This window comes from Ictalurus punctatus, chromosome 18 (genome assembly GCF_001660625.3).
Source record: "Ictalurus punctatus breed USDA103 chromosome 18, Coco_2.0, whole genome shotgun sequence".
Lineage (NCBI taxonomy): Eukaryota > Metazoa > Chordata > Actinopteri > Siluriformes > Ictaluridae > Ictalurus > Ictalurus punctatus.
Window position 1 is genome coordinate 23560210 of NC_030433.2, and position 70664 is coordinate 23630873.

Here is a 70664-nt window from a genome sequence, read left to right on the forward strand (position 1 = left end):
CCCATGCCCGAGGACTACGCTCTGGAAGAGCTCCGCAGCCTCACCCAGTCTTATCTACGCGAGTATGTCGTCAGTCACTGAGAATAGCGACGACGTGTAGAACTTCAGGACTTTCTCGAAATTCGCAGTCTTTGAGCGCTCTACTTTGACTCTCTCGTCACAAACACATGTTCGTTCACGAGCCATTTTTTTTGTGTCTGATTTTGTATGCTTAGATATTGGGGAGTGCGTTGCATTTTGAGGACTCTGACATGCATGGTAGTGTTTTTTCTTTCTCCCGATGAAGTGCTTGCTAAACCTCTTCAGCTGGCGATCAGTAGAGAGAGAATCCCCTTTGCGTTGGCCGTCATCGGAAGTTTCTCCACAACGTCGTTTGCTATTAAACACAATCAACCTTTAGTTTAGGTTTTAAGTATTTTTTTTTTTCCCTTGGTTTATGCTTCATTATCTGATCTGGCAGCAGAGAAGCCATAGAATTTGGTATTTACAAAAAAAAAAAAAAAAGTTTGTGTTTTTGCTGTAGATTTGACTCATAACTCATTTCCAGCATACGACTCAAAACAAATCCGAAGCTCTTGATGGCTTGTGATTTTGAAATAAGGCGATTTTATAGATTGGACATAGGGTGTACCTTGATCAACTGATTTATCCTCGCTTGGCACCAAACGGTGGTGAGAGTAAACCTGTAAAATGGCCATGAATATCTTTATTTTTGTAAGATTTTGTACATATGCCAAACAGCGAAACCGTGTCGTTAAAGTTTTCAACAAACATTAATATAAATTAATGGATAGAGCTGCAAAAACGGGTGAATGTGAGGATGTATTTAACAAGTGTGAGGTCAGATCTTCCTGCTGCCGTTAGCTCTTCAGAGATGTCTGGTCGGCACACGTGTATTTTATAAGTGCTTAATTAAGATCATCTCTGCTATAATGCTGTTTCCCCGTCAATTCTGTTTTAATCCTAATTAGTGTAGTGTGAACTGTCCGACTGTGACGCTTTTTCTTATCCGCGGCTCTGTTCATTTAACGTGTGGATGTTTGTTGCATTCTACTTTTTTCGCTAAGCATGTTTGTGCAGGTTACTTTTCTAAAAAAAATAAAACCAATAAAATAAAAAATAAAAATATTTTCTGTTTAAATTGCTGTATTTATATTCTGAAGAATCCAAGGCTAAAGAATGTGGTGTTTAGAATGTGGTGTTTCGTGATAACTTTGGGAGTCCTCAGACTCAGACATACAGTCAGGTCCATAAGTATTTGGACAGCGCCACAATTTTCATATATTTTTTTTGTTGAATCTGTACACCACCACGATGGAAGCAGTCAAGATGTGCTTGAAGTGTAGACTTTCAGCTTCAATGCAAGGAGTTTAACAAAAATATTGCAGTCGATAAGTGGTTTCATGGACGGGTGCGGTGTGTTTCCGTGCTATTTCGTGACAAATTCAGGAGATTAAAAGGTCTGGATTCCAAAGCATTGAATTTGCATTTTGATTGCTGTTCATGGGACCGAAGAGCTGTCGATGCAAGCGAATGATGCCGTCGTTAGGCTGGAAAAACAAAACCGACCCATCGGCGATAGCAGAAGCTTTAGTAGTGGCCAAAATCGACAATTTGGTACGTACTTATAAAGAAGGAACGCACTGGCGAGCTCGGCGACACCAAAAAGTCACGGAAGACGACTGAAGGGGATGATCGCAGAATTCTTTCCTTGGTGGAGGGAAAAACCCTTCGAGGACATCGAGCCAAGTCAAGAACGCTCTGGAGGACGTAGGCGTGTCATTGTCGAAGTTAGACAATCAAGAGACGCCTTTGTGAATGTAAATACAGACCGTTTACCTCAAGATGCAAACCACTGGGAACACGCAAGAACAGAAAGGCCAGATTAGGCTTTGCTTAAAAATACAAAACCTCTTTTTAAAAAAACCTGATCAGTCCTGATGTGAGGTTAATTTGTACTGGAATGATGGGAAAATAAGAGTGTGGTGAAACAAACAAAGGAAGGGTTCGTGTTACAAAGCATACCACATCTTCTGTCAAACATGGTGGAGGCAGTGTTATGGCATGGCCAAGCAGGGCTTCCAGTGGAACTGGGTCACTGCTGTTTATTGATGATGTGACTGCTGATAAAAGTAGCAGGATGAATTCTGAAGTGTATAGAGCTATACTTTCTGTTCAGATTCCGTCAAATGCCGCGAAACCCACAGGACATCGCTTCACAGTATGAATGGATAACGACCCAAAACCTACGACAAAAGCGACCCAAGGGCTAATTCTTAACACAAAGAAATACAGTGTTTTTAAACGTCCAGTGACGTCAACTCGTCTGAGCACGCTTTTCACTCACTGAAGATGAAACTGAAGGCATAAACACCGACGAACAAGCAACTACGGAAGGCCCTTGCAGTAAAGGCCTGGCAAAGCATCTCACTGGAGGAAACTCTGCATTTGGTGATGTCTGTAGCTTCCAGATTTCAGGCGGTCACTGACTTCAAAGGACTTGCATCCACGTATTCAAAATAATCCTAATATTTACGATCCTTAGTTTGTCCAATTACTTTTGAGCCTGTGAAAATGGACGGAGTCTAGGAATTAGTCATTTTTTAAATTTATTTATGTTTGTTTGTTTATTTATTTATTTATTTATTTGCGCAAACTGTTAATGCAATATTTTTGTCAAAGCCTACACTTCCATCCCATCATGCTTGCTTCACTTCAAATTTGTCGTGGTGGTGCACAGAGGCAAAAATCACAAACATCGTGTTGCTGTCCAAATACTTATGGACCTTACTGTATATGAATATTCATAATAGAAAAGTGCTTAACAATCAACAACACCAGTCTCCTCGTTGTCCGTATGCTTTATTCGAATGCTTCCTAACATAATGAGACAAATTCCAGCAGTAACTAGACACAAGATAATACTTCATTTCACTCAAACTTGCATCATGATAAATGTTTTCTGACTGTATTTTGTTAAACTGTAGCACTATATTATCAATTTATTTGTTTATTAATATGTATAATAATACACATTTATCATTGAAAAGCACCGCCGGACACTCACCGTGCGTTTGTCTTTACTAGTCCCCAGGAAATGAAACGGTGCCCCGACGATAATTTCTCAGATTATAGATAAAGAACTCTTTCTAATCTATTCGTTTCGTATTCATTCGAAAATCTTACAAATTAAAAGCAGGACATCATCCCAATTTCAACAAGGACGAATAAGCACGTGCTGGCTGCTAGCGTTATTTCTAATATGCAATATTGTTTTTAATAAGTATGTAATATTTCATGTGTGTATTTTGCATGAAATTCTGCGTAGAGTATATATTTCAAAGGTTGCTGTTTATTTAATAATCGTATATTAGATATATGTTTTACAAGGTGTGTGTGTGTGTGTGTGTGTGTGAGAGAGAGAATAAAATAGAGAGAGTGTAAAAAAAATAACAAAAATAATACTTAATATCACCGTATCAAGGAAGATGAAATAGCTGGACATTATTCTTACAAATAAATGTCATCATTTAGTTCTGATTTTCTTCCTCTTATAGCGGTGTATCTGTGAGTGGCAACGGGCTACAACATAAATATTCATCCGTGCTGTTTATTTTTCTTGTTTAACAAGCTGCTTGCATTTAACTTTTTTTTTTTTTTTTGTAACACTTCATTCATATACATAACAATACATATTATTGTATACTTTCTATATTTACTCAATAATAAGGAAATCATCCTGGAAGGACTTTCCTTCTCAGGAACATCTGCTCAATCCCCTGTCTTATTTCTTTGGTTTGAAGGCCGTATATGACCGGGTTGAGGCTTGGAGGAATAACATAAAGTAAGACACTGGCCAGATTCCGAAGTCCCTCATATGCTGAGAAACGGTGCAAAATGATCACAGTACAGCCACATCCAAAGAGAATGAGATACACAATCAGATGGGTGCTGCATGTTTTTATAGCCTTGCTCTTCAGTGTGCTGTTTCGATTTTTTAGACAAACCTGTGCGATCTTTAGATAAGTCAGACTGATCGACGATACGGAGATAATCCAAAACACGACAGTGATAAATAAACCAACGATCTGATTTAAAGACACATCCTCACAAGAAAGTTTAAACAGAGAAGGATTGTCACAGTAGGGATTTGATATCGTTGAAGTACAATGAGAGAGCCTTATAGAGAGGGAGAATACGATCAAGACCTGGACAGCAGAAGTCACCCATGCTGTTTCAGACAGACCTACAACCATTTTGTTAGTCATTATGGTGTGGTATCGTAATGGCTTGCATATGGCCACGTACCTGTCGTAAGCCATGATTATTAATATATAGTGTGAATTTGTGCTCAATGTGTGAACCCCAAAGGCTTGAATTACACAAGCGGCATAGCTGATATACCTGTCAGATTCCACCAAGATGTATTTGAGTAAACCAGGAAGTACAACGGTAGCATTGAGTGCATCATTCACAGGGAGGTTACAGAAGAGAAGGTACATTGGTTTGTGAAGAGATTTCTGCATTGCTATCATCATGACAAGGCCAATGTTCGATACCATAATGAACAGATAGATCAGGAAAAGAAGAACGAACACCGGATAAGCGGAGTAAGGTGTGATCCGCAATCCTTCAATCCTGAGGATCTCGTATCTGTATGATCTGTTTTCCATCGCCTCCTACAAGCCTGTACAAAACAAACAGCTTAACAACCTGTTCAGTCTTACCCAGGTCCACTTTCAGAAATAAAGTTTAAACAGTTTTTTTTTCTTCCTGTAAACAGCTGCTGAATTTTCAGAGTATGTGACATAAGTACATTAATTAAAAACATATTTTTCAAAAATGAGAAGAATATGAATATATATTGCTGCTATACCGCACCTTAAAAGAAATTGGACTGTGTTTGTCTTTCCACAGTTCCTCAGTAACTTGCTGTACCACTGTGGTGGTCTGTTCAACTTTTATAATCTATAACGTGTCCTGGGAACATTCCGAGATGCCGAACAAACAATCTGATAATTACAATAATAACAAAGCGTCACATGAGGTTTAAAAAAAAGAAGTCGAATATTATTGGAGGAAAGCTACCCAGGGCAGTTACACACGTACAAAGCATATGGAAAGTCTATTAACCCTCTGAACCCCAAGCCATTTCGGAATGTTTGTTTTGAAAATTGTGTGTTTCTTAAAGTTTTTAAGAGTTTTTAAGATTCCTGAGTATCTTGAGTATGGACAGAAGTTTGTAGCCAATATTCGTCGTCATCATCATCATCATCATCATCATCATCATATTATTATTATTATTATTATTATTATTATTATTATTAATTAATAACAACAGCAACAACCAGTTGATCCAGAATCTAAAGACAAAGCGACTCTGTCGGCCTCCAGCATGAACAGGACTTGGGAGGCTTCGCCGTCAATCTCAGGCTTGAGCCGGTCATGGGAGGCTGCGTCGTCAGCCTCAGTCATGAGCAGGTTTTGGGAGGCCACACTGTCAGCCTCAGGCAGGACCATGACATGAGAGGCCGCATTGTCGGGCTCAAGGAGTGAGTAGGACTTGGGAGGCTGCGCCATTGGCCTCAAGGAGTGAGCAAGACTTGTGAGGCTGCGCCATTGGCCTCAAAGAGTGAGCAGGACTTGGGAGGCTGCGCCATTGGCCTCAGGAATGAGCAGGCCTTGGGAGGCTGCACCACTGGCCTCAGGTGTGAGCAGGACTTGGGAGGCTGCGCCATTGGCCTCAAGGAGTGAGCAGGACTTGGGAGGCTGCGCCATTGGCCTCAAGGAATGAGCAGGACTTGGGAGGCTGCGCCATTGGCCTCAGGATTGAGCAGGACTTGGGAGGCTGCGCCATTGGCCTCAAGGAGTGAGCAGGACTTGGGAGGCTGCGCCATTGGCCTCAGGAGTGAGCTGACTTGGGAGGCTGCGCCATTGGCCTCAAGGAGTGAGCAGGACATGGGAGGCTGCGCCATTGGCCTCAGGAGTGAGCAGGCCTTGGGAGGCTGCGCCATTGGCCTCAGGTGTGAGCAGGACTTGGGAGGCTGCGCCATTGGCCTCAAGGAGTGAGCAGGACTTGGGAGGCTGCGCCATTGGCCTCAAGGAGTGAGCAGGACTTGGGAGGCTGCGCCATTGGCCTCAAGGAGGGAGCAGGACTTGGGAGGCTACGCCATTGGCCTCAGGATTGAGCAGGACTTGGGAGGCTGCGCCATTGGCCTCAGGATTGAGCAGGACTTGGGAGGCTGCGCCATTGCCCTCAAGGATTGAGCAGGACTTGAGAGGCTGTGCCATTGGCCTCAGGAGTGAGCAGGACTTGGGAGGCTGCGCCATTGGCCTTAGGAGTGAGCAGGACTTGGGAGGCTGCGCCATTGGCCTCAGGATTGAGCAGGACTTGGGAGGCTGCGCTATTGGCCTCAGGACTGAGCAGGACTTGTGAGGCTGTGCCATTGGCCTCAAGGAGTGAGCAGGACTTGTGAGGCTGCGCCATTGGCCTCAAGGAGTGAGCAGGACTTGGGAGGCTGCGCCATTGGCCCCAGGATTGACCAGGACTTGGGAGGCTGCGCCATTGGCCTCAGGATTGAGCAGGACTTGGGAGGCTGTGCCATTGGCCTCAGGAGTGAGCAGGACTTGGGAGGCTGCACCATTGGCCTCAGGAGTGAGCAGGACTTGGGAGGCTGCGCCATTGGCCTCAGGATTGAGCAAGACTTGGGAGGCTGCGCCATTGGCCTCAAGGAGTGAGCAGGACTTGTGAGGCTGTGCCATTGGCCTCAAGGAGTGAGCAGGACTTGGGAGGCTGCGCCATTGGCCTCAAGGAGTGAGCAGGACTTGGGAGGCTGCGCCATTGGCCTCAGGATTGAGCAGGACTTGGGAGGCTGCGCCATTGGCCTCAAGGATTGATCAGGACTTGGGAGGCTGCGCCATTGGCCTCAGGAGTGAGCAGGACGTGGGAGGCTGGGCCATTGGCCTCAGGAGTGAGCAGGACTTGGGAGGCTACGCCATTGCCCTCAAGGAGTGAGCAGGACATGGGAGGCTGCGCCATTGCCCTCAAGGAGTGAGCAGGACTTGGGAGGCTGCGCCATTGGCCTCAGGATTGAGCAGGACTTGGGAGGCTGTGCCATTGGCCTCAGGATTGAGCAGGACTTGGGATGCTGCGCCATTGGCCTCAGGAGTGAGCAGCACTTGGGAGGCTGCACCATTGGCCTCAGGCAGTAGTAGGGCGTGGAATCCACGCCGTCGGCCTCTGGAAGGAGTTGGACCTCTGGCCTTGGCTAGGCTGTGGAGGCTGCCATGTCTGCCTCCAAATGAGATAAATGTAAGTCTGGATAAGGGTGTCTGCCAAATGCCATAAATGTCAATGTAAAATGAACTTGGATGGATGTGAGGGTAGAGTGTTTGTGTGGAGAAAGCCAGGACATGAATTCCAACCAAACTACAATAAAGGTACAATAAAGCATGGAAGTGGAAAGGCTGTTTTTTTTTTTCTTTTCGTTCTACATTACTGTTGGTGAGCTTATGTTTATTGATGGCATCACAAACTCAGAAGTCTACAAAGACATCATGGATGCAAACTTTCAGAAATCAACAAAGAAATTATTCAAGCAACAGAAGTGGATTTTTTAACAGAATGAGGATCCAAAGCACCAGCCAACTTTTGAAAGAATAGCCCTGACCTAAAACTTGTAGAGCATCGATGGGATGCAGTGAAGATGAAACAAGCAGATTGCTGATGCTCTAGTGTGGATGAACTGAAAGTTTTGTTTCTCGAAACTTGGAGGAATCTTCCACCACAACTGTTACGAAAACGTTTTAATTCCATGCTCAGACATTTCAGTAATTTCTGTGAAAGAAGGATGGCAAACTAAATACTGAAACACTGCAACTGTGATCTTTAATGAAGAAACATAATCTATTTCTTTCTTGAAAATTATACCTGTGGTACTTTAACTTGAAAAGTGGAATATAATCTAATGATGATGATGATTGTTATTATTTCCATTTCCATGTGACACCAGACTCCTCATTTAGATATTGACTGTTACAGTGCCTACAAACACTAAAGATTCATCCAACACTAAATTTGATTATTAAACAATTCCAGACAAATTTATTCAAATTGTTTCATGTTCATTACAACATTCTCTGTTAAAAGCCACAGAAACGTCCAAATGTAAACAAGGACAAATAAAACAAGTGTGAACATTTTTAGTAACTTTTTAATATACAGGTCAAATGGTAATATGTATATAAAATAAATAGAATAATATGCATTTGGCATTACATTCAGCATAGATTATACATTTCAAAGATTGTTGGCCATTTAATAATTTAATTTCGGATGTACAGTGCTGCATAAATTAAAAACAATTATATATATATATATATATATATATATATATATATATATATATATATATATATATATATATATATATATATTTACAGATTGTTATTTTATGACTTCTGCATTATTGGATCAGTAAATAAATAAATAAGAAAAATAAAAACCGAATTCCAGACGTTACTTTCCCATAAAATAACGAAATGTTACACAGAAATGTTTTCATGTCAGTAAGGAAGGTAACATATGTGTGACACTCAAATTCTCCAGAATAAATATAGCAGATTCTACAAGATACTTAGAAAACCTTACCAGCCAATTTCTTCAAACTACACCAAGTGTACCTAAGACCACTGAAGTATTGTTTAAGGCAAAAGATTTTCATATTAAATATTGTCTTTGTTTCATTTAGAGCTGTTCACTGCTCTTCATGGTATTTTGTGCGGGTTTTTTAAAATGTATTTTTTAGAACCAATTTCATTAGTTTTGAGGTTGTTTTTGCTTTACAGCATTTCTTTACACCAGACGTTTGCACAGTACTGGGCAATATATTTTATAAGCAAACATCTTGACAGGCAATATAGGTATATCTCGTGAAAATCTGAATAAAAATAATAGACAAGGTAATACTTAATCTCACTTTATCTGGGACGATAAAACAGTAGAAGAGGGCTACATTGTATAAATTTATCCATGCTATATATATATTTTGTATAACATGCCATTATTGCCAGTCATTCTGTTTGCAATACTTACATTTTTGTAACACTTCATTCATATACATAACAATACATATTATTGTATACTTTCTATATTTACTCAATAATAAGGAAATCATCCTGGAAGGACTTTCCTTCTCAGGAACATCTGCTCAATCCCCTGTCTTATTTCTTTGGTTTGAAGGCCGTATATGACCGGGTTGAGGCTTGGAGGAATAACATAAAGTAAGACACTGGCCAGATTCCGAAGTCCCTCATGAGCTGAGAAACGGTGCAAAATGATCACAGTACAGCCACATCCAAAGAGAATGAGATACACAATCAGATGGGTGCTGCATGTTTTTATAGCCTTGCTCTTCAGTGTGCTGTTTCGATTTTTTAGACAAACCTGTGCGATCTTTAGATAAGTCAGACTGATCGACGATACGGAGATAATCCAAAACACGACAGTGATAAATAAACCAACGATCTGATTTAAAGACACATCCTCACAAGAAAGTTTAAACAGAGAAGGATTGTCACAGTAGGGATTTGATATCGTTGAAGTACAATGAGAGAGCCTTATAGTGAGGGCCAATAAGACCAAGACCTTGACAATAGCAGTCAGCCATGCTGTTACAGACAGACCTACAACCATTTTGTTAGTCATTATGGTGTGGTATCGTAATGGCTTGCATATGGCCACGTACCTGTCGTAAGCCATGATTATTAATATAGTGTGTGAATTTGTGCTCAATGTATGAGCCCCAAAGGCTTGAATTACACAAGCGGCATAGCTGATATACCTGTCAGATTCCACCAAGATGTATTTGAGTAAACCAGGAAGTACAACGGTAGCATTGAGTGCATCATTCACAGGGAGGTTACAGAAGAGAAGGTACATTGGTTTGTGAAGAGATTTCTGCATTGCTATCATCATGACAATGCCAATGTTCGATACCATAATGAACACATAGATCAGGAAAAGAAGAATGAACACCGGATAAGCGGAGTAAGGTGTGATCCGCAATCCTTCAATCCTGAGGATCTCGTATCTGTATGATCTGTTTTCCATCGCCTCCTACAAGCCTGTACAAAACAAACAGCTTAACAACCTGTTCAGTCGTACCCAGGGCCACTTTCAGAAATAAAGTTTAAACCGTTTTTTTTTCTTCCTGTAAACAGCTGCTGAATTTTCAGAGTATGTGAGATAAGTACATTATTTAAAAACATATTTTTCAAAAATGAGAAGAATATGAATATATATTGCTGCTATACCGCACCTTAAAAGAAATTGGACTGTGTTTGTCTTTCCACAGTTCCTCAGTAACTTGCTGTACCACTGTGGTGGTCTGTTCAACTTTTATAATCTATAACGTGTCCTGGGAACATTCCGAGATGCCGAACAAACAATCTAATAATTACAATAATAACAAAGCGTCACATGAGGGTTATAAAAAAGAAGTCGAATATTATTGGAGGAAAGCTCCGCAGGGCAGTTACACACGTACAAAGCATATGGAAAGTCTATTAACCCTCTGAACCCCAAGCCATTTCGGAATGTTTGTTTTGAAAATTGTGTGTTTCTTAAAGTTTTTAAGAGTTTTTAAGATTCCTGAGTATCTTGAGTATGGACAGAAGATTGTAGCCAATATTCGTCGTCATCATCATCATCATCATCATCATATTATTATTATTATTATTATTATTATTATTATTATTATTATTATTAATTAATAACAACAGCAACAACCAGTTGATCCAGAATCTAAAGACAAAGCCACTCTGTCGGCCTCCAGCATGAACAGGACTTGGGAGGCTTCGCTGTCAATCTCAGGCTTGAGCCGGTCATGGGAGGCTGCGTCGTCAGCCTCAGTCATGAGCAGGTTTTGGGAGGCCACACTGTCAGCCTCAGGCAGGACCATGACATGAGAGGCCGCATTGTCGGGCTCAAGGAGTGAGCAGGCCTTGGGAGGCTGCACCACTGGCCTCAGGTGTGAGCAGGACTTGGGAGGCTGCGCCATTGGCCTCAAGGAGTGAGCAGGACTTGGGAGGCTGCACCATTGGCCTCAAGGAATGAGCAGGACTTGGGAGACTGTGCCATTGGCCTCAAGGAGTGAGCAGGACTTGGGAGGCTGCGCCATTGGCCTCAGGAGTGAGCAGGACTTGGGAGGCTGCGCCATTGGCCTCAGGAGTGAGCTGACATGGGAGGCTGCGCCATTGCCCTCAGAAGTGAGAAGGACATGGGAGGCTGCGCCACTGGCCTCAGGAGTTAGCAGGACTTGGGAGGCTGCGCCATTGGCCTCAAGGAGTGAGCAGGACTTGGGAGGCTGCGCCATTGCCCTCAGGAGTGAGCTGACATGGGAGGCTGCGCCATTGCCCTCAGGAGTGAGCAGGACATGGGAGGCTGCGCCATTGCCCTCAGGAGTGAGCAGGACATGGGAGGCTGCGCCACTGGCCTCAGGAGTGAGCTGACATGGGAGGCTGCGCCATTGGCCTCAGGAGTTAGCAGGACTTGGGAGGCTGCGCCATTGGCCTCAAGGAGTGAGCAGGACTTGGGAGGCTGCGCCATTGGCCTCAAGGAGTGAGCAGGACTTGGGAGGCTGCGCCATTGGCCTCAAGGAGTGAGCAGGACTTGGGAGGCTGCGCCATTGGCCTCAAGGAGTGAGCAGGACTTGGGAGGCTGCGCCATTGGCCTCAGCATTGAGCAGGACTTGTGAGGCTGTGCCATTGGCCTCAAGGATTGAGCAGGACTTGGGAGGCTGCACCATTGGCCTCAGTAGTGAGCAGGACGTGGGATGCTGCGCCATTGGCCTCAGGAGTGAGCAGGACTTGGGAGGCTACGCCATTGCCCTCAAGGAGTGAGCAGGACTTGGGAGGCTGCACCATTGGCCTCAGTAGTGAGCAGGACGTGGGATGCTGCGCCATTGGCCTCAGGAGTGAGCAGGACTTGGGAGGCTACGCCATTGCCCTCAAGGAGTGAGCAGGACATGGGAGGCTGCACCATTGGCCTCAAGGAGTGAGCAGGACTTGGGAGGCTGCGCCATTGGCCTCAGGATTGAGCAGGACTTGGAAGGCTGCGCCATTGGCCTCAGGATTCAGCAGGACTTGGGAGGCTGCGCCATTGGCCTCAGGAGTGAGCAGGACTTGGGAGGCTACGCCATTGCCCTCAAGGAGTGAGCAGGACATGGGAGGCTGCGCCATTGGCCTCAAGGAGTGAGCAGGACTTGGGAGGCTGCGCCATTGGCCTCAGGAGTGAGCAGGACTTGGGAGGCTGCACCATTGGCCTCAGGAGTGAGCAGCACTTGGGAGGCTGCACCATTGGCCTCAGGCAGTAGTAGGGCGTGGAATCCACGCCGTCGGCCTCTGGAAGGAGTTGGACCTCTGGCCTTGGCTAGGCTGTGGAGGCTGCCATGTCTGCCTCCAAATGAGATAAATGTAAGTCTGGATAACGGCGTCTGCCAAATGCCATAAATGTCAATGTAAAATGAACTTGGATGGATGTGAGGGTAGAGTCTTTGTGTGGAGAAAGCCAGGACATGAATTCCAACCAAACTACACTAAAGGTACAATAAAGCATGGAAGTGGAAAGGCTGTTTTTTTTTTTCTTTTCCTTCTACATTACTGTTGGTGAGCTTATGTTTATTGATGGCATCACAAACTCAGAAGTCTACAAAGACATCATGGATGCAAACTTTCAGAAATCAACAAAGAAATTATTCAAGCAACAGAAGTGGATTTTTAAGCAGAATGAGGATCCAAAGCACCAGCCAACTTTTGAAAGAATAGCCCTGACCTAAAACTTGTAGAGCATCGATGGGATGCAGTGAAGATGAAACGAGCAGATTGCTGATGCTCTAGTGTGGATGAACTGAAAGTTTTGTTTCTCGAAACTTGGAGGAATCTTCCACCACAACTGTTACGGAAACGTTTTAATTCCATGCTCAGACATTTCAGTAATTTCTGTGAAAGAAGGATGGCAAACTAAATACTGAAACACTGCAACTGTGATCTTTAATGAAGAAACATAATCTATTTCTTTCTTGAAAATTATACCTGTGGTACTTTAACTTGAAAAGTGGAATATAATCTAATGATGATGATGATTGTTATTATTTCCATTTCCATGTGACACCAGACTCCTCATTTAGATATTGACTGTTACAGTGCCTACAAACACTAAAGATTCATCCAACACTAAATTTGATTATTAAACAATTCCAGACAAATTTATTCAAATTGTTTCATGTTCATTACAACATTCTCTGTTAAAAGCCACAGAAACGTCCAAATGTAAACAAGGACAAATAAAACAAGTGTGAACATTTTTAGTAACTTTTTAATATACAGGTCAAATGGTAATATGTATATAAAATAAATAGAATAATATGCATTTGGCATTACATTCAGCATAGATTATACATTTCAAAGATTGTTGGCCATTTAATAATTTAATTTCGGATGTACAGTGCTGCATAAATTAAAAAAAAATTATATATATATATATATATATATATATATATATATATATATATATATATATATATATATATATATATATATATATATATTTACAGATTGTTATTTTATGACTTCTGCATTATTGGATCAGTAAATAAATAAATAAGAAAAATAAAAACCGAATTCCAGACGTTACTTTCCCATAAAATAACGAAATGTTACACAGAAATGTTTTCATGTCAGTAAGGAAGGTAACATATGTGTGACACTCAAATTCTCCAGAATAAATATAGCAGATTCTACAAGATACTTAGAAAACCTTACCAGCCAATTTCTTCAAACTACACCAAGTGTACCTAAGACCACTGAAGTATTGTTTAAGGCAAAAGATTTTCATATTAAATATTGTCTTTGTTTCATTTAGAGCTGTTCACTGCTCTTTATAGTATTTTGTGCGGGTTTTTTAAATGTATTTTTTAGAACCAATTTCATTAGTTTTGAGGTCGTCTTTGCTTTACAGCATTTCTTTACACCAGACGTTTGCACAGTACTGGGCAATATATTTTATAAGCAAACATCTTGACAGGCAATATAGGTATATCTCGTGAAAATCTGAATAAAAATAATAGACAAGGTAATACTTAATCTCACTTTATCTGGGACGATAAAACAGTAGAAGAGGGCTACATTGTATAAATTTATCCATGCTATATATATATATATATATATATATATATATATATATATATATATATATATATATATATATATATATATATATATATATATATATTTGCATAACATGCCATTATTGCCAGTCATTCTGCTTGCAATACTTACATTTTTGTAACACTTCATTCATATACATAACAATACATATTATTGTATACTTTCTATATTTACTCAATAATAAGGAAATCATCCTGGAAGGACTTTCCTTCTCAGGAACATCTGCTCAATCCCCTGTCTTATTTCTTTGGTTTGAAGGCCGTATATGACCGGGTTGAGGCTTGGAGGAATAACATAAAGTAAGACACTGGCCAGATTCCGAAGTCCCTCATAAGCTGAGAAACGGTGCAAAATGATCACAGTACAGCCACATCCAAAGAGAATGAGATACACAATCAGATGGGTGCTGCATGTTTTTATAGCCTTGCTCTTCAGTGTGCTGTTTCGATTTTTTAGACAAACCTGTGCGATCTTTAGATAAGTCAGACTGATCGATGATACGGAGATAATCCAAAACACAACAGTGAGAAATAAACCAACGATCTGATTTAAAGACACATCCTCACAAGAAAGTTTAAACAGAGAAGGATTGTCACAGTAGGGATTTGATATCGTTGAAGTACAATGAGAGAGCCTTATAGAGAGGGAGAATATTATCAAGATCATGACATTAGCAGTCACCCATGCTGTTACAGACAGACCTACAACCATTTTGTTAGTCATTATGGTGTGGTATCGTAACGGCTTGCATATGGCCACGTACCTGTCGTAAGCCATGATTATTAATATAGTGTGGGAACTTGTGCTCAATGTGTGAACCCCAAAGGCTTGAATTACACAAGCGGCATAGCTGATATACCTGTCAGATTCCACCAAGATGTATTTGAGTAAACCAGGAAGTACAACGGTAGCATTGAGTGCATCATTCACAGGGAGGTTACAGAAGAGAAGGTACATTGGTTTGTGAAGAGATTTCTGCATTGCTATCATCATGACAATGCCAATGTTCGATACCATAATGAACAGATAGATCAGGAAAAGAAGAACGAACACCGGATAAGCGGAGTAAGGTGTGATCCGCAATCCTTCAATCCTGAGGATCTCGTATCTGAATGATCTGTTTTCCATCGCCTCCTACAAGCCTGTACAAAACAAACAGCTTAACAACCTGTTCAGGTCCACTTACCCAGGTCCACTTTCAGCCTGACGAGTAATATAACTTGGACAGTATATACATTCAGGGTGAAATACATTTTAAATTATTCATTTTATAATACTATACTGTAACATTTTTCAATACTATAACACTTTATAACAAACGATATACATTTTATACACCACCTTTAAAGAAATGTGCCGTGTTTGGCGTTCCAAAGCTCATCAGTTATTTGCTGTACCGCTATGGTGGTCTGTGCAACTTTTATAATCTATAACATCGGCTGTTTCCTGGTGACTTTCTGGCATGGCAACGGCAATCTGATAACATACTGTCACTTGAGAGTTAACAAGCAAGTCTGATATTATAGGAAGACATCTACCCCAGGCATTTAAGTGCATACAAAACCTATCAAAAGTAATCCTTTGAACCCCAAGCCATTTCTCAAACCCCAAGCCGAGTTGTTTGTGAATGTCTTTAAGAATAGTCTCTTGAGTGCATGGACATGAAAGATATGTATAGCAAAGATAAAAATTTAAATAAACCAGGAAGGGTATTATTACTTATTATTAACTTATTTTACTGCAGTAGATGAAGATATAATAAGAATTCAGGATTCAAAATTGAAGATGCCTTTGAATGTCATGTACAGCACAGGTGAAACTTTTACACGGTTCTCATAGGCAAACATACAGCCGTGCACATTACAGCAAGGAATAATAAATATTGCACATTCTAGTGTAGAAATATTGTACAAAGTCCACTCATATTCTGAAATATTTTCAGTCAAATATTGCACTGTGAATAGAAGTATAACTCCAGCTACATGCAGCTATCTATAGGGCCCAAGCACCTTTTGCAAATATCGCCCCCCAGTGGCCGGTCCTTGTGAAGTTACACAGAACCATAAAGACACCATAGCTGATAAGTTTTGTGATGATGAGCGTAATCGTATGAAATGCTGAAGGCTCATAGGCCATAGTTTTCAATTAACCCAGTCATCATTACAAATCTAGTTACAGATTAGTACAGTGATGCTGTACACCAAATGTCAGCTTAATCAGATATTTGGTTCCTGAAAAAATAGCTATTTGAATTGAACTCTGGGCCCCTATCGATGACTACGTCCCCAATGTGAGTCAGATGGATCAACCATTCAAGTCTCATGATGATAGCTCAGTGCTGAAAGCTGATTGGCTGATGGCAGCCATGTTTTTAAAGTAATCAGGTCATCGTGAAAAATCCACTTACAGATATGAGGTATTACAGAGATGAGGTATACCAAATTCCTGAGAAACATTTATTTGATTTTTAGCTCCATCCTAGTAGAGGAACACAATTGTTTTCCTTATTATAAGAGTAAGACCACTTGCACAACTTAAATTTTCCAGTGACATGACCATGTCACATGTCCCACTGATCACTCTCACCTGTTTTGTGTTACCCCTAATAATCACCCCTATAGAAGTTCTACTGTTTCAGCACCTAATTGTCAAGCATTTGTTGTTTGTCTTGTGTTCTCTACAGCTGCTCTCATAGTCCTCATGTTTTTGCCACGTGTCCATTGTTACATTTATGGTTCTTGTTTCCCTGTTTCAATAAAAATTCTAAAAATAACAACACTTCTGGTGCCTTAAGAACACCACCTAACTTCATTGAAGATGCAGTCACTTTTTATTTTTATGCCATGTGAGGAAATTGTGTCTTGTAAAGCTTTTTTTCCCCTTCTTCTTCTGATTATTAATCTCAGATTAAGGGATCAATTCTTAAAGTCAGCTCAATCAAGAGACCAAAGCACTCATTTTAAGTAAGCCTATCTTGAATAACTGAGTTTTTCACTGCTTGTAATAAGCTTGAACTGTTTTGTCTAGTTTTATAATCCAATAGCATTTTCTTTGTGACTAGATATTCATGCTATTCTCAAGAATTCTTACCAAGTCAGTTTTGCTCTTACCACACTGGCAGATTTGTTTACTGGATTTTAGTACACTTTAACTAGTGTGTCATGCTTGTTTCAAGAAAGGCATTTTTAACGCTTTTCTGTTACACCATTCAATACCCCACTACAATGTATTATTGTTAGAGGGGCAGGTAAATTTGATATATTACCTGATATATAAAAATATATCAAAGTAAGTTCCACATCACTTAGGCATGCTCTGGGTCTGTTATCTCTGTCCCCCCCCCCTCCCCTCTCTCTCTCTCACTCTCTCTCTCTCTGTACAACTTCTTATCTGAGCACACAGAAGTCCCTGTTCGGACACAAGAAGCTTTCTGTTCCTAATTAAGTCAAGCAATGATCTTACTCGTCCTCCATTCTGAATATATACTCTGTTTATATCAACATTAAAATAAGAAACTTTCACCGAACTCTGTGTCTGTGTGAGTTCTTCCCGAGCTCAGTACTGAGAGGGTAACAGAATTCGTGGGTCTAAGAATTCTGAGGCCGGTATCAGCGAAATCTTAGCAGTTTCCTGGTGTCAGGAAGTGGGACATCTGGACGGAGGTAAGTGATCTTTTACCGTCTGCCTCCGTGTAGATGTCCTTGTATTCTTGAAGTGTGGGTTGAAAATATCACGTCGTTTTAGTCCGTGGTGTTTTTCGCGAACGCAGGCGTCGTAGAGACTCTGGTACTACGTGATTCAACATAGTAAAACCTGATACCTTTTATTAATTGGATAATAGGGCCTAATGCTGTCTGAAACCATCTCCAGTGCTCTTTCTCTCATTTATTCAGGGATGTTGATAAAATCCACCAAATATTGTCACTGCTCATGGGAAGAGCGGTCACCTGGGCTACGGCTACAGCTACTTTTGACCCCACAATGCTAAGCCAGTCGTATGCTAATTTTGAATGAGAGTTCCGTGAAGTGTTCGATCGAGTCTTGAAACCTGTCTGAATCCAAATACGCATTGACCTTCCACACAGTCATGGCAAAGAGAGGGTGGAATGAACCAGATTTAAAGACCGTGTTCAGACATCGCCTCAGTGAAGAGCTCCAGAACCCTAACCCTTGCAGCGACCAGAGGAGACATCATATTTATCCGGTAAAGCGAGTGGAATATGTTGCAGGAGCATTTACAGGTTTGCCAAAGGCTCATGTGGAGGCCTTTATGGAGCTCACGTTGTGCACAGGGGAACAGTCATTCTGGAACAGGAAAGGGCCTTCTCCAAACTGTTTCCACAAAGCTCGAAGCATACAACTGTCTAAAATGACTTTGTATGCTTTAGCATTGACATTACGTTTCACTGGAGCTAAGGGGCCCCAAACCTTGAAAAACACAACTGCCAAACTTTACGGAACTATTCATTCAGGTAAGTAGCATTCTCCTGGCATCCACCCATCCCAGATTCATTCATTCAGCAGACTGCCAGATAGTGAAGTGTGATTCCTCACTCCAGAGAACAAGTTTCAACTGCTCCGGAGTCCAGTGGCAGTGATTTACTCCACTAGTACCAGCCAACAATTCCCATCTCTCATAGCAACCTTAGGCGTGTGTGGAGCTACTCGGCCATTGAAATTCCTTTCACGAAACCCTGGATGTACAGTTCTTGTGCTGGTGTTGCTTCCGGAGGCACTTTGTAATGCTGTAGTGAGTGATTCATCAGAGGATGGGTGGGATTTACGTGCTATGAGCTTCAGCACTCGGTGGACCTGCTCTGTGAGTTTGCATTGTCTACAGCTTTGTGGCAGAGTTGTTTTTGCTGCTAGAGACTTCCATTTCACATTAATAGCACTTCCAGTTGAATGGGGCTCATATAGCAGGGCAGAAATTTCACGAACTGACTTGTGGCAAAAGTAGGAGCCTATGACAGTGCCACGTTTAAAGTCACTGAACAGTGGAAGTCTACTGCCAGTGTTTGTCTATGGAGATTGCATGGCCATGTGCTTGATTTTATGCACCTGTTGGCAATGGGTGTGGCTGAAACACCTGAATGCAATAATTAGGAGGCGTGTCCACATAGGCTACGTTTGGGCATATAGTGTATATTTCATGTAGCGTTAAGTCTGTTTCTTAGCACTGATTAACTCAGTTTGGGGAAGTGGAGCTCCGAGAAAGGTTGTGCTTTATTGTTTCTATTTAATTCTACACTTAAGTATGCATTTCATAAAAGTACACTTAAGTAAATAATGTATATTTAAACATGCCTTAATTGCAATTTAAGTACTGTCAGTAAGAGCACCTTTTACATTTTTGATATTTAATAAAACAAGCTATTAAATCTTATGTAAATTTGACATGTATTTCACACGTGAAATTTACATATGTAAATTTGACAGGTATTTATTTAAATAAACTGCCAAAAATCTCAAAGGTGTGCATCATAACTGACACCTACAGGAACACTTTCCAGTAGGGTTTGTGACTGTAAGTCTTTCCCTACAAATGCTATTGAAGTTAGGAACGTGTATACCAATCTCGTATGTAACTTTAGAGACGGTCCTTTAATTTGCGTATATTGACCATATGTCCTTTTCATATTACATTAAAAAAAAAAAAAGTGTATTTAAATGCACTTTTCTTTACAAGTCCGAGTTACTGAGTATTGAAAGGATGTTCAATATGAGCATCAGGATCTACTATGATTACAGCAGATGAGTATGAGTCTCTAGAGTACAGTTTCCAAGTGAAAATGTCCACTGAAGCCTAGTAATTCAGTGACTAAGCCTCTGTCTAATCATGTTTCAGTGACAGTCTAAATGCTAAGAATTAACAATACCGTCACTGAATTACTCACTATTCATATCAATTTAACCACTTGAACCATCAGATTCAGTTTTCAAGGCTAATTGCCCCGTTATTAATTTGCATGGTCAAGCCTGAGTGGATATACATTCATCCATCTTCTACCGCTTACTCCTTCTTCAGGGTCGTGGAATGGATATACAATGCAGTAAAAATGTTATGATGACTGTTGAATAAAAACTACAGTGTTGTAGCTAATTATATCAATTCAAGGTCATTCAAGGTGCATGCTGTCCATCAATAAGTAGCCTCATTTTGTACATCGCAAATGCTGTGGTCATTCATTCATCTGTCTGGAACTGATCGCTCTCATGTATGTTAGATTTGCTGCATTGTTTCTTAAAATGAGCAATCGCTTAGAGAACCCAATACTGGCTTGGGTAATTATCTTAATGACTCACTCCACCAATGACCAGGACTTTAATTGAATTACCACCACCAAGAACAACTGCTAAGGGATTGATGTTTAGTCTCAGAGTATTGGACAACACAATGCAAACATGTTAACGAGCACACATTTACCCGCTGTGCTCTGTCAGTGTTTCAAAGATCACTGGATAAAAATGAGTCGCATAGGCCAGGGGTTCCCAAACTTTTCCAGGGCAAGGCCCCCCAAATGGCATTAACATTTGACTGAGGCCCCCCTTTTGCAAGATGTCTTTAAAACACATTAAAAATACAGACTTCTGAATATATCCCCTCTTTTTTTTTTATTATTATTAATAATTACATCTTTACATTACATTAGGAATTGATTGTGTGTGGTTGTCTGAGAGTGAGAGAGAGAAAACATACATTTATTTATTTTTCACAATTGTTGAGGCCCCCCGGGCGCCCCCTGGAGGCCTCCAAGGGGACCGCAGCCCCCACTTTGAAAACCACTGGCATGTAATTTCTTACCTGATGTTTGGTTGTGCCACTACTCACTCTAACATCTTGAGATTTTAGCCCAATTTTTACCCAATCTTCCACTGACTAGGGGTGTAATTCAGTTTGTTGGTGTTTATTTAGATGTTTTGACACATTTCATAATTTACTTTCTATTATTGCTAAATATCCAACCTCCTATTGCCATCAACAGCAACCATTAAAAAAAAAAATGAAGTCAGAAGTCAAAGCACAACCCAACTATTGTAACTATACTAAGTTAAACATGCATTTATAACAATATATTTTTATTTATTAGAAAATGTCTATAACCCCCCCCCCCCCCCCCCGTCTATGTTTTTAATGAACCAGTGTAAGAATCAGTCATCTCTTGGGAATACATTAACTGTTCCCTTCATTAGTTAAATTATTAGATAAACATTCATTAGCTTGTGAAATAGGCCCAGTGGGATTAATTATTATCTTGTGTATATTTAAAAACACCCTAGTTTGCGAGGTCATTAATGAGAGAGTTACAGTTACAGTTACCTCTAGCAACGGGATGGCACAGATGGCGTGTTAAGAGCTCATTAGTGTTCATTATGGCACCGTGGGGTAGCAGTGGGACAGACATGATGTAAGAGTGAGCCTGAGTTTAACACCTTCAAAGCCCATGTCAGTTTTTGGATGATCTCACTACGAAACTTTCAGCAAAGCCGATCAGTTCTCCAACAAATGGCTGAAACCTGTTGCATAAAGATTGCGGAAATCTATACGATTTCTATTTCATGAGATATTTGAAATATGAAAATATGTGAAACTTTTTTTTCGTGGGTCTCCATATCGTTACTTTTTTATTTTATTTTTTTGCATTAATTTAAATAAAATAAAATAAAATAAAATGTATAATTGGATAAACTTTCCAGTAGAGGGCAGTAGCATAAAACAAACCACAATGCAAGTGGAAGATTAATACAGCCTGTATTGTTATATAATGTATGTATATTATGTAATATTTCTATTCCATCTGTAGTAAACTGGTGTTTTGTTTGAGGCCTATTTTTTATTTTTATTTTAAATTTGCATTCTTATTATATATTATGTGTTGTACATTTAAGCCAGGTTGCACTAGAGAGTCATATTTCCTCAAATTTAAAAAAAAAACAAAAAACCTTTATTAAACTATTTAAATTACACTAATAGGAGACTAGCAATATGGGTAGCTATTTATCTACAAGAATGAAATGTCTTCAGGCCACAGAATAGTTTGCTCAGACATGTTTTCTCATTCAGTCATGCGATGTTTAAGGTTTTATTCCTTGTAAGGATAGAAAATTGATGTACAAACTAACCATCTTCCTGAACAATGTTCCTGGCAACAAGCTCTATAAGCGATAAGCCCATGTGTGGTCTCCTTTTCAACTTGTGCGTAGATAATCTCTTGGGAGTTATGGCACGCGTCTCATTGCTCAGTGAACTTTGGTATCTTCATCTCGGCCTAGAAGAAGCCAGGCTTGTGTACTGCTCATGAGTGTTATGACTTGTGTAATACTTCTCTATGACGATCTCCAGCAACTCGATTAGAGTGCAGTGTGGCCTTTAAATTCCAGTATTATTTAAACATAAAAATAAAAAAACATGATCTAAAAACGTTGGGATCATTTGTGTACGTGCTGTACTGTCTGTTATTTGGTGGTAAACAATTAATGAGGGCGAGGGAGTAGTTGTGTATAGTGGTATTAATTCCATTTTCAAACAGCCATGAGGTACTTATTTATGCAGGTCAAGATTAAAGTTAATGATGGAAAATGTATTTAACATGCATAAATATTTATATATGTCCAACTGAACGTGCATGAATAAGCAATGCATGATTGTTTGACTGAAAATGGAATTAATGTACTGTACATTTGACACCAAATAATTAACAATAAGTCTTGAATGGCCATTAGATCAAAAACAAAGGGTGGTCTATATTCTTCAACTTTAAATTTCTGACTGTTTATTCACCGTCAGTTTTAGTGTCAGTTTACTCAGTGTACTTTCACTGAGACAAATGAAGCCAATTCCCACATATTTGTATTTCAAGTCTGGGCAGAACACCAAACCCCACGAAATTCAACCTTCTCCGGAGCAGTAAAACCTTCTCGAGAGAGTTTTATACGAATATGCATCGTTCTCAGACAACATTAGCACAATGACACTAGAATATTGCATGCTTGCGGTCAGCAGTATGAAAACATTGTTGTATATTACATTGGCAATGTACGAAAGTTTCATTAGAACTTGGTTTTTGCTCATACTTTTCAACTTCAAACCTTTTTTTAAATTTATTTATTTGTTGTTCAGTAACAATCCTTCAGAGTCTGATTGTATCATCAAGATTGGGTTAAACTAATTGAAAGTAGAAATGCGCAGGGGAGCTTCACTTTAGTCATTGTTTAAACATATCCTCACATCAATCAGGTCTGCAGATTGTGCAATAAGCCTTCTGAATGGGCGGGACATTCTAGGAGCTTAGATCATGGGTAACTGGTGGGAAAACTTCCTTAAAGTGAAAGCAGGATTGACCACATTCGACTCAGCAACTTTACAGTAAGTGAGTGTTTGAACTGTATTCTTATTAGTTTTTAGCCTGCATAGTTGTACTGAATACTGACTTTATTCCTTAATTACCTTAAGGTTAGAGTGGCAAATCTAGATTTCAAAGTAAGATTATTCTTAAAAACTAAATAATAATCCTATTATTATTATTATTATTATTATTATTATTATTAATTATTATTATTATTCTGATTTATAATACCTCTTGGAATTAGACATGCCTCTCCACAGGACAAATTTTTTAAACAAAGAACCATATGATTGTACATGATGGATCTCAGTCCACACTATGTGTGTGGGATGGGAGCTGTATGTTGCAGGATGATGTACCTAGTTTCCTGCAAGAGCACAGTTTGGTTAAATTTACTTTTCAATACTTGGAGAAATGTTTTTGCAGGATTTAAATAAAATAAATAATAATAATAAAAAAATCATATCCTGTAATTTGTTTTGAATCCAGTGAAATACAGTCCTACTGTAGCACCATATGGTTCAAGGTCAATCGGAAGGATTTTATCTGCATTTTATTTTTTTTCATCCATCACGTGCTTTGCAGAGTTGTTTTGACTCAACATACTTGCAGGAGAGCACCAACTTACTCTACGTCATAATGCAGGATGTAAATAATGCAATTTAAAGGCATTCTCTGCCCTTGGGTCTCCCAGAAATGAAGCGATGAAACATAGCGAGGGGGTCCGTATGATTTTATTTATTTTATTTATTTACACCCCCCCCCCCCCCCAATATGGTTTGCAATGGTGTGAAACCCCTCCCTTATCAATGTTTATTTATTGAAGTTTTCTACATATTAGCCTGTTTGACTGTCCATTGAAATAGAATGTGTCTAATCCAAATGAGTCAGTATTCATAAACGTGTACCTATAAATAATGACAAATTTGGACCTAATGTGAGTTAGTTATGTTTTTGGTGGATTAAAAAAAAAAAGCTGTTCGGTTGCAATAAATGGAAAAGATATAATTGTACACATTTAAATAATGAGAATAATATCTAAACAGTTTGACTGATGTGCATAAAGTAAATCTATACTGATTGACTAAGTGGATTACTCAGACTCGATTATGAACTGATGATTTTCAGTTTAAAGCAACTACGACGGAAAACATCATTCAATCCGTATACATTTTCCGGTCATGTGCACGACTAAAGCTACATAGTTTGCTGTTGAATGATTCAGAATTAAAATATCATGTAAACATTTACCGTTGGCTCGATTTTGACTCACTGCCTAGACAATTATCTTCGCTACTGGAATCAATGCTAGTCTTTGCATTAGCAAAGACAATAGCCTAGCTTGGGTAAAAATAGCCAGTTCGTGTAGCGTGAAGCTTTTCTCCGCATGCTTGTTCAAACTAGATGGACTTCATGCCTTCAAGGGTGTAAAGATGCCTCAGAATTCTTCTACTGAAGTATAAACTCAAAGTAAAGGTCATGCAGTCATCTGCTTGATGAGAAAACAAGACCCATGTTTTTTCTTGGAAATGTAATTACGTAAAAGTATTCAATTGAGTAAAACTGAAAGTATAAATACGGCAGTACTGATGAAGTACACTTAATTGGGCATTTTCTGAACTGAAAGCATGTTACTGGACACATGAACGGAAATGACTTTATTCCAAGCTGATGAATCACAACGGCTTCTTTACTGTACTGCTTTATTTAGGGACAAGCATGTTTAGAAGGCAATTTTTGGTGAATTTGTAGGTTTTAATCTATTCACTTACTGACTAGTAACACGTATGCATCTTGTGGAATTCCGGACTAGCAGGAATCGAGGTCAAACGTTATTGGATGATTAGCGTTATGTACTGTATTGTTGCATCTGTTCACCTGCCCAAGCTTGCGTAGTCCTACTCTAGTCATTAGTGACGTCTGTGAATCGAAGGTGAAGCCGCTTGAGTAACAATGGCACAATAGCGTGTGGCTAGCCTAGAGCTAAAATCCTTTTATATGAATCAACTGGCTGAATCAACGCTAGTAAATCAAAGCCAAAAAATTACCATAGCACTAAATAGGTGAAGCACGACCTCAGTAGACCTGCTCAGACGGTGCTTCTTACACATGTTCAGTTTAATACAGAAGATCTTATACTGTGAAATCAATCATCAAACGATACAATGGCAACGACGGAATATCCGAGGACTTTGGTAAGCGCAGAAAGAAAGACTTTAAGATGATAAAACTCAAAGGTACTCAAAGTCCCACCGTGGCCCTGTGTGTGTGGAGTTTGCATGTTCTCCCCGTGCTGCGGGGGTTTCCTCCGGGTACTCCGGTTTCCTCCCCCAGTCCAAAGACATGCATGGTAGGCTGATTGGCATGTCTGAAGTGTCTGTAGTGTATGAATGGGTGTGTGTGTGTGTGTGTGTGTGTGTGTATGTGATTGTGCCCTGTGATGGATTGGCAGGGTGTAACCCGCCTTGTGCCTGATGTTCCCTGGGATAGGCTCCAAGTTCCCTGTGACCCTGAAAAGAATAAGTGGTATAGAAGATGGATGGAAAAAAACCAAAGTTTAGATCTGGAATCTAGTTAAATGTATCTACTATTCCTTATTATAAGATTACAATAAACCAAATACAAGCGTATTAAGGCTATTCCTATTCCAATCCTAGACACATTGATTATTTTTAAGCTTAAAATTAGCAACATAATCTGCTAATAGAACAAGAAAATGTAAAACGTAAGAATAGTACGAATAGAATATTTTTAATAATCTTATTTGATTTCTTATTTCTCATTCTTATTTGATTATCAGACATGGTAGGTACTTTTGGCTAGACTGAAGATATTTTAACCTGCGAAGATGCCATTTTTTGCACTGCTGAATCTTCAGCTAGTTGTGTAATTTCTTCTCCTACACACACATTTGTAGTTGTTATTAAAACGTCGTCGCATTGTATGTAAGATGTCAATTGGGAAAATATACAAAACAAGAGGGTTAATGTTGGTTTTCTGTTCTTAGGCTGCATTCGACTGTGACTTGGTAAAGAGAAGTGATGGGTCTTTTCAACAGTATCAAGGTAAGATTTGTAATTGTCGATTTTGTCATTTTGTTTTAATAAATTGTTACTTGATCACACAATCAAGTACTGGAATTTGGACAATTTTCCTCATAGGTTCAGGTCCTTAACCACCGCGGTGTCATGACCTCAGCTTTCTTCTTATTGTGTCTAATTTTCAAGAAAGATTAAGGCAAACATGTACATTTAGTTAGTATAAACTGAGCAAGTTTATACTGAGCAAGCAACTGTATGTGGCTTGTGTAGTTGTAAAACATGTAAACACTCGGTTGTAAACACTGCTTTAAATACACTTTATACAGTGTATAGATTTCTAGTACAGGCTCCGTAACGCATGGTATAACTATTTATTTTACAAAATCCATTGTTTAGTTTGGAGATCTGCAGCTCTGTAAATGAGTCCTTGGGGGGTTTTGCTCTTTCCTGAGTTTCACTGCACATCCTCGTATTGTTCTGTGCCGAAAACCCTAACCCCCCCATAAAAGGGTGAATCGGCTACACTGTGACTTTCCAAAATGGGTCAGTCACAACATTATTAAGATAGTTACTATTTAACTTGTATAACACAGTATTTAATGGTTTGAAACACAGGGGGTTTACACAAATGTTGTTTTTTTTTTTTTTTTTTAAAACTTTTTTTTTTTTTTTGTCCCAGTTCTTTGTGCTGTGCCATGGAATGCTGCAACTTGCGCAACTCCTGGTTTCTGGCTATCTGAAGGGCTCCATATCCACAATAGAGAGAAGATATGGCCTGTCCAGTCAGAAGTCTGGAGTACTGGCCTCTTTTAATGAGGTAGGTATGTCATGCATACGAAGGATCTCTTATTAAAATGGCACACAATTGATTTCTGAATCATTAGACAAGCAGAGGTGTGTGTTGTTGTGTGTTTTTTTTTTTTTTTTTTTTTTTTTTTTTTTTTTGTAAGCTTCACATGTTCTCCGTGTCCTTGTGAGTTTCCTCCAGGTTCTCTGGGTGTCCTCCCAACACTCAATTGTAAATGTGTTCATCAATGGCCTGACGTCACGTTCAGCCTGTATTCACACCTCCCGCCCGGTTTCCCCAGGCTAGACCAGGTTAAAGAACGATGGGCATGCCCCTTCAAGTGAAAATCAGCTTCTCATCGCTGTTCATTGTCTTTTGACCCTAAATTGCCTTTAGTTGCGCATGAGTGTGTGAATGAGCGTATTTGGTGGCCTCTGATGGATTGGTGTCCCAATCAGTGTGTGTGTGTTCCTAACTCGTTCCCAGTGTTCCCAGGATAAGCTCTGGATCTAGCACGACCCTGGGTGTTACAAAGAAAAACGTAGTCCAGACTGGTTTCTTTGAATGAATTCTGTATATCTTTCATCCCCACGCTGCATTTCTCCTGAACCATCCGAGTGTTAATTTCCCACTCCTACATATTTCCTTTTAAATGACGTTTACGAGTCATTGGATATCTTCAGGATTGCCTAACAGGCTTTACCAAAGCAGAAGTGACAGGTGTTTATGAGAGAGGCTTGCCAGAATCATTCATCTTGGAATATAGTTCATCTTCAAGATACACAAGCCAGATGTGACTAATTCTTTGTGCGTCATGTGAAATATTGGGTTTTGACAGGGAAATTAGCTGTGCTTTGAGCAAGGGGAAAGTCATGCAAACGATGATATTGTCCTTCTAGGGCTCTTACTGTAATATCACCGGAGCAATTTCAGTCAATCCGTCTAATAGTATATCAGAGACTGTCGGCCAAATGCATCGTGTATTATGTATCCAGAAACATCCATACTATAGTTTTTCACTTTGACCATACAGTGAAGAGTCATACATCCATGTTTTTTTCCCTGCAGGTGGGAAACACGGTTCTTATCGTGTTTGTGAGCTATTTTGGAAGCCGCCTACACAGACCCAGGTGTATTGGGATTGGAGCGATAATTGCAAGTATGGCAGCATTTCTTATTGCTTTGCCACACTTTATCAGTGGAAAATATCAGTACACGGATGACGTAAAGAGTAAGTACACATGATTTGAATAATACTTTCACGTGTCTATTTCCCTCATTAAAACGGTCACTGTCATAATAAGAGAATTCCTGTAAGCAATGTCTTTGATTGACTAGCAGCTTCCATGGAGCATGTTTCTGGTCTTTGCCAAGAAGTGAGCAATCACCAGGCAGCATCCTCCAACCAGACATGTTCAGAAGTCAAGAGTCATGCCAACAATGCAGTGTTTCCCATATTACTCCTGGGCCAGTTGCTTCTAGGCGTTGGTGGAGTTCCTATCCAACCCTTTGGGATTTCCTACATAGATGACTATGCAAATAAGAAGAATTCGCCGTTCTATCTCGGTAAGAGTGATCAAGCATCCCTGCACTAGTCTCTGTATTGGTACGATGTTATCAGATCTAGAGCACTGCTCTCCATTTCCTACAGGAATATTGTTTGCCTTAACCGTGATTGGACCAGCATTGGGTTACTTGCTGGGGTCAATCCTGCTCCGGTTCTATGTTGACTTCAACACGATGTCTCCTGGTGAGGCGTGCACACACACACACACGCGCACACACACACACACACACACACTGATCAAACAGTTCCACATTCGTGTTATCTCTAAAGGGATTTTGTAATACCATAAATATGGGCAAGGCACAGTGAACAAAGGGCATGCTCCCATGAAGGAAGCAGTTCAGTGCTTGTTTGTCGAAGCGTTAAGCATTATAAGAGAATGCTGAGCAACATACAAGTTTCTACACACGAATACTGTACAGAGGCAGACAGTTTATTGACCCGTGTGTACTCTGTGTATAGTACTGTGAAAATGTTTTAGGCACATGCAAAGAAATGCTGCAGAACAAAGATGCCTTCAAAAATAATGAAATGAAATGTTTCTACTTTTTCAAAAAAATACCATAAAGAGCAGTAAACAGTAGTAAATAAAAGTTAATATTTGGTGTGACAAAAGAAATTACAAATAGTAGTCTCCGGTACATTTAGTGCAGTTTTATAAGGAAATGAGCTGTAAGTTGCACTGAGAATATTGCAGAACCAGCTACGGTTCTTCTGGAGATTTTGACTCGCTTCTTGTTTTTGCAGCAAAACTCAGCAGCCTCCATTGTTTGTTTGTTTTTTGTTTTTTCTTTGGTCTGAAAAGTTGTCTCTTGTGTAATGCGATGCTTTCTTTAATGAAGTGCAAACAGTTTTCTGTAACATTTCATTTTTGTGCTGGAAAATTAATGTTATCATATTGACTTGATAATGTAGGAGTCATAAAATAAAAAAATCTAGGCCTACAACAAAGTTTGTACTTTTTAAAAAGAAAAAAAAAAGGGTGCCTTAAACTTTTGCACACTACTGTTAGAGTGTGTGTGTGTGTGTGTGTGTGTGTGTGTGTGTGTGTGTGTGTATATAAACAACGTCTCATGCATTAGATAAGGTTACTATCTGCATTGCATTCATAATTTCAGTCATGTACTATCAAATATAATCTCACCACGTTGACCTTGTGCATTGGAATTAGTTCACGGAAGAAGTTCACGGCTGGAAAAATACTCGAGTAATTGTACTTAGTTACTATACTTAAGTATTATTTTGGCATATTTGTACGTTACTTGAGAAATATTGAAACTGAATATTTGTATTCTTACGTAATTTAAAAAAAAAAAAAAAAAAAAAAAACTTTGCTTGCTAGTCTTTACTAATGCCAAGTTAGACTAGTAGCGAGTCCAGTAGCTAACATAGTTGCCTAGGCAACAAGTCAAATTCTAGCTAATGATAAATATTGGCAAAATTGTCACTTTGCTTCTGATTTAATAAATTATCGTACTACCTAGCGTTACTCACGCATATGACCAGCTAACTTCGGCAAAAGGCAGAATTTCTTTAAAATGCAGATCTTTGAACAGTTTTAAATCAATAATAAAAAAGTTGCTGATCACATTGGAAAACATGACATTAGCTTCATTCAGTTCATTGTTCTTGCACTGTTGGTGCATATCATGATACAGTAAATGTGCTAAAGATGACTTGTCTGTGTTTAGAGGAAATTGTTCTGAAAAGAACGGATCCTCGTTGGGTTGGAGCCTGGTGGCTGGGTTTCCTTCTAGCTGGTACCTTGCTCTTCCTTACCTCCCTGCCATACCTATTTTTCCCCAGAAGCATGATCACAGAGGTACGTCTGCAACGTCACTCACATGCGCTTTTCAATGAGTTCTTCACTGTTGCATGCAGTATGTGTAGTATGGCCATTTTGAGAAGATTAAACTACAAAAAGTGTTCTGCAAGACTTTTAAAAGTGGAATATTACGGCATTGTAATGGAGCCCAGGCTTGTTATGAAGACGCTAGAGATCTAATGACGCATAAATCTTTGTTTTGTCTTGCAAATTGCATTTTTGTCACATTGCTGTTTCTCTTGTTTGTTTTTGGCAGTCATTCAAATGTTATATAAGCCTTACTCCAAATGCACTCATCTCAGTAGTGAAAGTGTAAAATGAAATGTGAGAAATAGGCTGCTGTACAAACATTAGGTTTGCCAACTCGTTGCATGATTGAATGTCATGCTAAATTCTCACGGAATGAAAAGGACATAGGCTTCAAAACTCTTTGTTTGTAACTGCACCACAAGTTGAAATTGAATAATCGACATCTATGATCTGAAAAGGCGTTGAAATATTCTTGAGCATTCTATGTCATCACCTTATCTGTCTCGTTCATTTCACGTTGCTGTGAGATTCAGTCATGAGTTCTGTTGCGCAAGAGCTGACCAACCGAATCCCAATTCTATATGCGACGGTGCATTTAAACGTTAAAGGTGTGGCTCAATGGCCCAATCATTGTTACTGAACATGCCCAGTGGGATTTCAGTTCACTAGCACTATTCTAGATAATGGGTACACAAGGGTACATATGAGTACACGAGGAAGTTATCGGATAGCAACAGTTGGGATTAGAAAGGAATGAAAGGATTAATAAAAAAAAAAAAAAATACTAAGCAGGTGTTAACCAGGAAATGTTAAGACCTCGTGCCCAACTCGTGTACGTACATTACTAACGGCCTCTTTTAAGTGAAGATTTTGTGTTGCAGGTGTTGTGTTTAGACAGAGATAAGCCAACGTTCCATGGATTTGCTCACCTTGCTAGATGCTGCGCAATTGTCTGGCCCCATTTAGGTCCATAAAGTTATTCAAATTAAAATTTTATTGCTCATACACACAAGTTCGGTGGCAGAAACAACACGACTGTATTATGAGTAAGGTGCAGATATGTGCAGTTGTTTGTGCAATATACAGTACGCGGTGCAACCTCAGGCTGAGGTAGTGGGTTCTGTGCAAACAAGTCTAAGCTCTAGACCTCTGCATTGTCCTGGTTGAGGGCCCTAGTTGCCTGTAGGAAGAAGCTCCTCCTCGCTCTCTCTGGGCTTGCCTTCAGGCAGCAGAAACACTTCCTGAGAGAAGAGAGTCCATTGTTTAGACGAATAAGGTCTTTCACTATCTTCCTGTCTTCCTGGCCCAGCACAGCTTGTTGTAGGTAGACTGCAGGACAGGGTGCTCAGTGTGCATGGTGCAGTCGGCTGATCGTACCACCCTCTGGAGATCCACCTACCCTGCTTGGTGCTGATCCCAAACCAAGCTATGATGCTTCCATCAGGATGCTCTTGATGGTACAGGTGCAAAAGTTCCTTAGCACCTTAGAGGGCAGTTTAAAGACCCTTGAGCGTCTAAGGTGGTAAAGACGCTGACGGGCCTTATTATTGCACCCAGTAGTCAAAAATTTTGCTGTGTTACCTGAAACAATTCAACAAAGGTACATCAAAAAATTCACTTGAATAGCCCCTCGACTTAATTTTATTTGAGGCGATGTCATTATTAACGGAATCCTGCACCAGTGAAACGTATGGTCCCGAGCCACTGCTGGTCAGGAGCCAGGACCACATATGCATAATTCATTATGAAAGGGATATTTAAGAAAACAACAACTGTGTGTGTGTGTGTGTGTGTGTGTGTGTGTGTGTGTGTGTGTGTGTGTGTGTATAATCAATTTGCTTGTGTTTTCAGGAAACCGTAGAGGCCACTCCGGAGTCTGGCGCAGACCTGCTCAAAGAGAAGGAGGAAGCTGTATCAGACGCTACACATGGACTTTCACTTCTCCAGTTCCTCAAAAGTGAGTTTGAATATTAGGTTAAGAAGGTTACGTTGGTTCTCAGCTGGATTTAAAAGAAAAAAAAAGTACACTTTGTTTTTTTTTTTTTGTTTTTCAGGTTAAAATGTCAACATCTAGCACACCAACTGATTACAGATGGCAACACACACAAATTAGGATACGAATGTTTACTCCGCTTACAGTGCAGTATTTATGAAGAGTGAAAAACGGTGTTTTTTAAAAAATTTTATTCCACAGTCATCAGTAAAAGTGATCTCAATATTAATATACATCATGCTAATAATTTCTCAGTTTAGAAGTACAAAAACCAATATAAAAAGTAACTGTCGTTCAGTGATTTAATCAGTAGTAATGAATTATAAATGATCTTTTATAAAGGTTTCAAACGACCAACTCATAACACCGTATTTCTCTCTCCTTTTAAGCGTAATGGTTCTTAGCGAGTATTAGAATTACTTCCAGGATCACAGACTCGTATTGCTTTTTATGCAGAGTTTCATAAACTCGATAAACATCTTTTTATGGTTCATTTCTGTCATTCTGTAAACGTTAGTGTGTCAAATTACCCTGGGATTTATTTCAGCAATGACCTTTTCGAGAGTATTCGCGGTTCTCTCGTGTCCATCTTGCATGGTGACACTAACATCGTTGAGTTGGTGTCGAATTCGATGGCAGAACACGGTAATGAAAAGTGAAATGGGAATATCTTCTTGTTTTTCTCTTACAGAATTCCCACACATCATGCTGAGAACCCTGAGGAACCCCATTTACCTTTTGGTGGTGCTGGCCCAGGTGAATCTAGCAGCGATGGTTGCTGGACTGGCCACATTCATGCCTAAATATATTGAGAGACAGTTCTCTCAAACAGCTTCCTTCTCTAACATAATGATTGGTAAGATTGATATATGTATGAAATAAAAATAAATAAAAAGTCTTATTGGTATTAGATGATGTTCTAACCTGACTTAATCATAAGCACAATATAACACGTTACAACGCACTTCACATTGTTATTCTTCCACTTTGCATTTTAGTCTTTATAGGTTATAGGTATGTAATGTAATATTTTAATATTTTATGGAATTCCTGAGTGTATTCAAGATTGGTCTGAACTAGAAGAAGAAATAATAGTAAACAAACTTGGAGTAGCGTGCAGAATTCTATCCAATAGCTCATTAAAACAGAATTACAATGGTGATTATTTGAGGCGACTACACTGGAATATGGAGACATTTCTCTGGAACACAGCTGTTTCCCCACAACCCAGCTCATAAAGTCGATCCAAGTTCCAAATGTTTAATCCAGCCAAATGTTTAATCGTTTACAAACCCTCATACAAAGGTGTTATTTATTTATTTATTTATTTATTTATTTATTTTTCTTGAAGGAAATCTGAGCTGTTCAATGGGCTGTTTGTTTGACTAAATTAGAACGTACAGATTTCGTGTTATTAGGTTAGTAATGCATCTGCGTTCCTTCAGGTGGTTTGAGCATCCCGTGCGCCATGTTGGGCATCATGACAGGAGGCATGATCCTGCGCAGATTCAATCTGTCCGTTAAGGCCTCGGCAATGTTGTGCAGCGGTGCCGTGCTGTTGGCGATCACCTTCGCCTTGCCGCTCCTCTTCCTCGGTTGTCCAACGCAGAATATTGCTGGGATAAACCCTACCAATAGCGAAAGGTAATACTTTATGTTCAGTTTGTCTTATTTTAAGGAGAAGTAATGTTGCAAGCTTAAACCATGTGATCAATCTTTAGATATATATTTTCAAAGCTACTTATGAGCTCCGTGTGTTTAATGTAAATATGCTACCAGAAAGGCTATTTGACTTTTGGAGGAAAGTGAAAGAAAATTCCTTCATGCATTTGATTATCTCTTGCAGTGAAAAGGTCTCAAAGTTGTTTGTTGTGACCTCGTTTCTTCTCTGTGACCAATCTTAACAAATCTAAGGCTCTCTGCATTCCCCACAGAATGATGTCCTCTATTAAACTATGTGAAAAGCCACATCTTCAGAATAGCAGAGTTGCACAATTCGTCAAAGATGCTCAAGTTCAATTTACTTATAAAAGACGACGTTTTCTTTTGTTTTCGATTTTCAGTTGTTAACACACACACACACACACACACACACTATCCTCAAACTATTTACTACGTACTGTTTTTGTGCAGCTTCAGCAGGTACCTGAATTGCAGTTCGACGTGTTCCTGCTCTGATGAGGCTTTCAACCCTGTGTGTGGTTCTGATGATGTGGAGTTTCGCTCTCCTTGTCACGCTGGCTGCAAAACCGCAACCTATGGCTCGCTGGTAAGTTGTTAAGTTCTGGTCGGCTTCTTTGATGATGTATCCCACAGGCCTTCTTTCGCAAGATAGATTAGTTACTTTGTAGCAAGCCTGGGATCAGAGTCATGAAAGACGTTAAAGTTCTTAAGATAAATTCTAACAAGTTCTCAAATGTTTTCTTAAGAACTTCATTTTTTTTCTTCTTAAGAACAAATTGACCGTGTAATAGCTACAACAAATTCAATACTGCTACATTTTAAATGCATCACTTTTATTATCCTTTTTTGTAAGTAGTAATGACCACTCGATCATTTATTCAAATGTAAAGCGTGTGAGATGTGTTCGTTTAAGAACATTAATCGACCATCATAGGAGAATTTACTCGCTGGAAAGTGGAACAAATGAGCAAAGTATGCTAGTTTATAGAAGTCAAATATTTATAGTAGCAATTCAGGATTTATTTATATGTTATAAGTTTTAGAATTTTGTAATGGTTAATATTTCAAACTACCCAATAAATTCATTAAAACTCTTATCCTTTGCGGGGGTTTTCTCCGGCAAGTTGGCAGTTATCCGAACTTTATGAAGTCATTAATGATGATTTCTTAAGAACATTCTTTTAAAGAAATTTTTCTTAGGAACAATCTTAAGGGGGGCTGGAGGGTAAAAAAAAACAATAACATCCTTAAGAAGAATTTTTGGGAATACAAAATATTCTTAACTTTTTTTTTTTTTTTTTCCTTCAAGTTAGAAAATAAGAAGAAAATGGTAGTGAACAATAATTTTATTTTTAAGAACGTTTCTTGAATCCGGCCCCCGGTCCACGTGAACTTCAAAAATCCGATATTAATCTTTCAGAAAGTCAATTTAGTGCCATGTTCAAAAAGATCATCCTGGTTCGGTGTATTTACCTCCAGTTGTGTGTACTGAAGAAATTAAAATTTGATGATGATATCTATTTTTGGCGGTCCTCTAGAAGGGTATTTGGGTTTTTTAAAAAAATATATTTTTTTAATATGGGATAGTTGTTGCCCATCACCTGTCTGCCTCTTCCTTCTTGTACTGCATCAGTTTTTCGAGTTGCACCGTGACCTCACGCTCTTTGTGTTTGTCATTGTTGACACACACCATATCTAATTGCCTTCCGATTTGTATAAAGCTGAGAAATCAATGTTTTATTGCTTTGATCACAAGCTCCGCACCACTCTCCCTCCTCCACACATGGTTTTAAACATTTTTATTATTATTTTTTATTGTTGCCAAAGATATGAATATTTTTGTTACGTACTTCCTGTAGCAGTTTGGATAAGGAGGCACGTCTGCTTTCCTGCGAGTTTCCTGTTTTTCTTTTATATCCAATTCAGAAAGCTCCCCATCTTCCACTACCAGTTAGGTAAACTTAAATGAAAACCACTCACTATGTCTTTAATACACCAACTGCAACAATGTAAAAGTGATAAATAAATATGTATGTATGTTTAGTAAAATTGGCTTACTTCAAAACTTTGTTCAGCCATGATTATGTTCAGCTGGGTAAACATTATGGGTGCTTCTACATACCACAATATTGCTTGTTCGGGTTGCCAGTTCTTCCCCCAAACTACTAATGACGCCATATATCTAATTAATGATCTCCATAGCAAAAGATTGAGGTTATTCCGACCAAACCAGCCCGCTCTCTCCAATCGTATAACGGCTACCAACCAGGGAGGGTGAATGCAAACACGTGCTTCCTCTAATACACACAAAGTGTCACAGGGCATCGTAACACACTCGGAGGAAAGCACTATCCACCCTCTTCCGCATATATGAGCTTGCAGATGCCCGTGATTGGCTTGAGTTAGTTTGATTGACCGGGATAGTGTATGCCCCTCCCACCCTGAGAGCACAACCAAATTTGCTGGGGTTTTTTTTCTTCAGAGATATTTTTCTAAGACTATTCGGACCAGTGCCAGTGTTATATTATTGCTTAGGATAAGCACGGATAAACCTTTTGAACCGTAGCACATGTAATGCATCAACCTCCTCCACATCCCAGCCAAACCTCCTGCAATCGTTTAGACATTTCTGTGTAAAATGATTTAGCATTGTGTACATGTTGTACTATCATTTAACCCTCCTATTATGTTATGGGTCAGTTTGACCCAAGTTCCACGTCTGAAATACTGGTCTGGTCCCCCCCCCAGCCCCCTCTTTGAAAATCTTTGACTTTTCCTCATTTTGGGTCATAATGGATGTAACCCCCCCCACCCCCCACCCCAAAATAATACGAAGGTTAACCACTTAATCACCTAAACACTGTGAGTCTCTGTTATTCAAAGTGTACGGTCACTTTTATGTCTGATTCAATAATTATTTGAACCACACTGCAGCCTTGCACTGTACACCGTGTTTTGGGGGGTTTACACCATAATGTTGGTCATGTAATTTGTATGTAAAGTGTAGAACTAGATGTTCGGGAGTGGAACCCGATGTGGATTTCTCCTATTGTAGTGCGTCCACATCAAGGTTTGGACGTGTGTATTCTGAGATGCTGCTTTTTTTCCCCCTCCTCCTTCTTCTTCTTCTTAATCTTGGATAAAAGAGTGTTTATCTGAGTTACCATAGACTTCCTGCCAGTCCTATCAGTCTGACCATTTTCCTCCCTCATTGCCGAGGCATTTCCACCCACAGAACCAAGGCTCGTTCTGATGTATTTTGTTTTTCGGACCTTTCTGTGTAAACACTAGAGACTGTGTGTGGAAATACTCCCCAACAACCACCATGCCCCAACATGATCTTTGCATGAAAGACCAGGGCAATTGAGTTTCTTGAGCCGAGCTGCCAAAGATATGTTATTATTTTTTTGTCATATAGCCGTGATTTGTTGTCAAGCTGATTCAAGAAAAGACATGTTTATTCTCCATACCACTGCTCTAACCTGTTCATTCCGACACATTGTCTCCATGTGCTCAGATATCCTCACATCAACTTTTTTTTCTTTTTCTTCTCTCTTCTACCACAGAACTACACAGACTGCGCGTGCGTGGGTCCAGCTGGTTCTCGCGGTTACGCCGTACCAGGAACATGTGGGAACAACTGCGCTCACCTCCTCGTCCCGTTCATGATTTTCTCCTCGCTCACATGCTTCTTAGCATCCCTCTCTCAGACACCATCCTTTATGATGATTCTCAGGTACTTGTTCCTGACCAGGTTTTTCGTACATTATGTTTTATTGGCAGAATCGCACCGCGTAAAAACCAAGCCATTTAAAATAAAGAGGAAGAGCAATCTGATAAGACCGATTTAAGATAATGAAATGATCAGGAGTATGCTTGGTGGGAATAAATGAAAACAAATGTAACTATTTGAATAGAGGTGACGCACCCGGAGTTGATTCCAATAAGTCCACAAAATTATAGAGTACTTTTTGATTTTTTTTAAATTTTTATCGTATAATTATATACTGAGAAACAAGTAATGCAGAGTACTAGATGCCTATAATGCCCCGTGTTTGCTTATGACCCAGAGAAAAACACCTTCATGTCAGTTCCTGCCTCAGGTGACGCTGTCTTACATTACTGATCTCAGCAGCTTTCACTACTTTGCTGTAGGTTTTTGTCAAACCTTTGGAGCCAGTAGCGCAAGCCTTTGTTTGTTTGTTTGTTTGTTTTTTGTTTAATAAACAACCACCAGATTTCCTCTAGATATAAAATAGGATTTTTGTTTGTACTGTAAATGACTAATCCAGGTTCTAGTTGTTACTCATCTGTTCACGGTGTACGTTTAGAAAGCACTCTCCTGTGCACTGATTAAAGGGGGGAAAAAAGCAACAACCTTTCCGCTTCACTAGGGCAAGGACATATTTGTCATTAATCTGTCTGTGTGAACTCGGCATGCCCGTACAGGTCTGGGGTAAAGATTAGCCAAGAACTCACACGGTCGTTACAAAGACAAATCAAACGAAATGTCTGCCATCACCGGTAAAATGTGGACATCTTTTAAACCTCAGTAAACATAACCGAGGAAGAGTCCTTTCATATTAAGTATCTGTAATTAATAGTCTATATTGTACTCCTGAGAAGAAAACGAAGAAGACCGACAGGGGATTAAAACAACCAATCCCTTACAGAAAAATAATAATCATGTGAAATTTACACTTCATGTTATGAACATTTTTGACATGCAGGTTCACATTATTTACACGATTGATTTGGGTTAACATGCAATTTTATTTATTATTATTATTATTATTATTATTATTATTATTATTATTATTATTATTTATCCCCCCCCCCCCCCAATGATTCATTATTTTCCATGGGACGTTTTACATTTAACATATTTTTACACATGATTTTCACATAATTTATTATTTTCATGTCCGATCTTCGCATGATTCATTTTCCACGTGTGATTAAATTAATGAATTAATTTATTTTTATACACACGATTAATTTTCCCAAGTGATGTTTACATGATTGATCTGACTTCTACACCATTCATTTTTTCCCCCATGTGGTTTTTATACATGATAAGTAAATTTTTTTCCATCTGACTTTTACATGATTCATTATTTTCACGTGAATTTTTTTTTTTTTTTTTTTTTTTTTTGCACACACAGATTTTCTTTTATACATGATTCATAAGAATGAGGACGTAAAACATGTTCGATGATCTTTTCCTACATGACCCTTACACAGTTGTGTTCTAACAAGAGATTTCATGATCCCTTTTCATGTGTCCTCACTTTCACATAGGACTGTGACGCCAGAAGACAAATCCTTTGCCCTGGGAATCCAGTTCATGCTCTTCAGAGTGCTTGGTTAGTGCCAAAACGTCTTTTAACGGAACACACTATAGCAGATAAGATATACAACCCACAGCAAAAGCATATTTGGAACAAAACAAGATGGGGATCTTGGTGTATTTTTTTTAAATTTTATTTATTTATTTATTTATTGTTTTTATTTAACAGCAAGTCATGAAAGTTTGTCAGTGATCTAGAAAACCAGTTTAACCTGCTTTCAACGTGTTTCGACAAATACATGAATACCACTGTGACTCGGTATGCCTTTAAAAACAAAAACAAAAACCATTTAGATTTAAAACCAAGATACGGTGCATTTTTCACATTTTCACTGTGTTCAGAAGGTTTTACTCTTTCTTACTCACCTTCGACATGTTACCTAATTTCTCACTTGGAGATTTTCTTATATAACGAATAGAAGAGCATTTAATCCTATTTCTAGACATGTCGACTCATTTCAGCTTAAAACTTGTCTTATTCTACTGTCTGATCATTTAGGTTCTTCCCAGAAATAAGACTTTGCTGTATAGCAATATTATGTTCCAGTCGAATGAGACAAACTCGAACGTGAATTTCAAACATAATTCAAGCTTGGTAAACTTTTTAAAAATTTTTTATTTAAACATTTTGTTTCAAAGCATTCTAATGAAGAGGAATGTTAATTCGCACACAAAATAAACGATTGCAGGTAAAATGGGCAAATTGAACTAAGTGTGAATAAACTCAATGATTCTGTATGGATGTTGAGTATAGCGTGTTAATGATGTTGAATTTGTTTCTCTGACAGCGTTTCTCCCAGCACCTGTCCTGTACGGAAGTGCCATTGATTCGACCTGTATTTTGTGGGGGAAAAAGTGCAAGAAGAACACTTCCTGTCAGTACTACAACTTGGATTATTTCAGACAACGGTAGGTCCATTTATTTATTTATTTATTTATTTATTTATTTTTCTTCCCCTCTCCACGGTCCTTATGTATCTTCAAGCAGGAATGTTCAGGTGGGAAAAAAAAAACCAACAAATTTTTCATTCAATTTCAGATTTCTTGGACTTCAGACATTTTTTGTGTTTGGAGGTCTGGTCTTCTTCTTTCTCTCCTTTTTGGTTCTGAAGAGAGCGGATTCTGCTCGGCGAAAGAGACTGGAACTGATGAACAGCAGTGCCACAAATGAGAAGCAGAACATGAAAGACACGAAACCATATAAACTAACAATCTGTTGAGAAGACAAGAAACCTACGAGAGGAAAGATGCAAAGTATTGAGGGAGGGATTTTTTTATTTTTTTTTGTGTGGTATTAGGATAAATTCTACACTTGGGGGGGGGGACCAAACGGACTGACTTAAATAGCAGTCATTTGTGAATCATAATCACACGGATATTACATTCTTTTCCATCAAACGCTCATCGCCGCTATTTTGCTGATGAAGTGTCTGCACGTATGACCACACTAAATACGCTTACACACTGTGAAGCCACTGTATCTTTTTCTTCATCTGAGCCTTTAGTGAAACTGTCTTATAATGACAGCTTGTCTGGTTGATCCGTCCTACATTAGTCTGCTATAAAGATGGACCAGGTGTGTCGTGAGTGTTGCCGTCTCGGTTGAGTTTGGTATACCTGTTCTGAACTGTGTTGATCGGGTGGAGTATGATACTGGAGTGTTACTGATAAATACAGAGGGCATTAGAAAATCCTTTGGGAGCAGTTAACTCCGATTGGATTTCATATGTATTCTATCTTCTAGGCTGGAGATGTAGCAAGCCTCACTGTGATTGGTGAAATAAGCTTTCTTTGCTTTTCTATCTTGTTTTTAAAAAATAAAGAAATGTAAGCGTTCTTCTTGACATCATACAATTATCTACAATGTATGGGTTTTTTTTGTTTTGTTTTTTTGTTAACGGTATACAGGTTACGTGTGTATGCTGAAATTATATTTGGTTTGGCATTTTTATACGGATTTGTTGCAGTTGAGTCATAAACATTTGAACTGTGATAAATGTTTCTGAAATACAAAAGCAGTAAATGTAAGTTCTGATCCATTGAAATGGGGGGTGACGGTTAGGGACACTCATGGGAATAGGGGACACGCATACTCCTGCTCATTCATGCATTTATCCGGTCAATCATGTACTAGCACAGTGCATACAATCATGCAGATGTGGGTCAAGCGCTAAGGCGAAGGCTGTAGTGGGCAGACGTTAACCAAAACTTTAGAAAAACATCGGCTAGTTTTTTGCCCAGTCTGGTTTCGGTGAGTCGGTGTATACTGTAGAATTAAATTCATTCCCCCAGTCTTTAACTCTCCAGTTTTGCTGAGCCTCGGCTTTCTTTTCTTGGCTGACAGAAGCGGAACCCGACATGGTCTTCTGCTGTTGTAGCCCATCCGCCTCAAGGTTTGATTTGTTATGCATGCTGAGATGCGTTTCTGCTCACCACAATTGTACACAGTGGTTATCCGAGTTACTCTATCCTTTCTGTCGGCTCGAAACCAGTCTAGCCGTTCTCCCGCGACCTCTCTCATCAACAAGGCATTCCTGCCCCTAGAACTCCCACTTATTAAGATGATGGTTTTTTCTTTTCTTTTCTTTTTTTCTTTTTTTCCGTAATCCTATTTCAATCCCATTGTGAAACTCCGTGTAAACTCTAGAGACCTTTTTTAAATGAAAAATCCCAGCAGGTCAGCAATTTTCAGAAATACCCAAACGGGCACCATGCCACACTCCGTCACTGACGGCAAACTTTTCTCCATTCTGATGTTTGATGTGAACGTTGACCGACGCTCTCGAGCTGTATCTGATGATTTCATGCCTTACGCTGCTACCACATGATCGGCTGATTGGATGGCTGCATGAACTGAACGAGTCCTACACGTTAGAGGTGTTTATGTTAACGTGGCTGGTGAGTTAACTCGAACCCTGATCCGATATCATGGTCAACAGGAAATCATGCTGCAATGTTAAATGTGAATTGTTTGGAGAAATGGTTAAATGTGATTGAAAATTTTTAAACCATCAAATGTGACTCCTAAACATAATACAAATGTAATATCTGTACTGACAACATTGTTTCCACTGGCCTCCTTGCTGGTGTATTGTATTTCTGTGTGACATTTATAAAAAGTCATATAATATCTTAAGTGTTTAATCTTGTATAATTACACACATTTACTAACCCACTTGCAGACGGACAGATAAAAACCTGTTGTTATTATTCCAGTCTTTTTATGTTTATTTGCTTTCTTCCTCTCGTATCTTTCTCCATAACTGGGTAGTATTAGAAACAAATCAGTATCCATCCTTTACTGGGCCAAAAATTAACTGGTCTAGGGAGGACATTTTAGCATTTACTGTAAGAACAAGATTCAACACCAGCCCTTTCTGGAAATGATTCCAGACCCCTGGCTTAGAACATTTTATTCAGATTAGGAATCAACAAGAAATACATGGACAAGGTATAAGGTTGTGATCTGTCGCAAGGAATTGTTGGCCCAAAAGCTCATAGAAAGTGCGATGATGTGGCATTAGGATCAATCCTAAATTTGAAAAAACGAAAACAAAACCGACTGCTGTAAATAGCAGTCATCTTGGTTTCGTTGTAGTGAAACTATGCGTTCTAGCGAGAGCATGTCCAACATGAAGAGGTCATAAAGATGAAGCAGGTGTGTCACGAGTGTTTCAGTCTCACTGGGGTTTTGTACATCTGTTCTGAACTGCTTTTATCAGGGGGGAAGGAAAAAAAGAAGCAAACAAAGGAGAGAGTGGCTGGAGTATGGGGCTGGAGTGTTATTGATGAAAATTCATAAGGCATTAGACAATTTTTTTGGGAGGACTCTGCAGTTCTACAGCCTCAGATTCCTGTTCTGGGCTGACTGGAGAGAAACCCGACGTGGCCTTCAGTTGCTATAGCCCATCTGCATCAACACTTGAAGATGTTGTGGTGCTCTGAGGTGCTTTTCTGCTCAGCACGGTTGTAAAAAGGGGTCATTTTGAGATACCGTAGCCTTCCCGTCAGCTCGAATTAGTCTGGTCATCTTCCTCAGATCTCTTTCCTCAAAAAGACGATTTAAAAAAAAAAAATTTTCCCCACCTGCAGAACTGCCACTTATGAGATGTTTTTTGTTTTCCGCACCGTTCTGTGTACGTTCGTCTCCTTGACGAAAGGCTGAATGAACCACCCGGAAATCCCGGGCTCCTGAAACGGAAATGGAACGACTCGTACCTGTTTGAGTGAAGGCTGGTGTGTTTGTCTGCCGCTGCTCTAAGGTGTTGGTTGTCGATATTTACTAGTCTTTCTGGATTACACTGTCGACATTGTGAACCTGCATCCTGGATTACATAGTTCTTCTCAGACCTCTTCTTACATGAGTACCTTGAGCATTTTTGATGCATTTCAGTCTGGTTTTAGAGAACCACATAGTACTTGATCTGCTTTGTTAAAGGTTACCAAGGACATATTACTCACTCCTGCTGGATTTCAGTGCAGCCTTTCATACGGTAGATCATGACCTCCTTTAAAAGAGATTTAATCATGTGGCTGGGTTTCAGGAACCTGTCTTGAAGTGGGTTGCCTCTTACCTTAAGGGTAAGCAAGAACTGACAAATCTGGTGCAGTCCATGAGGATGAGACACACTGTAGTACTTAAAGCATCTGGAGGTCACCACGTAATGACTTCCTTTTGATATCCTCCACTTTGTTCAGGGACTCTTTTATTCCATTTCTGTTCCTCAAATGTCTGTGAAACTTCTTCAGTTTATGTCTCAGTTGTTTGAATGTTCTTATATATACAAATATTTACACACGTTATGAAATTTGCTGGAAATGAAAGCAGTTGCAGGTGAGAGGACACTACTTTACTTTTTTTTTTTTTTTTTTTTTTTTTTTTTTTTGCTGACTCACTAACAGAGAGACGGTTATCATTCCTCTCATATCTTTCACGATAATTATGCTGCTTTCCTCTCCTCCCCCTTGGCATATTCCATGTTCTGAACTCATTTCTTCAGGCTGGAGATTTTCATGCCAACCACGCAGACTTGATGGCGCATTAGATGATCACTTGTGCTTCCTATATAGCAGGAATAAAAGCCTGCAGCCACAGCAGCCCATTGTAGAGAAGATTTAAGAACATTTACCAAAACTACAAACAGATTAGGACATGGACTAGTCATACTGATGTTATTTTGTGGCAAAGTAATCTTGATGCAAGAGCTCATGGAAAGTACAGTGTTGCACAACAACAGTCTAAATGATGCAGTATTAAGTTGATTGACTAGGAAACAAGACACATGTTAATACTTAAGCAAGATGGATCACTGGGAGCACATGACTGCGAGTTTATTACATAAATATCTGGTAGAAACTAGTAGATTTGTTGAATTTTCTATATTATAGATATGGAGTTATTCTCTCCCTTTTATTTCCACATGTACACCTAATTAAAGAACCACCCACATGTTCATTACAGGAAACTGACCGTATGCTGCAGGAAAACACTTCTCTGGTTTTTATGGGAGTTTGATTGATTAAAAAAAAAAAAAAAAAAAGTACACATTCGGAATTCAGGAATGTAGGCATCACCAAACTGAGATGGATGTTGGTGGGAGTTCGAAGGAAGAATGAAATGCTTTACTTGAAGCCCAGCATGCGTGAATTGTTTCTCGTTGCTCCGTGGCCAACTTTTAACACAGAAACTGACGTTAGGAAAATAGCCTCTTCACTAGAATGTTCCCTGCTGTCTACACAGCGTGTCGGGTCAGTGTATCACAAGGGATTTATTTCCCAGCGGGGTGGTTATAAGAGCATAAGCAAAACTGTAATCATGCAGTCTTTCTAGAATTTTAATGGGGTAAGTTAATAGGAAGCACAGAGATGACGCAAAAGTGAAATGTGTAGGAGCTTACACAAGCCCCTCTCAGAGGAGTGTGGAGATCAGGAACAGATGGATGCCTTTTGTTTTACAAACTGAAAGTGAATTCCGAAAGCTTGTCCAAATGATGACCATCCGAAGGAATTCGATCCTAAAAGATTCAAAATGGAACCAAATAAAGAATGATCTCCTTCAAATTATAGTATAGTGTATAATATACATACTGTATATACACGTACATGTATACATACAGTACATGAATATATTCCCTGATAAATGTCAAGATGACAGTAGACCAGATTATGAGTATGTGAGAGTCTGGGAAGGTGTTTGATACGAGTCTGTGTCACAACAGAGCTGCACGCACTGAGCACTTTATTAGGAACACTATACTAATACTGTTCTTGGCCTTCCTTTACTCTCAAAACAGCCTCCATTCTTCATGGCACAGATTCCACAAGATCACGCACTCCCTGCAGATTTTTCAGGTGCACTTTAATGGGCCCAAAGTGTGCCAAGAAAACCTTCCCCACACCATTACACTGCCTCCTCCAGCCTCGACTGTTGACACAAGGCAGGTTGGGTCTGTGGATTCGTGCTGTTTGGACCAAATTTTGGCCCTAACATCTGTGTGCCTCCAGCAGAAATCCAGATTCATCAGACCAGGCTATGTTTGTCCTGTCTTCAACTGTGCGGTTTTTGTTGAGCCAGTGCCCACTGCAGCCTCAGCTTTCTGTTCTTGGCTGACAGAAATGGAACTTTGAGTTACTGGAAATCTGAGTTAGTGTAGCCGTTCTGTCAGCTCGAACCAGTCTGGCCGTTCACCGTTGACCTCTCTCTTCACCGAGGCATTTCTGTCCGCAGAACTGCAATTATAAAATACTCAAACCAGCCTGTCTGACGCCAACAATTATCACGATCAAAATCAGAGATCACATCCCCCCCCACCGTGTACAGTGAAAGTATATCCAGAAAAAACTTGGGTGTGGTTTTTTTTTTCTTTTTTTTCTTCTCTTTCTCTTTTCAGTGTCTCAGAAGTCTGAGAGCAGTAGTGAAAATGCTTCAATTTTGCATTCTGTTCTAATTCATTTTTTTTTCCCATTACAATTTATATTAACCATTTGCATGAAAAGTGAGTCTTGGAAATATTTATATAAACGTCATAAGTATTTGGTTTGTCCCACTTTTGCTCCACGAGTTTGTGTAAAAGCTGACAATACTGACAGTGTTAGATCAAATCCATCAGAGCTTGGAAGATAAGGCCTTAACAAAAATCTGACCTTAACATGGTCAATATCACAAATTTGCTCAAATTTAAATAACGATCTAAATCTACTTGAATGCAAAGTTTTGTATATTGATTAGTCAAGCTTTTGATATTGTTTTTGCCTCAATTTTTCAAAATTCTAAAGTCTTTTGTTTATTTCCAGTGTATTTCTGTTTAAATCCCAGATGAGGACGGGTTCCCTTCTGAGTCGGGTTCCTCTCAAGGTTTCTTCCTCTTAAAACATCTTAGGGAGTTTTTCCTCGCCACCGTCGCCACTCAGTGGCTTGCTCAGTTGGGATAAATTCGCACCTTTAATATCTGTACACCATGTTGATATTTCTGTAAAGCTGCTTTGAGACAACGTCTATTGTAAAAAGCGCTATACACATACGATTGAATTGAATAGAATTGAATTAAATCCCAGAATTTCAAAGTGGTTATAAATTGAACACATTGTCAACTATTAATAATAATGAATAACAATCCATGCATCGCATGTAAACCACATATTAGGGAGTGCTAAGAATGCAGCAACACAGAAGATCTCCAGATAACTATAGAATAATGGACTAATTCAGAAATGTGTCAAAAAAAAAAAAGCAGGTCTCAACAGTTTGACCCTCATCCATTTCCTGTCTTCAGTCCTATTGTGAAATGGGTCTCATGTGAAACAGTAGTGCTTCCTGTTTTAAGAACTAAAAAAAAAAGGGCACCCAGAGAATTTCTGGATATCAGACTCTTCAATGAGTTAAGAAAATGTTTGCAGGCTTACTGCACACAGTCTCTAATAACAGTTTTCCTTATATGAATCTCACAGCTGCAGGCGACGGTGTAACTAAACTCACTTGTATGTCCACTTTTTTTCTCTGCAGTTAAACATGCGCAACATTTCGGAATCAGAAAAGACATGCATGTGCTTGTCAGGACGAATGTCAAGGATAGTGCGTTCTTCGCATAAACCTAAACAAACTCATTCCCTGTGTTTATGATCGTCTGGCATTTGTAGTTTAGATTTCAGCTGCAGATTTAAGTCCTCAGTTTTGACCTAGACAGAGGACAAAATACCCCCTACTGAATGTGCATCTTAACCGATGCCAGCAACATCTGCACTATACGATGTAAATCAACAGGGACCCACAGGAGCAAGAAAACATCCCGGAACTTCATTTTTCCAAAACCCTTATCTGCAAGTTGTTTTTTTCTTTCTTTTTTCTCTTTTCTTTCAAATGTCATTTCCAGTGACATTCCAATGGCTCACAGTGTTAAAGATCCAGGATAATATTCTGCCTTCACAACCTTCTAGATGAAATGTAATAAAGATTTGCTGTTTTTAAAAAAATAGCTTATTTCTCGGAATTCTGTAGCTGCACTTCAAATGAGGTTTTTTTTTCTTTTTTTTTTTCTGGGAGTAATAATAGCCTTTCCAGGTTCCAGATGTTTTGCATCATGTCCATTTTGGAACCTCACACAGCTATATGCCTGAAGCCCATCATTTAGCGACACATGCTGGTTATATAAGGCATTACACCAACGGGTTTGAGCCTTGAAACATTTCGGATCGTCCTCAACCTTTTCCTAAAATAAAGTTCTCTCTTCTGCTCCCTTCCAGTATTCAGAATTATTTTGGTTTCTTGGATGCAAACCTAGCAATTAATAGCTCTGATGTAGGCTGTATTGCGGCTGTGGTCCAGGTGGTAGAGCGGGTTGCCTGATAATCGTAGGGTTGGCAGTTCGATTCCTGGCCCACGTGACTCTACATCCCACAGTTCGCATTGGGCAAGACACTGAACCCCAAGTCGCTCCCGATGGCAAGCTAACTCCTTGCATGGCAGCTCTGCTACCATTGGTGTGTGTGTGTGTGTGTGTGTGTGTGTGTGTGTGTGTGAATGGGTGAAGAACCAGTGTAAAGTGCTTTGTAGAACCGCTAAGGTTAAAAATGCACTCCATAAGTGCAGACCATTTACCAAACAAAGCAACCCACGGTTTATTCACTGTTCAGTTCTGCTTTTGTTTTGTAAGAGTATATTTACTGAACTCGAATATCATGTTTTACCACAAAAATTTATATTTACATGGCACAGTTCCTCACATGTTCCTGTGACTTTACTGGAGCCTGTCTATTTGAGGAAGTTCAATTTGAAGCTGTTTCAGTTTAAGCTGTTTCAGTTTAAGTGACGTCTTTTTCTTAAAAGCGAATTATGTGCAAATGGAAGGATGAGTCATCAATTGGGAACAATAAGTCAACATCCTCAGAATAAAACAACTGTGCAAAACAATGAAGCAGAAAGAGGAACAGAAAGGATATCAAAATGTACTGATAGGAATAATGATGCACATAACCCTCTGAATGACTTGCAACAGCAAGGTCAATCGCTGAAGTTATTTGGGTTTGAGATCGAAAGGTGGATATGACACTATAGATCGGAATTTCAGATTTAATTTCCTGATATTTACATCTGCATGTGTTAAACAACTTAAAACATGGCACCTTTTTGTTTGAACCCATATTGAAACGTGACCGATGGGTGTTTCTAGCTGCCCGGCTGTGTCCTGTTAAATCGATTGTTTTAATTGACTCCTGGTTTGAGCCCTATAATCTAAAAGTCTTCAATGTGTAGCAAAAAAAAAACAAAAAAAGTGAATTGGCATTGCCGTTCCAATACTTTCAGAGGGGACTGTAATTACGGTGGGAAAAAAGGAGAATACTCAGTATTCTGTACACACAGCCCAACTCCGGAACTGCTATCAGCTTTCATGAAAAGCAGCAAAATTTTCTCTCTCTCTCTCTCTCTCTCTCTCTCTCTCTCTCTCTCTCTCTATATATATATATATATATATATATATATATATATAATATATATATAATAAAATAACACACGAACGCATGCAAAAATGAATATTTTGAGCTTAATTCTATGGGGACACGGCATAGATTAATTTTTTTATGGTGCATTTTCTGAAAAAGTTTTTCTTTCCTTCTTGTTTCCGTGTATGCAGAGCTTGTCTTTAAAGACGATTCTGAGAATGAGAAACTCTCGGGCAAAAACCTCCACATAAGAAATCTGTCAGCCTCTTGAACGGCACGAACTGTCATTTTAATAGTAGGCCCTTGTGTAAGTGTTTATTGATTGATTCAGCAACCATTTCTGTGTGAATTTGGACCTGTGTTTGATCTCACCATCACGTTGATGGATCGATCTATAACCCAGTCATAACAGAGTTACCCGGGTTTAGAATTAAAATAGTACAAATACTTAGAATTCATGATCGAGTTGTTCTTTAGAAGAAGCGATCTACCACCACTTACGACACAGCGTTAATGAATCATCACTACATCTTTTGCTGAGTATGGGGAATTTCCCTTATATTCTGTCCTTTTTCTTACCAAATGTGCTGATGGTGAACAACGAGAACTTGTGAACTCATTTGACCTCGACACGTGGCGAGATTGGCCTTCTCAGAAAGGCTTTCTTTCATACAACTCTTCCAACTAGCTTGTTATGTAAATGGTTAAATGCAGAAACTATGATCTTCTCAGATTGGCTCGCTCTGCATCCTCCTCGCTCTGCGTGTGCCAGTTCCTGGCCTAACGTGTCCAATTCCCAGCATGTATTCAAACGTTTATATATCATGGCTCTGTTTGTAACGAATAGTGTTATGTATTTTTAATATTCAGGAATCGACTAATTGTAGGTCATCAACCACTTACTTTAGGTTTCGAATTCAAATCATGTGGTGTAATGTATATTTTAAGGGTGCTAAATGCATCTCAAGTTGATTTAAATGACTTCAGTTTTAGTTAAAGTATGAGTGAAGCACTCGTGTGAAAGTGGTTTTCACTGAAACAGCTCCATTCGTTTGTTTCCCTGCTGAATCTGCAGGCCTGTTATGAATTTTCCACATGGCACAGGGAAAAGATTCCAGAGGTGTCTGAAACCTTTCCCAGAACAAACACAGGCCTGTTCCAGGCCTGCCTGGAAAAAAAGACATGCTGTTTGGCAAAAGTATGGGTTTTTTTTTTGTTTGTTTGTTTTTTTGTCCTAAAAACCACCTAGTACACAACGTCATTGCGATACTGGTAAATGATGATGTGTCTCATTCAGAAAGAGAAATTTCTCCTTAAATAATTGCTTTAAATTAAAATCTCCTGTTTGTGAATCAGTTGCTGTTCATTGTAATGAGAACGAGGTTCGTGGAATTTCTTAAAGACTGTCACATAAACACGGGGCTCGGCGCTAAGACTGATGTGTGTTTTTAATTTCAGGATTATTTGGGATTTTGATGTTTGAAAAAACACCTTAATCCTTTTAGAAAACACATTCCTAGTCCTTAGATTAAAGCATTTGTGCTTACTGAGAATTCTGAGGTTTTCCTTAATCCTTGTAGCCAAACCTACTCACAGCTCCTAACAAAGAAAATGCCAGCACGACAGATCTCCTCGTCAGTATTCACGGGTACAATGTACACCGAAACCACACAGAGCAAGAGACTTCACTTCTTGCGCAGTTTACGTACCTTGTAATAAACTACACAAGATCATAAACACAACGGGCGGCTGTGGATCAGGTGGTAGAGCGGGTTGTCCACTAATCATAGGGTTGGTGGTTTGATTCCCAGCCCATGTGACTCCACATACCCAAGTGTCCTTGGGCAAGACACTGAACCCCAAGTTGCTCCTGATGGCAAGTTAGCGCCTTGCATGGCAGCTCTGCTACCGTGTGTGTGTGTGAATGAGAACCAGTGTAAAGCGCTTTGGATAAAAGCGCTATATAAGTGCAGACCATTTACAACCAAAGAACATAATACCGACCAGATGTTTTGTAATTTTTTTTTTTTTATTGATTTATCTTAATATACAAATTCAGATTTATTTCTGCTGGTAAATATACAAACAGAATGGCCAACTGCTAAAAAGAAGTCATGCACGTGTTACATTGATCTGAAAATAATCAACAAAGCACTCAAACGTAGAATCTAAATACTCCAGAAGCTACGATTTAAACGCACTGTTAGTCTGAGATGTCTGAGATTTTGATATGTTTGGGGATCTGATATGTCTGAGATTTGCCAGGATGTCAAAAAAGCATAGTGATCCATGAGCATTGAAGTGTAATGCATATATGGCTGTTGTTGTTATCATTAAACACAATATAAAACAAATCCACAATTTTTTGCCTCATAACTTGCTAATAAAGATAATCTGAAGCTCGAGTCTCTGGGAATTTGTACGTATTCATGCTTTTGTTCTGAATACAAAGACGTGAAATCGGATTGTTTTTCCTTTCATAATAGGAGAAAGTTCATTTTTGCATATGTATTTTTTATTTATTTTTTTTAAACTTATGGCAATTAATGCACTGTGAATGTGTTAAAACATGGAAGTGCATTGTACTATTCATCTTGGCAGCTTTGAAAAAGTTCAATCGTAAGCCTAATGTTAGCGTAGAAGCCTGTGGTATATTCACATATTTCATGATATATATGTGCGCATGCGTGTACGCTGCTTTCATACACTCGCCAGGTCACGTGGGTTGAGTACCTTTCCGATGAACAGAAGTGCCCCTGATGGCTCGTCACGAATCAAGAAGATGAAGGGACGGTTCACGTGGTAGGAAAGGGCCAGCGATTGGCCAGTGCGATGCGGGGTGGTGCTGGGATACTGGCTACCCTCTGGTGCTGTCTCAAAGACAACCTTGTGACGGACCGTGGCCAGCTTCACTGGCTGAGATGTGATTTTGATAAGCTCTGGGTCATTCAGCCAATCGGATAACCCTTTAAGTAAGAAGGCAAGAGGGGCCAAAAAAACAAAACAAAACAGGGACATTACATTAAAAAAAATATTAGAGAGAGTGGAAGGAAAAAGAGAGAGAGTTGATGGTGCACAATACCATAGTAACATTGTTGTGTACAATGTGTACACAGTTGGTACTTAGTTTGCGAACAAACCGGCTAACAAATACATCATAGTTAACAAACTATGAAAATTGAAAGTAAGTCATTCCAAACCACACTTGACTTACCCACGTCAGAAAGAGGACCCAAGAGCTCCGTGCTGTATCCCAGTTTGAATACAGGGAGTGTGAGTTGAACCTGTACTGCGTGGAGAGTGTTGGCCAGGTCCTGCACAAACTCGGCTGTCAGCGCTTCCTCGATCAGAGTCAAGTTCTTAGTCACATCATCTGGCAGGAAAAAGTACACGCTTACTCCATCCTCCATAGGAACTTGTGCTATCTGTGGTGGAAAACAGGACAGACAAAGCCAGTTTATCAAAAAGCCTTGGTATTTTACGTACATTGCAACAGTGACGGCCCGCTCACTGCTCCATATAGCTCCCTAGAGCTATTATTATTTGACCTAGTGGTCAAAAATGTGAACTGCAACAAGCACTAATAGTGGTCCATTGGGGTGAGAATCCCGCTGCCCCATTCTCTCTCAGGAAAAGCAGCGAAAGCTAATTGAGTGACTGTGAGAATTTTATAATATAATTTTTGTGGCGTAGCAGGCTGGGAGTCTTGGAAAACCGGATGTCAATCAAGTGTCCTTATTAGCATATTAAGCCACGCTTGGACAGGTCTCAGATTGGTCCATTCAGCAAATTCAGTCGTTTGTTACATCATATTTTTATTCATGTATTTTTATTTATTTATTTCAACTTTGCTGGCTGTTTGACCTTGAAATCGTTCAATATTTTTAGACTATATACCCTAAAAAAGCCAGAATTATATACATTAAAAAAAAAGAAAAGAAAGAAAAATAATGGACATTTTGCCTTCATTACTGAACAATGGTGCTTTTTTTTTTTTTTTACCGTGCAGCCAAGGTCTGAGTCAATGCCCATCTTTACTGGGTAATGATTCTGCTTCATCACGGCAATGGTAGTTGGGGCCTCTCCATCCAACTGGAACTCCTCCTTCTTACCAGTCTCACTGAACCTGGTTATCCACTTTCCTACAATCAAATCACATTCGGATTTAACTAATCATATTCTGATTAACTATTGAACTACTGACTTTACTAAAATAACATTTATAGATATAGTTCCACCACTGACAGAGCGGCAGTTTTTAACGATCAGTAGATATGTCTTTATGACATTTTGAATTACTTCCATATCTTCCGTGGATAACCTATTAAATGAAAAGAAATATTAAGACCACAGACCTTTGAAATACGCTGCTCCGACAGGCACCACTGCAGGATTACGTGGGAGAGCAGCTCCAAGGACACGGTCCACTTGACCTCCAGTGTGCTGTCTGAACCAATCATTTACAGGCTTGATTTCCCGAGCCCCGCCCATGAGAGTTTGGGGTCGTTCCCCGTATTGTTTCTCTATGGTGTTGAGGTACTCCAAGTTAGGCCGTAGTCCTTAAGACAAAGATAAAGAGGAGTGAACATTTACGTGAGATTTAAAAAAAAACAAAAAAAAACCCCCAAACAAATCTCTTCTGGAATCGGACAAGTGTGAAATTCGTGCCGAAGTACACTCACTCTTTCCTATGAGGAGGCGTTCTACAGAGCTGAAGCCCTTGGCAGGGGCTTTCAGGTACGCGAGCAGGTCTCTTAGAGTGTCATGAAGCTGTGGGTCCTTAAGGGTGTGGTAGCGCAGGACACGGTTCAACTGCTTCGCTGTGCGCTCAGATGCTCCTGAAACAGCACACAAAACCATCAGGTGCTGATATACAGTAGAGTGCTTATGTGCTTATCTTCAATATGCTGTTATCTCTGAAAGAGAAGGGAAACTGAAACAGTTATACCACTTTTAGATCTTTCTACTCTTAGAATTCAGTGCTGCATTTGCTAGAGGTTGTCATAATGTTTTACTTTTCTGTCACCGAACCCATTCAGGCATTAGCAGAACGCATGGTTTAGATAATATATCACCGATAGTCCTTCAGTTTCATTAGTAAATGAAAATCCAATGCTGGACTGGGTCGTCCAATCTTATGGGCAAGGGGCCAGTATGGCTGCAGGTTTGCATTCCATCCAAACAGAAGCCAAGCATAATAATTCCCCATTGTTCCCCTCCCCAATTAAATTTTTCCCCCCTGCCAATTCATACCCTCGAGCCAACTCTCATCCATCAAACTGCTGCTCATGCTGTGTGACAGGGCAGTGAAACTCACTCCGAGGAAAGTGCTCACAGATGACGTCTATGATTGGCTAGTGTCATTGTGATTGACGGAGAGTAATGCCACATTTCCCACCTAGACAGTACGGCCAATTTTGCTTCCTTCGCTCCCGACTATGAATATCATGGCTGTGATAATATCTTCAGCCACACTGGCCCTTTAATGATAAAATTGAATTGAAGCATGAATATCACACAGGATGGTGATATTCATGCTTCAACTTTCTGCTGGAGAGACTTGCTAGAAAAGCTGCTACACCGCGTACCCATGGAGAGTTGTGTGAAGACTGCTGAGATGCTCATGGGAGACAGGAGGACACTGGCCTTGGGGTCGCGGGCAGCCAGACTACGGAACAGGTTATAGCCAAAGTCTGAGGTTGCGGCACCGAGTTTAGTGCGAGGTGTAGTGAAGAGGTCCACTACCTCCTCCTCAGCTCCACCTTCCTCCGTGTCTGACTGAAAAGCCAATAACAAGGTTATAGAATAGCATGTGTTGTAGATAATACTGAGAAACATGAGAAACATGGGACCTACCAGTTGAGCAAGCGAGAGGGAGAGAAGACCCCATAAGCACAGTAGCAAGATGGTCCTCAACATTGTGAGAGATGTGAAGAAATGCTACACATACAAACATACAAGTACATTTGTAAGATGTTCAGTGTCCATATCAAGCACTACAGTTAATCCAAAGCAAGCAGACGGCTTAAGAGTTGACATGGAGTCTGCATTTCCATTTCTTCAGACGGAGTCTGTATTTCCATTCATGCACTGCAGTCTCGCTTGCTTGTTGCTTGCTTGCTTGGGCAAAGCAAAGCAAGACCAACAGTTCATTAGAAGGTCAGTAAACGGTGTATTCTTGTGTGTGTGTGTGTGTGTGTCCATGTGCTCTACATATTCTATGTAGGAAAAAATATTTGTCAGTTGTTAAAAAAAATATTCTAAAACAAAAAACCTAAAAGAGCCAAAAAGGCTTCATTTTAATTAGTGAGAAGTGTGTGTGTGTGTGTGTGTGTGTGTGTGTGTGTGTGTGTGTGTGTGTGCCTGTGTGTATACATGGCCAAAAAAACCCCAAAGTTTGGAAACTGATGGAAAACCTCTAGTCTAGCTCTTGCATTAGCTTTGATTCTGATAATTTATTTAGGACCAAAGTCAAGGGGGTGCTTCTGCAAGAATTTCCACCACACACACACACACACACACACACACACACACACACACACACACACACACACACACACACACACTCTCTCAATCAATGCTCTTGTTTCAGCAGCACATCTGTTTGTCATTAAAGTTGGCTAAGAATTTTCTACAGGGAGAATGATGAATGTCTATCGCAGAAACAGAAGCCCCATCCCACTCTCCCCATCCTAACCTAGCCTTGCCCTTCACCACCACGTTAACTCCACTATGTGGAGCCATCACTGCATTAACTCTACCATGAGTTATTAAAGTGCCACTCAACTTTATGAAAAGTGATGGGCAGCATCCAGTACTTTTCTCTGAACTTTTTGCCAGATGTATGAAAGCAAAACCGGGCAAGGTAAAAACCTCTACAATTACCATGGAGGTGTATGATTATAGCTCAAGGACTTCAAAAAGAAAAGTAAAGAATAATAAGAAGAAAAAGCTAAATTATCGTGGCTTTACAAAAGCCATAATAAACCCATATTTAAGTCTTCTGGCACAAGTCTTCTCTCACATACTGTGTGCAGACTTGTACTTATTCTCCTTTTCTTGCATTTGTGATGCTCCATCTTATTTTTTATTAACATTATTAACCAAGCAGTCATTTCTCATTTTGAACAGCTTTATACACTGTATGCTGCAAAAATGAGCTTATTGCACCAGTTTGGAAAGTAAATAAACATGATTAATGTATTAAAAGCAAAAAGAAAAGGAAAAAAAAAAAAAGCAGCTTGCATGGATGGAAGAATAGGAGAGAGGACCATCCATAACTCTCCACGTCAGCTTAAAACCACAACGGACTACACTACAAATGTCATCAAAACAGGAAATGTACATTTTATAGAGGAAACAGTTCATGAACATTGATATACTGACCTGTTTGCCGACTGGATCGCAGTGTTTCTTACTTCTTTAGGAGTCACCACTGCCCTCCTCTGTGCACACACACACACAGTTCTGTCGCGATTCACGAATGAGTCGTTCTTTTAAATCGACTCGTTCAAAGGAATCGACTCGCAAGCGCTGACGAGTCGAAAGGTGCAGAATGTTTACTTTAGAAGACTAAAGTAAAGCCTTGAATATTCTAAAATTTGCTTGTTAGTTTAAGCTAAAATCTCTCTCTCTCTCTCTCTCTCTCTCTCTCTCTCTCTCTCTCTCTCTCTCTCTCTCTCTTTATTTTTAACACAAAAAAAGCCTCATACTGCACCTTCCTGCATTTACAGATCGCTATAAAGGTGAGTCTATCATCTATCATATATAAAGCTCCTCCCCTTTTTCAGTTGACCCCTCCTTTCAAGGTTCTACTGACCCAGACCCAGCACACAGGGAATCACTGTATAATGAAATCCGACACCTCTACACCTCTATCGCTCCATCCAACAACCATAGGGTTGTGTACTATATTATAACTATAGTCTAGGGTAGCAAGGTCCTTAACCCTATCTGCTCCAGAGGTGCTGTATCATGGATGACCCTGCGCTCTGACCCCAACCTCCCCAAAGCTGGGATATGCGAATAAAATCATTTCATTGTCCTGAAATATATCTGTGACAAGTAAAGGCCTCTTCTTCAACTATCACGTCTTGGTCTGTTTCTTGTCATTGCTGCTCTTATCTCAAATTGTGCTCTTGTTTCTGGCCAGGCTCCGTCTTATCCCAAGAGCATCGCTGACCTCCTACATCCTGGTTGTTTCCACTTTCAACCTCTTCCGTGCTTCAGAAGATTTAGAGCGAGAGACCACAGATTCATGACCGTAGATTTTATTGTGGCAGGACAACATTTATAATAATGACATAGCCTCAAACAAATTGAACTCCAGAGCTTATCCCACTTGACTTATGCCCTAAGCTACTATCTGGTGAATTTTTAGAGTAATGGACATTTGAGAGGTTGAAAGCATAACAGTAATCCAGTATACAGTCTAGCATCACGCTTTGAACAGTTTTAGACGTATCTTTGAACACCACAACTTAAAAACAACGCGAAAGATCTGAACTAGCCCCCCAAATATTGCCATTTTTCTTCTTTTCCTCAGCCTTTGTGTGAGAAACAAGGACACCGTGGTGCACACACATTATCCACTCCATACCACTCCATAATCCCTGTTTCCCTCTCCCTATCTATTTTACAATTGAAATGGTACATCATAGACACACTGGCTGGACTTACACATTGCCTTTGTTTTGAGACATTTCTTAGAACTAATTCTTTGCTATACAGCAAGATTTGGGTGGCTCCACCACCACTGAAATATAGCATGCATGGGGCAGCGTGAATCCCGCCCCGGTGGGCCTTCATTAGCCCTTGTTGCAGTTCCCATTTTTGACCACTAGGTGCACTAATAACTCAATATAGCTGAATGGGGCAGTGAGCACGCTGCCCTACAATTGTGCAGCATTTAGAAAGGAAAGAAAATCAGCTGAACATCGGTTTACATCTGTCAAATAGCTAACATCAGAGACTCAAAAGTTTTTATTTCCAAATTCTGAGTCACAAAAAAAGAAATGTGCAACATCTTGACTACTCAATATTCAAGACGTTGGACAATTTCCAGGTCACTATTTAAATTGAAGCAAATTTATGATATGGACCATGTTGAATCTTTTCTTTTTTTCTTTTTTTCTTTTTTACAACAGATCAGATTTCGCACGAGTTTTATCCCTTATGTTGAAGCACGTGTCCAGACGACACACGGATGGATCTGATTTAACATGGGTCGTCAGGTTTTCCGCAAACTTGTGGAGTCTGTTTCAGCTTGAGTGCACTCTTTCATTAAAGCAAAAAGTGGACATATCAAGTACTACGAAATTCTGAAATTCATGTAAATATTTCTAAGATTCTACTTTTCACTCGAGTTATTGCTGATAATATAATTTGTCATTTAAATCTAAATTGTTTTAAAGTGTTAAACTGAAAAAGAATGCCAGACAGAAGCATGTTCGCTAATGCTCGCAGACTTTTGGACGCCACTGTGAATACAAACATATTCAATATTCCTTTCTGCTACTATTCCATTATACCTACACTTCATCATATCCATGTATTATATACCATGTATTATATATATTTTATCCCAACGGTTTATAAGCAGGTCAGTGAATATTGTATGTTTCTGAGGGCAGAGCAAGACATGAGGAGATAAATCATTTAAAATGCATAGTATTTATATCGATGTCTGACACTCTTACCCATATACTTAACAACCCACTATGCAGGCTACTGACTGTGGTAATTATCCGTCCCTCGCCAACCTTCAATTTTTCTCTCTAGGCTGAATGAAAGGGTAGTGAAGTGACCACCCAACTGCAAACACACATTTGAACCGACAACCTGTGTGTGCTGTTAGGGTTTCACTTATACCAGAGTACAGAAAATGACCCTTCACGAGTAGTCAAAAACATACCGTGTTTGGCAGATTCTGGCCTCATAAACACTACTCCTTCTAGACGTCAGGGCTGCATTTCATGCTGTTATTCATAACAGTCTGCACTAGGCATCTGTGGAACAGCCGTGTTTCTGTCAGGGAGAACTTTACACCGGTTTCTTGTGTCCGTCAAGGTTTTTTAGTTCACTTCTGTTTACCATCGACATGCTCCCCCCTCAGGTCTATTATCGGAAATGTTCAAAGACTCTACGCTAAATTTTTAATCACACAAATTCTCGAACCGAATTAGACTTCCATTTTGGTAATATTGCCTACTCTGGCAGATTTGGCTTAGTGGTTAAAGGCTTGGGGTTACTGATCAGAAGGTCAGAGGTCCAAGCCCCAGCCACTGCTCCCAAGCTGCCGCTGTCGGGATATTGAGCAAGGCCCTTAACCCTCTCCGCTCCAGCGGTGCTGTATCATAGCTGACCCTATGCTCTGACCACAACTTCCTAGCAAGCTGGGATATGGGAAGAAAAGTATTTTGTTGCAGCTTTTTTTTTTTTTTGTAAATTGCGATGTTTTTTGTGCCGAAAACTACTCGAATTGGAAAAATTTGCAATAGCACGAAATTGTTCTGCGCGCTCTTTCACAGTGATGCTTGTCGGTAAACAAGACCTTTTAGCTGCACTCGTGTTTGACGCACGTGAATCGAAGAGGGCTTCGGTTGAACACACGTTGCGATGACGTCACATGACACGTCTCGGCCCGAATCTGCGGAAAACCTGCGGTCATTTTGAAAAACTGGAAGCTCCTCCGAATATTGCAGAGCTTGCAAAATAGCAAAAGAGCAAAATCCTGGAAGGACTGAAGAGACTGAATTAGTCTAAAAGAAATCCAGACTCAAAAAATTATTATTATTATTATTATTATTATTATTATTATTATTATTTTAACATTTTTACCTTGTTTCTTACTTCCAGCAATGTTGTAATTTACAGAGATAATGTCAGAACACGTTTTTTTTTTTTAAAGTGACATTTTAATCGCTACAGTTTAGTGTTTCACTTTCTGACCAGAGAAGGAGAAAAAGCTACATCACCTCAACCTCCTGACAACATGCAGTTTCTTATGACAAAAAGAAAAAGAAAGAGGAAGAAGCACAAAACAAAACAACGACAAAAAAAAAAACAAAATGAAAAAAAAAAAGAAAAGTGATTGAATATATGACTGACATTTCATTACAAATGGAATATAAAACTGTAACGTTAGTGTAAAGTCATTCGCTAGTTTTTAATCCACGTCCTGTGGCATTATGGCTGATCATATAATAAAAACGTGCATGTGTAGGTAGAGTGTGTGACTGGGAGAGGTCCATGCATTTCTGTGCTCCTCTCAGGCCAATCCCAACCCTCACCCCCCCCCCCCCTACCCCCCCCACCCAGTTCTAATGTTTGGGGAGTCACTTTTGTTTTCCTCCTTCACTGAGACTCGTCATGCAGCATGTTATCCCAGTACGGATCATCATTCTGTGGCTTATCGCTTGGCATGTTGCTGCTCAGAAGACCTAAGATTTCTGGGTCGTCGCTTAATTCGGCTGTTGCGCCAGGATTTGGATTGGTGACCGTGCCAAGGAAGAGAGGTGTGTGTGAGACATCATCCACTATAGCAAAGATGAACGGCATGTTGACTGCAAAAATGGGGATGGTGCGCACCAGAGTGACCGAGGTAGCAGCTGAGGCCTCAGCTCCCTCCTCATTTAGCTCTATGCTGGAGGCATGCTGCACACCAGACACTACAAGTGGGCCCACTGCAATACCAGAGAGATCAGGCCCAGAGAAGAGTGTACCCAAACCTGGGCAAGAGAACCAGAAAAGTCAAATGAAGATGTAAATGCAAATACAGGGAAATATTTCATGCTTTGTTGGTTAGCTTAATTTGGACTACAGTTTATCAGCACACTCTCGTTTAGCACTTTTAAGGGCTCTTTGGCGTTGTTGCTCTGGATGAACCTGTAAAAATTCTGACAGGGGGTTTCCTTTCAACCTCTTTAGAAAGTTATAGCGCTTAACCATCCAAAGAACTCAAGAGAAGTGCAATTCTGTACAAAAGCCTGGAGCATGACATTATTATTATTATTATTATTATTATTATTATTATTATTATTATTATTAGCTATATTTTAAAAACTCTACCAAGTCGAGATGAAATTTCTCACCCATGTTTGTGAGTGCTTGTTGCAAATCCTGATTATATTCCAGTTTGAACTTGGGCAGTTTAACAAGCATTGGTTTCTCACTTGGAAGACGTCGATACAGATCAGCGATGTTTAGGTTGGCAGCTGCTCTTGACAAATTCTGTGATGACAGGGGCATGACTACCAGGAAGCTTACATTTCCCTGAAAAGGGAATCGGGCAACCTAGACAAGAAGTGAAGGGGGAAGAAAAATAGTAAGGTACAAGAATACAGTTAGGAAGGACCTTACGCCATTCCTTAGTATATGTTCTGAAATACACCGACCAGCAACACCTATAGACCTTCTCATTTATGCGAGGAATCAAACATTCAGCCATGTGGAAGCAGCGCAATACATAAAATCATTCAGATCATTCAGGAAGGGTGGGGGGTGGGAGGTTGGGGGGTTGGGATACGATCTCACTAATTGTGGCGTGTTTGCTGGCGGCAGTTTGACTATTTCAGAAACTGTTGATCTCATGGGATGTTCCTGCACAACAGCCTCTAGAATTTACACAGAATGATGGAGGGAACACTTTGTTGAGAGGGAGTGAGGATAGAAGAGAATAGCCAGACTAGATCAAGCTGACAGGAAGGCTACAGTAACTCACATAACCACGCTTTACAACCGTAGTGCTTAGAAGAGCATCTCAGAGCGCACAGAACTTTAAGGTGCAAGTGCTACAGCGGACACACTGAGTGAAACTGAACAGTTTGGAAAGACTGGAAAAAGACCAGGTGATGTCCTCCAATTTGTCCAGTTTAGATGAACCTGCTAACCCCATGATAGGCTGATTGGATAAACGCGGGAACGAGTACGGGTATAGTTGTTCCTGTTAACGTGGCTATTTTACAGAGAGGGAAAATAGTCCCAGTGCTCAGCGTTAGTTGAATAAAGCCAAACTACCTGTATGCCTTGCTCTCCATCCACAAACATGCTGAGAGGATATTTGGATCCCATCATCATGTCCACCTTTACAGAGGTCTGTCTGTCAATGTAAAAAAGATCCTTGGCAGTAAAGCGTGCGTCAAAGCGAGACTTCCACTCACCTAAACACCAAGCACAAGAGCTCGTTTTTGCAACTGGATAAATGCTTGCGAAGCTGTTTTTCTTCACTTTCCAGTCCATAAACATCAATAATTTAATCCATGGAATAATACAGGCTCTGCCTCTAGTAGAAGCAATCATCATTTCTCATTTACAGTATGATTTTTATGACCTCCGTTCGTGACTTGCCTTTAAAATGAACTGCGTTTATCAACATCAAGACCACACTGGGTGGAAGAATGGACAGAAAGTTCTTGATGTGATCATCGGTGGCCTCCTCGACCCACTGATTAACTTCTTCTACAGAAGTGAGTGGTGTGGGTGCGGATCTGAACAGGTGAAGGGATCTTTCCAGAAAGTCCTTTTTCAGGTCAAAGCCTATTCAAGTAGGAGAGGAAAAGTTCATAGCGAATAGAAATAGCTGCTAAGATTCATCGAGTAATGCGCGACGTACCTTATTACTAGCCACGGTCGTACTTACCTGGTTTGAGGTAGATACGAGAGGCCACTTTAATGGCCTTGACGATGAGTTGTTCTTGGAGGCAGCTTAAAGTTTTATAATAGTCAGATAACAAATCTGCATGTAAAGCTCCTAACAGCTGCTCCTCTGTCTCGTTCCTGGCACCTGATTAAAACACGGCATTAATATTAATACGCAGTAATATTAAAAAAAAAAAAAAAAAAAAAAAGGAAAAACGGTGAAAATGATGAACGATCACATGTCGACTCGCGTACCCAAAGCTAACTGTGAAAGTGCAAGAGAAATACTCAGTGGAGACAGAACGACATTTGGTTGGTCAGGTCCAGGCTGCAGATTCTCCAGTAGCTTTAGCCCCAATTGAGCTATAGCGCCACCAACTGCTTGCTGAGTCTCCAGGCTTAAGTTGCATTCCTCGGTAACCTGGAATGGAGTCCTGGTGCTGTTTTGCAAAGAGCTGACCAGAGTGGTGTTCTCAGGAGACACTGCACTGACTTCACCCTTCAATTAGTATAAAAGAGACGAAATTGTTGAAAAACCACAGAGACCATTTATTGACCCACGATCACGGGATTGTTCAATATCTCTTGCTAGAATATCGATTTCACTTATCGGAATTAATTCATCCATCTGTAATAAATCCAACATTTTCTGTCAATGTTCATAAGTTCGTCTTACCATCGGTCCATGTCTAAGTAAACAGAACAGCATCAGCAGTGAAGGAAGGAGCTTCATATTCTCCACGTTGACCTGGAACACATCAGAATGTACTGTATTTAGTTGACCACAACTTATATGTAGTTAAATTACTGTAGATTTATTTACACACTTCCACCAATCAATTTTTGGTAAGCGACCATTCATTGTTCACGCTCTGCTTCCTTTTGCCTTCGGTGTGCGTGTACCCCGATATATTCATCGTAATTTATAGAAACGTGATGAACCTTTCATCCCATCCTCTCATGTGTTACAGTCGTGGAAAATGAAGATTTGTGTGGTCCAAAAACCAGCTGATGACAAGGATTCTACTATCTAATAATAGAATCAACACTTGACTGATAGCACAAAAATCCGACTTCCTGTTTAATAAAGCTGCACCTATGACCTATCTGTTTGCTCGAGATGAATTCTTGAACGAGATTCGACTTGTTCAAAGAGTCCAAAGAGGAGGTGACCGGTGCTTGCTCGGGAGGGAGTGCAGTCCATATTGTAGAAAGCAGGTATAAACAACGAATCTGCTGTATTCAGCTGAAGTATAATTACTCTTTCATTCATTTTCAGTAACCGCTTTATTCTGGTCAGGGTCACGGTGGTTTAAACGACTAATTTGGTTATATTTTGAGAAATAGAATAAACCAAGTCGATCGGGAAATATTCCAAACAAAAAGACCTGTGGGAACGTGCGGTCAGAATTCCTTTGGGAGTGGGCGGGGGTGGGACTGGGACTGGGACTGGACACACCTCTGGTACAGCTGGAATGAGATGTTAAAACTACAGTGGTCAAAAGTAGTCTGTTTATGTTTTGGTTATTTATTCAGATGATGATTAGTTGACCAAAAAGTTCATAACAAATGGTTACAACATACCATATACCTGTAATGAACTAAAAACACAAGTAAAAAAAAACAAAACGTTTGGACACACATTAGTTTGTGTCTCATTCTGTCCTCTATTTACGTCACAATTTTGTTGCATATCCCTTATTTAAAAATGTATTGTGCAATACAATGCCATCGTTTAACGCAACCTTTTCACAACAGGTAGTAGTGTCCAAGACTGCAGAAATCAACGTAAATAACACATTCAGCGCTGAACATATTTGTTGTTCTTATTGTTGTTGTTTTTTCATTGTTGCACTGGTTTAAAAGCAGTCTTACTGCCATCTAGTGCTAAACTATGAATTCACAGTCCAACAACACGATCCAAAAAATCATGTTTTTCCTCTCAAATCGAATAGTTGACTGAGGATTACCCAAACCTTTCATAAGAAATGGAGCAAGATATTAAGACTTAAACGCTGAATTAATGTACTCATGAAGCTGTATCATTGTTCGTGTCACGGATCAGTCGGCTCACAGCAAGTCAGTGTAAAAGGTCATTGCGTGCTGCTCATAGTTTATTACCAAATATGTTCATACTGTGAATGCAATTTTCCCATTATTTCAAGCTACAGAGAAACACTGTGGTATTCCTTCTGGGTGGAAAGAAGCGTGATGTTGAGATGTAAAGCCCTGCTCTTCCATTAAAACAGGCCGTGTTTGTTCTAGAGACATCCGTGTGAGATGAAATTCACCACAATAACAAGTTCTTGGCTCAAACAACAACAGATCAAACCCAGAAAATGAGCTTGAAAGCATTGTAGTTCTTGCTCTGAGACACGGTATCTTAACCTGTTGTTTCCTCAAGTGACGTTCTTTTATGTTTAGGGGATGAATATGGGGCATCAACTATTGAGTCCTTTAAAAGTCACATGAATAAAAAGGATGCAATGCGTTGCATGTACTACACAGCAAAGTAGACCATGATAATGTAATCTGAAGGTTAAAAATCGGACCTTTTAACACACTATGGGCAAAAGTATGTGGACACCTGACAGTCATACCTAAATGGGCCCATTCCACAACCATGGGCATTAACATTGAGTTGGTCTCCCTTTGCTGTCGACAGCCTTCAGTCTTCTGGGAAGGCTTTCTGCTAGATTTTGGAGTGTAGCGAGGAGCCCTGGGCTGCAGTCAGCGTTCCAGTGGGGTTGAGGTCAGGGCTCTCAAGATCTTCCACTCCAACCTCGGCAAACCATGTCGCAACAGTTTGGGGACGTACACCACTTATGGGTGTGATGTTTAGATGTCCACAAACTTTCGGCCATATAGTGAATCAGTGAATTATTAATGCCTAAATCAAAATAACAGTGTCATTTATCGTAATTCCTCTCTCTCTCTCTCTCTCTCTCTCTCTCTCTCTCTCTCTCTCTCTCTGTCCCTGAACAGTTTGATGAACTTGTGTGTGTGGCCACAATAAGAGCAAAGCAGAAAGCGAAAGCTGCAAAACAAAGTTATTTTATGTTACTGCCTAACTAGTGTGCTTATGCCCCCCCCCTATATATATATATATATATATATATATATATATATATATATAGACAGATAGATAGATAGATAGACAGGTAGATATAAAGATTATACCTGAAATGATTTTCACTCTATTCACATTCTTAAAACATTCAGAACAATTTGTAGGACAAACATATGACAAACTATGCCCTTAATGTGTAAACTTGCCCTTGGTAGCTTATGGAATTTCATTTGCAGAAAATTAATCATAAAAGTACAGCTAATATTACAAAAATCAACAAATCTTAGATTAGGTTTTTAAATTTTTTAAAAATTTTTTTATAGGTTTTCAAAATATGGGGGGTATACTGTATATTTAGGATTTTTTTCTTTTTTTTTGCTTTGTTTTGTTAATAATGTTTATCCAAGTGTGAGAAAGGTAAATCCATGTGACCACTACCCACTCTCCTCTATACAGAAGCGTACAGATCAGTTACAGCTTTGTTTGCATTTGCATCGTGCAATTTTTCCACTCCACACTTACAGAGTTACGCGGCTTACGACGAGAGGTTCGGATTCTCCATGCAAGCTGAAACAAACCTGTATATTATCTATTCATTTAAAAAATTTTGTTTAAAAAAAAAAAAAAAAAAAAAAAAAAAGTGAAGATGATCATTCATTATTGTTCCTGGTTTTGATGGTTACAAATCAGTGGAACAATTTAAAGACATAAGAATGCGATAACGGCTGAAAATCCTTTAGCCGGTAGTGATTAAAACACCACGCATGTGAATAAAGGGTACGTCATTTTAATGCGTTGCATGCTTAGAGTCATGAAAGGGCCAGACCCATAGCCTTTGGAGATTAAACCGCAAAATGCATAATTCAGATGCATTTACGAATTATCTGTGACATCTCACATATCGATCGTTGTACTGTAAAGTTAGCCAAGTGTGAGAGGCATTTTTGAAGGACGAAATAAAGGATTTAGACTTACCAAACCCACGATTGGACTGGTGATAAATTTCAGCGATGTAGCTCCTGGACAGATCGCTGTAGCTCAATCACATCCAGGCACCCCAGTGCTGGTTAATGTTTTATTATTCATTGATTTGTGTCTCCTTACCTATACATACACAAACTACGAAATGTCGATATCAGTCATACATCAGCTTAATAGAACTACACGGCCACTTAGTTGAGTATGTGCGTACCAGACACGTAAAAACAATGAAGTAAGGATTTATTGTATCTTCATATCACACAATAGTTGTAAGGTAGTTAGAAACCTACAGTTTACTTATCTTGTGTGCTCTGGACTGTTGCCTTTTCCACCCACACAGGACCTTGAAGCCTCCAACCCCCATACTGTTGCACTTCAGGGTAGGGGTTCCACTGTTCGGAGAGTCATTTTGGGTGATCGGCACGTATAACCTGCGGGAAATGGGCGATACTAAAAAGAAATTGGGATCTTTAAAAGGTCATGAATGTTTTGGAATAATTAAATGAGTTTAACTGATTCAAAACAAATAAATAAGATAAACAAACATAAAAAGATTAGATGATTATGGAGCCAGATTGAGAATGCCGATTACAGGATCGACTAAATTATTGCTCATGTAAGAAACAGGTAGCTTAGTAGCTCGCTGTAGGTGGTTAGGGAAATCCGATCACTTTTGAAATTTCCCCTAACCACCTACAGTGGTGTCCATGAGTAGACAGTTGCTGGGCAGTGATAGCTCAGTATTTAAGACAGTGATCTACTGATCAGAAGGTCGTGACTACGACACAATTCCCTCTTAACCTGATTATATAACCAGTGAGCAAAGTCATCAGACTATCCAGAAACCATTAGCTGGTTCTCATCAAGATGCTCATGGAGTAGTGGCTTCTCGTTACCACGCTCACAGACCACAGAAACCTAAAATCAAGCTTGGTCACCGACATCTAATGGGACATTGACCAGGTAAATTGCAACTACAGCAGTTTGTCATGCTGGACCATTCGATAAGCCACCCGAGAATGTACAGTGGTGCTTGCAAGTTTGTGAATTTTCTATAGATCTGCGGAGGAGTTTTATATTTAGTATACATCTCTCGGAGGAGTTTTATCCCGTTCCTCAGTACAGAACAGCTTCAACTCTGGGATGTTGGTGATGAACTGCTCGCTTCAGGTTCTTCCACAACATCTCTACTGGATTAAGGTCAGGACTTTGACTCGGCCGTTCCAAAACATTCACTTTATTCTTCTTTAAGCGTTCTTTGGTAGACGGACTCGTGTGTTTAGGATCGTTGTCTTGCAGCATGACCCACTTTCTCTTCAGATTCAGTTCATGGACAGATGTCCTGACATTTTCCTTTAGAATTCGCTGGTATAATTCTTAATTCTTTGTTCCATGAATAATGACGAGTCGTCCTGGTCCAGATGCAGCAAAACAGTCCCAAACCATGACACTACCACCACCATGTTTCACAGATGGGATCAGGTTCTTATGCCAGAATGCAGTGTTTTCCTTTCTCCAAACACAACAGTTCTTATTTAAACCAAAATTCTATTTTGGTCTCATCTGTCCACAAAACATTTTCCCAATAGCCTTCTGGTTTGCCCATGTGATCTTTAGCGAACTGCAGACGGGCAGCAGTGTTCTTTTTGGAGAGCAGTTGCTTTCTCCTTGCAAGCCTGCCATGCACACCATTGTTGTTCAGTGTTCTCCTGATGGTGGACTCATGAACATTAACATTAGCCGATGTGAGAGAGACCTTTAGTTGCTTAGAAGTTACCCCGAGTTCAGAAATAACTGCTAATCCTAGAGGTTCACATACTTTTTCCACTGAAATATGTAATATTGGATCATTTTCCAAATAAATAAATTACAATAGATATTTATTTTGTCTCATTTGTTTCATTGGGTTCTCTTTGTCTACTTTTAGGACTTGTGTGACAATCTAATGATTGTTTAGGTCATATTTATGCAGATATTATAGAAAGTTGCCGCCCCCATCTCTGCAATAGGAACGTCTACAAAAGAGACTTCTGTGTTACAGCGATCAATGTGGACAATGTAAATGAATTAAGGCATTCTCGAAGTGCGCATTCTTAAACATACAAATTCCAAATCGATGTATAATAACGGCTTATTTTTTTCAATATTGACAAACAATCTAAAAACGACTGCATCAACCTAAAAAAGGAACCACGGTGAACCACAGACTACACAAATGTCTTTCCATGGCATAAAGTTGGGCTTTAAAATCCATTTGAATCAAGCAAGATGAGAGGAGAATGTGTGTGAAGTATGTGCGGGGAAAAAGTGTTTTAGTATGTGGGGAATGGGAGTTATCAGAAAGCAGGTGTAATACACACTCCATCATCATTAGGTCATCATCAGTACAGGTGTTAGTGTGCTTTGGCGCCATCTTGTGGCTATACGATCTTTATTACGCGTGCGCAATGTAAATTAGTAATAAAGGAGCAGTGTGATACCACACGTTAGGGAACTTTAGTACGTTTATAATATATAACTGGGGCACACGGTGGATTAGTGGTTAGCACATTTGCCTCACACCTTGTGGGTTGTGGGTTCGATTCCCGTCGCTGCCCTGTGTATGTGTGCGGAGTTTGCACGTTCTCCCCGTGCTGCGGGGGTTTCCTCCGGGTACTCCGGTTTCCTCCCCCAGTCCAAAGACATGCACGGTAGGCTTATCGGCATGTCCAAAGCGTCAGTAGTGTATGAATGAGTATGTGAATGTGAATGTGTACGTGATTGTTGCCCTGATAGATGATAGTGGATGGATAACATACGAATTCGACCTATGCAAAATGTATAAACTTTATTTTTTGCAGTAGTTCAGGCAAATTGTCCTGCATATAGAGACAACAAACACAAATGTTTCTGCATATATATCTGTATCTATATATAGATACAGTATAAAATTGGATGCACTGTTTTATTAAGATATATAAATATGTGTTTTATGGGAAACCTTTGTAAGGTAGGAAACAATGTCAGAAACACCGGCCCTGGGACTTTGACTCATCAGCTGTTTTATATACGCAAGTATGAATACAAACACATGGTGGCGGTAAAAAGACATTCGCATCTTTGTACTTTCTTACTCAGGCAAAAGTACTTTTTTTTCTTGAATTAATCCAGGAAGTGGAAGTTACACAATATTAGAATAAATGAAAGATAA

General features: G+C 39.8%; 7 protein-coding genes across 13 annotated transcripts in view; 2 read left to right on the top strand and 5 right to left on the bottom strand.

The window, feature by feature from the left end:
• The window catches only part of nup98 (nucleoporin 98 and 96 precursor), a 16198-nt gene extending 15070 nt beyond the window's left edge, over positions 1-1128 (top strand). For all 4 annotated transcript variants that reach the window (XM_017492867.3, XM_017492868.3, XM_017492870.3 and 1 more), the window contains exon 33: positions 1-1128. This exon is cut by the window's left edge and continues 122 nt beyond it. In XM_017492867.3, coding sequence (XP_017348356.1) covers positions 1-81 — 81 coding nt within the window. In that variant the 3' untranslated portion in view covers positions 82-1128.
• Positions 1129-3424: 2296 nt separating this feature from the next.
• On the bottom strand, positions 3425-4758 carry LOC108279003 (olfactory receptor 52N5-like). Its single transcript, XM_017492871.3, has one exon. The coding sequence runs from the start codon at positions 4671-4673 to the stop codon at positions 3735-3737; it is 939 nt and encodes a 312-aa protein (XP_017348360.1). The 5' UTR covers positions 4674-4758; the 3' UTR covers positions 3425-3734.
• A 4404-nt stretch (positions 4759-9162) lies between these two features.
• Positions 9163-10111, bottom strand: LOC108278605 (olfactory receptor 52N5-like). The gene has a single exon (XM_017492055.3). The coding sequence runs from the start codon at positions 10109-10111 to the stop codon at positions 9173-9175; it is 939 nt and encodes a 312-aa protein (XP_017347544.1). The 3' UTR covers positions 9163-9172.
• A 4201-nt stretch (positions 10112-14312) lies between these two features.
• LOC108278603 (olfactory receptor 52N5-like) lies at positions 14313-15462 on the bottom strand. The gene has a single exon (XM_047162017.2). The coding sequence runs from the start codon at positions 15352-15354 to the stop codon at positions 14416-14418; it is 939 nt and encodes a 312-aa protein (XP_047017973.1). The 5' UTR covers positions 15355-15462; the 3' UTR covers positions 14313-14415.
• A 3907-nt stretch (positions 15463-19369) lies between these two features.
• On the top strand, positions 19370-42979 carry slco2b1 (solute carrier organic anion transporter family, member 2B1). 4 transcript variants are annotated; one of them, XM_053687644.1, is made up of 15 exons: positions 19370-19444; positions 26581-26638; positions 27294-27431; positions 28470-28632; positions 28740-28967; positions 29053-29151; positions 30660-30790; positions 32675-32780; positions 33508-33672; positions 34262-34460; positions 34950-35085; positions 38066-38235; positions 39801-39865; positions 40638-40758; positions 40889-42979. In XM_053687644.1, exons 2-15 carry the CDS (start codon positions 26615-26617, stop codon positions 41067-41069), a joined length of 1926 nt encoding a protein of 641 aa, XP_053543619.1. In that variant the 5' UTR covers positions 19370-19444; positions 26581-26614; the 3' UTR covers positions 41070-42979. The 4 variants fall into 4 exon arrangements, with proteins under 4 accessions (XP_053543619.1, XP_053543617.1, XP_053543620.1 ...); XM_053687642.1 differs by lacking the exon at positions 19370-19444 and adding an exon at positions 23442-23593; XM_053687645.1 differs by lacking the exon at positions 19370-19444 and adding an exon at positions 23443-23593 and having other exon boundaries at positions 28743-28967.
• Positions 42980-52290: 9311 nt separating this feature from the next.
• serpinf1 (serpin peptidase inhibitor, clade F (alpha-2 antiplasmin, pigment epithelium derived factor), member 1) lies at positions 52291-57431 on the bottom strand. The gene is made up of 8 exons (XM_017492559.3): positions 57172-57431; positions 55642-55725; positions 55374-55563; positions 54468-54623; positions 54141-54344; positions 53788-53927; positions 53000-53210; positions 52291-52751 (listed from the first exon to the last, which is right to left on the bottom strand). Exons 2-8 carry the CDS (start codon positions 55702-55704, stop codon positions 52486-52488), a joined length of 1230 nt encoding a protein of 409 aa, XP_017348048.1. The 5' UTR covers positions 55705-55725; positions 57172-57431; the 3' UTR covers positions 52291-52485.
• Positions 57432-60760: 3329 nt separating this feature from the next.
• serpinf2a (serpin peptidase inhibitor, clade F (alpha-2 antiplasmin, pigment epithelium derived factor), member 2a) lies at positions 60761-67701 on the bottom strand. Its single transcript, XM_017492561.3, has 8 exons — positions 67469-67701; positions 64100-64171; positions 63679-63922; positions 63425-63568; positions 63133-63321; positions 62803-62945; positions 61878-62079; positions 60761-61514 (listed from the first exon to the last, which is right to left on the bottom strand). The coding sequence occupies exons 2-8, from the start codon at positions 64154-64156 to the stop codon at positions 61141-61143; spliced, it is 1353 nt and encodes a 450-aa protein (XP_017348050.1). The 5' UTR covers positions 64157-64171; positions 67469-67701; the 3' UTR covers positions 60761-61140.
• Positions 67702-70664: the final 2963 nt, after the last annotated feature.

Excerpts from the sequence above, each read along its gene's own strand:
- LOC108279003 (XM_017492871.3), bottom strand. The coding sequence starts at position 4,673 with ATGGAAAACAGATCATACAGATACGAGATCCTCAGGATTGAAGGATTG.
- LOC108278605 (XM_017492055.3), bottom strand. The coding sequence starts at position 10,111 with ATGGAAAACAGATCATACAGATACGAGATCCTCAGGATTGAAGGATTG.
- LOC108278603 (XM_047162017.2), bottom strand. The coding sequence starts at position 15,354 with ATGGAAAACAGATCATTCAGATACGAGATCCTCAGGATTGAAGGATTG.
- slco2b1 (XM_053687644.1), top strand. The coding sequence starts at position 26,615 with ATGGGTCTTTTCAACAGTATCAAG. Across the intron at positions 27,432-28,469 it reads TACTGGCCTCTTTTAATGAG|GTGGGAAACACGGTTCTTAT; the intron begins GTAGGTATGTCA and ends TTTTCCCTGCAG. Across the intron at positions 29,152-30,659 it reads CTTCAACACGATGTCTCCTG|AGGAAATTGTTCTGAAAAGA; the intron begins GTGAGGCGTGCA and ends GTCTGTGTTTAG.
- serpinf1 (XM_017492559.3), bottom strand. The coding sequence starts at position 55,704 with ATGTTGAGGACCATCTTGCTACTGTGCTTATGGGGTCTTCTCTCCCTC. Across the intron at positions 54,624-55,373 it reads CTTCACACAACTCTCCATGG|GAGCATCTGAGCGCACAGCG; the intron begins GTACGCGGTGTA and ends GTGCTGTTTCAG. Across the intron at positions 53,928-54,140 it reads CGGAGCAGCGTATTTCAAAG|GAAAGTGGATAACCAGGTTC; the intron begins GTCTGTGGTCTT and ends ATTTGATTGTAG.
- serpinf2a (XM_017492561.3), bottom strand. The coding sequence starts at position 64,156 with ATGAAGCTCCTTCCTTCACTGCTGATGCTGTTCTGTTTACTTAGACAT. Across the intron at positions 62,946-63,132 it reads AAACGCAGTTCATTTTAAAG|GTGAGTGGAAGTCTCGCTTT; the intron begins GCAAGTCACGAA and ends CTTGGTGTTTAG. Across the intron at positions 62,080-62,802 it reads ATGGAGAGCAAGGCATACAG|GTTGCCCGATTCCCTTTTCA; the intron begins GTAGTTTGGCTT and ends CTTCTTGTCTAG.